This window comes from Capricornis sumatraensis, chromosome 1 (assembly GCF_032405125.1).
Source record: "Capricornis sumatraensis isolate serow.1 chromosome 1, serow.2, whole genome shotgun sequence".
Lineage (NCBI taxonomy): Eukaryota > Metazoa > Chordata > Mammalia > Artiodactyla > Bovidae > Capricornis > Capricornis sumatraensis.
Window position 1 is genome coordinate 85,374,095 of NC_091069.1, and position 72,089 is coordinate 85,446,183.

At 38.9% G+C, this 72,089-nt stretch overlaps 1 protein-coding gene across 1 annotated transcript; it reads left to right on the forward strand.

Annotated features, from left to right (window-relative positions):
* The first annotated feature begins 589 nt into the window (after positions 1–589).
* HNRNPLL (heterogeneous nuclear ribonucleoprotein L like) lies at positions 590–39,033 on the forward strand. The gene is made up of 13 exons (XM_068969853.1): positions 590–778; positions 13,581–13,699; positions 17,653–17,890; positions 19,313–19,393; positions 21,176–21,277; positions 21,367–21,439; positions 25,693–25,764; positions 30,021–30,238; positions 33,034–33,155; positions 33,637–33,838; positions 34,576–34,633; positions 34,724–34,822; positions 37,376–39,033. The coding sequence occupies exons 1-13, from the start codon at positions 590–592 to the stop codon at positions 37,429–37,431; spliced, it is 1,629 nt and encodes a 542-aa protein (XP_068825954.1). The 3' UTR covers positions 37,432–39,033.
* The last annotated feature ends 33,056 nt before the right edge of the window (positions 39,034–72,089 follow it).

Consider the following 72,089-nt stretch of genomic DNA (forward strand, 5'->3'; position numbering starts at 1 on the left):
GGACTTGCAGGCCAGCCGCAAGTTCAGAAGGGCTTGGGAGGGGGTAGGGGGACGAGGCCGGTCCGTGGGCAGCTTTTGACGAACAGTCCTTACAGCCAATTGGAAGCCTGGTCGACTTTTCCTTCTGCCAATAGGGAGCGAGGCCCGGACTGGGGAGGGGGGCGCTTCCCGAGGGCTGCGGCTGGATTCGATCCCGGGCTGCTGCCTTGAAGGCGGGGGCGGAGGCTCGGCCTGGGCGGCGAGGAGAGGATTAGGGGAGGAGGGAAGACCGGAAGCCACGGTCGCGTCCCCATCCTTAGATTCGCTCCTCCGGGCTGGGAGCGGAGACGCAGGAGGAGGGAGAGGCTGGATGTCGGCCCCGTGATAAAGGGGAGCGGCTGCTCCGGAGCCTTTTCCCGGGGCGCCTCCTCATCCCGCCAGCCCTCCGCAGCCACCCGGCTCCTGGGCGCGGGGCCCCCGCGGACGATTCGTCCGCGCAGATCTTTGCTGGAGAGGCGCTGCCGGTGACGGGTACTGGCCGGCGGCGTCCGAGGCCCGCGCCCCGCCGCCACCCCCACCGGCCTGCCGGCCGGTCCCTCTGGCCGCCGCCATGTCCTCCTCCTCATCCTCCCCCAGGGAGACGTACGAGGAGGACCGGGATTACGAGAGCCAGGCCAAGCGCCTCAAGACCGAGGAGGGGGAGATCGATTACTCGGCCGAGGAAGGCGAAAACCGCCGGGAAGCGACGTCCCGGGGCGGGGGCGATGGCGGCGGCGGCGGCCGGAGCTTCTCACAGCCGGTAACAAAGCGTGGCGCCCCGTCAGCTGAGTCTGGCGGCTCCCTAGGAAGCAGGGCTCCGCGGCTGGGACTCGGCCTCGGGGCCTCTCGCCCTCCTCGTTTTCCCGTTTTGCGGCGCTGACCGGGTCGGGAAGCGCCGACTCTTCTCTTTCGGGCTTTTATCCTTCGTCCTACCTGTTTCCAGCACCCCGAACGCGAGTCCGGCCCCGGCCTGGCCGCAGGCCCCGCTTGCGAGTCCACTGCCGGCCCTGAACTTAGGGAGGGTCGCGAGCGGGGGGCGGCGCGAGGCGTTGCTTCCGCTCTGGGGGGCTCTGATGCGCGAGTAGCCCTTTGTTAGTTTAACTCCTCAGGCGGTTGACGGGCGTCGGACAACCGGTTCCCTTCAGCCCCTAGCCCCCAGCCTGCAGCATCCGCGCGCTGGTCTAGATCGCAGGATGGTGGCGTCGGTTCCGCCCAGGGATCTCTAAGCCTAGATGCTGAGGAGAGCCTCGGCTCAGTGACAAATCACGCTGTGGGGCTCACAACCCAGTTCCCCTCAAGGTTTAATTAAAATTTTTTTATTCCTGCTAGGCCTGGCGCGCATGCTTTGCTCCCCAGTTTCATGGTTATTGCTCAGTACAGTTTTCGGCTCTTCGATTAAATATAAAATGTGTTGGCAGGTGTTCGCATAACGCTACTTTAAAGTAAAAGGAATCTTAAATCTCAGTTTTTCCTGGGAAGTTTGTTCCCAATTTGTTCCATAAAACTGAAGTCAGAACTGCATCAGACACACGTTCCGAGATTCTTGTTTTTCGCATCAAAAAGCTTATTAAATAGAGGCAGAAGGAATGTGAAAATCGTTTCATCCGGAGCAAGTGGTAACTCAACTTCAGTTGAATGGAAACTTTAAGGACGCGAAGCAAAGCAAAAGTTTTTTTTGCCATTTTTGGTGGCACGTAAGCTGTCCTTATGACTTAGGTGTTCTTTAAACTTGTAACACATTCTAACTGATTAAAAAAAACTATACCTGAAATTTTCGAAATTGTGCACATATGTTCTAATATCAGATTAAAATGTTTTTCACCTTTTATTAGAGGCAAATTGGAAGTCAGAAGTCTTTCAGCTCTTGTTTGCATTTTAACGTGAAAAATTCTGGTCAGTAGAATGTAGAGTTTACAAAGAGGATAATGTTGCAAGACATTTAAAAAAGGAACTTTGTCTTCCTCTAAATAATTTTAGTATGGCTAGATACTGCTTTCAACTTATGTACCTAGCTATTTGGAATATTCAGAGTGTGAATAAAAGTGCATTTCTTCTTAGGAAGTTTCAGTTCAAAATCAACTCCATCATGGAAACTGAAAACAGAAATGTTGGAATATTATAACTGATATTTAGATGCATTGAATCAGCATATTTCTTTTGCCAAAAGGCTTGGTTGAGTTTTTGTGCGGCGGCGTGAAATGTCTTCCATTGAGAGTCTTCAAGATACTTTAACCAGTTTACGAAAAATTGTTTTTGAAAACATTAAATATTAAGCCAATACTATTATTTTAGATGTTGGGAAGAAAATAATGTATAATTAATACATTCAAAGTGAGTTGTATTTAGTAGTGGAAGTAGCTCTGGGCAGGGCTTGGGGAGTCAGAAATCTTAGCTAGTATACAATGTGTGACCTAGGTAAAGTCAGTTAACTACTATTCCTAGTTCTCTTTGTAAAATGTGAAAGTTGAACTTCGTGCTTTCCATACCTGAAGTTGTAATTCAGTCGTTGATCTAATGCAGGCAGGAACTAATGTATGTAGATTGAGTTATAAATTCAGATTTTATCTGCTTTTTTTTCCTTAGGAGAGCGTGAATTGCTTTTATTTAATAGTAGAGCCAATACTGCACTGTTGAATCTAATGAAGGATTATTTTTCCTGTTTTTAAACATTTTTCTTCATGTAATTTTGGAAACTATTTTGAAATCATTGCAGTTGTGGAAACCTTTACATAATAAAACTTTACTAGGACAGGAATGCCCTGAATAGAAATTTATTGTCTAGTGCATCATCATTCAGAAATAGGGTAATTCATCTAACTGAGAAGGGTTTGACTCCACCTCAGCCTAGCCCCAGAAGACTTCGTGATCAAACTGTTTAGATAAATTCAGATTAGGTACGATGATGGGTAACCTCTTCAACACTAGCTGGAAGATTGTAAAAGTGTGCAGTAAGACTTCAGAGATTTACGTTGTTTGGCTTTTCATGGGTTTTCTTGATTCTTTAATAATAACTAGGTTTTATGAGGATGTATTTAAGAACAAGTTTGTACAAATGCTCCTGATTTAAAGATGAATTAATCACTGTAAATGATGTTTTTAAGGTGTAAAGAGAAATAAGTTTGTAGTTTGGATATGGGAAATTAAGACACTTCAAATTTGTGTCTTTTGTTGCTCTGAAGAGCGAAAACTCCCAGAGTGTTTTGCATTCTTTGGGCTACATTTTGAATAAAGCTTATGGAGGTTCATGCTGTATATTATACAGTTACTTTATCCTTGTAGAATAAATTGTGTTCTTAAATTTAGCAGGTATGACCTTCAAGATCATATTAATAGTGAATATCTTTATCTGCTTCAGTTCAGTTCAGTTGCTCAGTCAGGTCCAACTCTTTGCGACCCCATGAACTGCAGCACGCCAGGCCTCCCTGTCCATCACCAACCCCTGGAGTTTACTCAAGCTCATGTCCATTGAGCCGGTGATGCCATCCAACCATCTACCCTCAGTCTTTCCCAGCATCAGGGTCTTTTCAAATGAGTCAGTTCTTTGCATCTGGTGGCCAAAGTATTGGAGTTTCAGCTTTAGCGTCAGCCCTTCCAATGAATATTCAGGACTGATCTCCTTTAGGATGGACTGATTGGATCCCTTTGCAGTCCAGGGGACTCTCAAGAGTCTTCTCCAACACCACAATTCAAAAGCATCAATTCTTTGGCGCTCAGCTTTCTTTATAGTCCAACTCTCACATCCATACATGACTGCTGGAAAAACCATAGCTTTGACTAGACGGACCCTTGTTGGCAAAGTAATGTCTCTGCTTTTTAAGCTGTCTAGGTTGGTCGTAACTCTTCTTCCAAGAAAAATAGTTAATTTCATGGCTGCAGTCACCATCTCTAGTGATTTGGGAGCCCCCCAAAAAACTTTTCAGAAAGCAGCTAGATTTCAGAATGTTAGCTCTTCACTTGACAAAACCAATTGAAGAATTGGGAGGTTACTTAGAAATAATTCTGCTTTTATAAAGATTGGTATCAAAAATTTATGGAGTACTAATTCACTTTAGAGACTTTTAAGTTTTTCTTTTACTCTATTCTGCTAGTGACTAAAAAGACAAATCAAAAATTGTTAAAAGTGATTGGTGATGAGGTGAAAGTTAAAGTTTCTCAACTTTAATAAATAGACCTGTAAGATGGCAAAATGCCAAGATAAAAATAAGGATCCAGGATTTCCAAACAGAATATTCTGTCTGCCTTACATAAAGAATCTCATTTGAATTTTAGACACACTATTATCTTAAGCTTTAATGATCTGAATTACAGTGATGATGCTGTGATGGCTTATTGGGATGAATATAGAATGGGAGATGGGATGAAGTCACTTTGTTAGCTCCCACAGGAAGAGGTTAGACTGTGACAGTGAGCATAGTAATTACACTCTGGAGAATAAAAAAGTTCACGGATGTGTACCTCAGAGGTAAGTGCCAGAGCCTCGAGGCTTCTGTAGCAGTAATGTCCTGTGTCTTATTTAGCTAAGCTGCTGCAGTACAGTGAGAATTTTAGGTTTAGTTTTGGGAAGTAAATGAAAAGTAGTAGGTTCTGGGACTTCCCTGGCGGTCCAGTGGCTTGTGCTTCCACTGTAGGGAGCTGGGGTTCAATCCTTGGTCAGGGAACTAAAATCCCATGTGTCAGGTAGCAGAGCCAAAAAAAAAAGTTGGTAGGTTTTACTGCCTTTTGGTTTTAACAAGTGACTGTTTTTTCGTGTTAGTACATAAAAGTGAAAAGTGTTGTTAAGAGAGCTGTAAGCCCAACCAAAGCAGGTGTCTTGGCTCTGCTACCAGCATGCTTTGTGACTTAATCTCTTTGGAACTCAACTTGCTACCTATCACATGAGATGGTTGGATTAGAAATCCAACCAGATGATGATCACTGTGATCTCTTAGCTCATTAAAAAAATAATACTTGAGCCCTATCATGTGCTAGGCACTGTTCTTGGGGATATAATAGTTTAAAAAATTCCATATTAAAAAATGTATGATTCTGCATCATTTAGCACTTTATTTTCCCTGTGTGAAATTGAATACAACTTTCAAAGCTTGCAGTTGCAGCCACAGCACCAACTCAAGGTGAGCTTAAACAAAACAAAAAGGGGTATAGGGAGTTCATTGGTCCATATAACTATGAATGCCAAATTGTGGCATAGTTTTAGGCATTTTGTGATCTAGGGATTTAGATGAAGTCATAGGGACTTGATTCTGTGTCTTTCCATGTTTCAGCTCTGTGACTCTGCGATCCCATAGACTATAGCCTACCAGGGCTCCTCCATCAGTGGCATTTTCCAGGCAAGTGTACTGGAGTGGGTTGCCATTTCCTTCTCTAGGGGATCTTCCCGACCCGGGAATCAAACCCAGGTCTCCCTTTGCAGGCAGACACTTTACCCTCTGAGCCACCAGGGAAGCCCCTATTTCCTCTATGTAATGATAAAATTAGGCCTACATTGTTTTCGCTAGCAAATAAAGAGAACACTGCCTGTCCTTCAATGTCTGTAACTATCCCCTCTGATAAGCCATTTTTTAAAAAATATCTCTCTACTCCTGACGAGTCACTGGACTACTTCTAAAGTTGGGAAGTTACGACTGTGTGAGTGAGAATACCAGTGGAGTAATGTGGGACTGGGGTGTTTTTATTTGCTTGTTTTTGTGTTTAACCAAAAGGAGAAAGAGAGAGTTTTGGGTAGACAAAACCATAGGATTTCTACCATATGAGCAAAAAGATAGATAATTTTTTAAAAAGTTATTTGAATCATATGACTCTTGATTTTTAATCTTTGTTATATGATCAAATGTACCTTAAAACTTTGAATAGGAAAATTAAAAGACTTCCTGTATTTGGGATCTGCTTTATTGTAAGGAAAGAAAAGACCAAGCGATGTGATTGTTTGACTTGAAGACCATGTACTAGTTAACTCTAAGCATAACGTAAGTTAAAAAAAAATACTTGCATCTGTCCCTTGAAACTAGTTGGTCCTTCACCTATGTGAAGTATCCAGAGTAAAGGGGGGGAATAATCTTAAATATCTAGACATCTGCACTCATTTCTTGGTACTACTTTGATAAATTCTAATGTATCCAGAAAACAATTACCAGAATAGAGAAGGTACTCACGATCATAATCATAAGAGGAATGACAAGAATCTGGGTGATATTTAGCCTGAAAGTAAACTTCAGTATGATTTCAGAAATCATTTCAAATAGAAAGGTTATGTAAAAGAGGGACATGAAGATAAGGATGAGGTGGCAATGATTAATATTTATTGAGCTTTTGTTCAGTAACTGCATCTAGCACCGTGCTCAGCATTTTGTACCTGTCCTTTTTATTTATTGTAATTTTAAGTGAAGAGGATTTCGTTTTCTTATTTTTTCACAAGTGAAACTAAGGTTCAGAAGTAGTGTAAGATCACAAAGCCTATAAATGTCCAAAGATTCAAACACTGGTCTGACTTCACAGGCCATTTTGTATAGGAAGCTACAGGGAGACAGATTTAGATGCAGATTAGGAAGAACTTTCTAAAAATGTAATAGTCCCACAAGGTTTTTCCCTGTCATTGAGGGTGTTTAAGGAGAGGCTTATAATCATCAGTTGCAGTGGTTCTGTGCACATTTGGTTTTGGAGGATGAATTACTCAATTTGAGGTTGTTCATTTTTAATCCTATATAGGAGGACAGAGAATGTTGTTTGGTGTTGCATGTATGTTATGCATGGAAATGTTGGGAAAGCAAAAAAAGCCTGAAGACATTGAGCATTGCCTTTATGAGTTGACAGTTTCACTGTATCGAGAAATGTTAATGGACCCTTCTCATTTCTCTCATTGTGGAAGCTTCATTTGTACTCTATAGAGCTTCCTTTCTCTTTAGTCGAGCCTGGTTTTCAATCAGCAATAGTCAAAATTAGCACTCAAGGTTGATATTATTGGAGTTGTTCTTTGAGGTAGCCTTTGGAGAGGGGCAGGGTGTTTGTAACTGGTCTGTAGCTTGCCGTGAGGACCAAAAAATGCCTCCATTATAGTTCACAGAGTTTACCTAAAGAAGGGGTTGAGTGATTAAAAAAGAAAGCAACCACATGTAAATTGAAGGCATGCCTCCATTTGCTGGGTTCTTATTCAGAATATTGTTTCTAGTCTGATAAATAGTAGATATAAATAGACCAGGAGAGAGCCTAGATAACTAAACATTTGAAGTGGACAGCATGAGCTTCTGTATGAGAAACTCTTTAAGCTTTAGAAGACATAGTTAAAATATTAATATGTGGATGGAGTAAACAGTACTGACTTAGCAATTTAAGATTCAGATGCATAGTATGATGCTTAAAGGAAGTATTTTTAGGGTAGCAAAAGAAGGTCTGAAGATGATTTCAGATTTCTAATCACCAGTATATAGTATAAAGTATTGATTTAAGAAAAATGTTAGTATTTGGGGGGGAAATGAGGGGTATAGTGAAAATATAGTTTGAAAAGATATCTTTAATACATCAGTTTTACTTTTGGAAACAACCCTAGGTTTTTTTTTTTTTTCTTTTTTAAATAACAGAAAGGATGAGAAAATTTTAAGTTCAAGAAAAGGGTACTAATTTAGAGAAATGTCAAGGTAGGTAAACTCATGAAAGGCAGAGTCATTGAGTGGGAGTAAGGGACATATATAGGGGTTATGGGATATGTTCTCAGCCTTGAGGTGAGATATCTCAGATATGATCATATCTGAGATCATATGATATGATATGATCATATGATCATATCAGATATCTTAGAGATGATTATCATATCTGCCTCTAAGTATCATACTGATTGCATTTAACATCATTCATATTTTAAAGAATGACTAAAATTTTGATCTGTTTAACTTCAGTTCAGTTCAGTTCAGTCGCTCAGTCGTGTCCGACTCTTTGTGACCCCGTGAATCACAGCACGCCAGGCCTCCCTGTCTATCACCAACTCCTAGAGTTCATTCAGATTCATGTCCATCGAGTCAGTGATGCCATCCAGCCAACTCATTCTCTGTCGTCCCCTTCTCCTCCTGCCACCAATCCCTCCCAGCATCGGAGTCTTTTCCAATGAGTCAGCTCTTCACATGAGGTGGCCAAAGTACTGGAGTTTCAGCTTTAGCATCATTCCTTCCAAAGAAATCCCAGGGTTGATCTCTTTCAGAATGGACTGGTTGAATCTCCTTGCAGTCCAAGGGACTCTCAAGAGTCTTCTCCAACACCACAGTTCAAAAGCATCAATTCTTCGGCGCTCAGCCTTCTTCACAGTCCAACTCTCACATCCATACATGACCACAGGAAAAACCATAGCCTTAACTAGACGGACCTTTGTTGGCAAAGTAATGTCTCTGCTTTTCAATATGCTATCTAGGTTGGTCATAACTTTTCTTCCAAGGAGTAAGCATCTTTTAATTTCATGGCTGCAATCACCATCTGCAGTGATTTTGGAGCCCCCAAAAATAAAGTCAGCCACTGTTTCCACTGTTTCCCCATCTATTTCCCATGAAGTGATGGGACCAGATGCCATGATCTTCGTTTTCTGAGTGTTGAGCTTTAAGCCAACTTTTTCACTCTCCTCTTTCACTTTCATCAAGAGGCTTTTTAGTTCTCTTCACTTTCTGCCATAAGGGTGGTGTCATTTGCATATCTGAGGTTATTGATATTTCTCCCGGCAATCTTGATTCCAGCTTGTGTTTCCTCCAGTCCAGCGTTTCTCTGTTTCACTTAGGAAATATAAAATCAGATCTTCTGAGAGATTTAAAAAGTGGTCCTATAGTCATTTCTTTGTAAGAAGACCAGTTTGAAAAATACTCATTTTTTATGAGTTTATTTTTCAGATACTTGTTATCTTTGTTGGGAAGGGAGGTAGGAAGAAGAGATGTGTTCAACTGATTTGGCAGTATTATTAAAGTAGGTGTTGAGTTAATGAACATTTTTTATATTGTTCTTCATACTATTTTGTAGGGCTTAAATGTTGTTCAGTCACTCAGTCATGTCCGACTCTTTTGCAACCCCTTGGACTGGAGCCTAGCAGGCTCCTCTGTCTGTGGGATTTCCTAGGCAATAATATTGGAGTGGGCTGCCATTTCTTTGTCCAGGGGATCTTTCCCACCTAGGGATCGAACCCATGTCTCCTGCAATAGCAGGTGAATTCTTTACCACTGAGCCACCTGGGAATATAAGAATTTCCCAACTTTTAAAAAAGTGTAAAATGTTTAATTACAGTGTCCTTCCTCTAGATTCAGTAGTTTTTAACATTTTACCCTTTGAGATTTTATTTCTATATACATACTTTTTTCCCCTATACTATTTGAAAGTAAATCGCAGATACCATGATCAGTTCAGTTGCTCAGTCTTGTCTGACTTTGCGACCCCATGAACTGCAGCACACCAGGCCTCCCTGTCCATCACCAACTCCCAGAGTCCACCCCAACCCATGTCCATTCAGTCGGTGATGCCATCCAACCATCTTATCCTCTGTCGTCCCCTTCTCCTCTTGCCCTCAGTCTTTCCCAGCATCAGGGTCTTTTCCAATGAGTCAGCTCTTCACATCAGGTGGCCAAAGTATTGGAGTTTCAGCTTCAACATCAGTCTTTCCAGTGAACACCCAGGACTGATCTCCTTTAGGATGGACTGGTTGAATCTCCTTGCAGTCCAAGGGACTCTCAAGAGTCTTCTCCAACATCACAGTTCAAAAGCATCAATTCTTTGGTGCTCAGCTTTCTTTATAGTCCAACTCTCACATCCATACATGACCACAGGAAAAACCATAGCCTTGACTAGACGGACCTTTGTTGACAAAGTAATGTCTCTGCTTTTCAATATAGCATATCTAGGTTGGTCATAACTTTGTTTCCAAGGAGTAAGCGTCTTTTAAGTTCATGGCTGCAATCACCATCTGCAGTGATTTTGGAGCCCAGAAAAATAAAGTCAGCCACTGTTTCCACTGTTTCCCCATCTATTTCCCATGAAGTGATGGGACCGGATGCCGTGATCTTCGTTTTCTGAATGTTCAGCTTTAAGCCAGCTTTTTCACTCTCTTTCACTTTCAACAAGAGGCTTTTTAGTTCCTCTTCACTTTCTGCCATAAGGGTGGTATCATCTGCATATCTGAGGTTATTGATATTTCTCCCGGCAGTCTTGATTCCAGCTTGTGCTTCCTCCAGCCCAGCATTTCTCATGATGTACTCTGCGTATAAGTTAAATAAGCAGGATGACAATATACAGCCTTGATGTACTCCTTTTCCTATTTGGAACCAGTCTGTTGTTCCCTGTCCAGTTCTAACTGTTGCTTCCTGACCTGCATACAGGTTTCTCAAGAGGCAGGTCAGGTGGTCTGGTATTCCCATCTCTTTCAGAATTTTCCACAGTTTATTGTGATCCACACAGTCAGAGGCTTTGGCATAGTCAATTAAGCAAAAATAGATGTTTTTCTGGAACTCGCTTGCTTTTTCCATGATCCAACGGATGTTGGCAATTTGATCTCTGGTTCCTCTGCCTTTTCTAAAACCAGCTTGAATATCTGGAATTTTATGGTTCACATATTGCTGAAGCCTGGCTTGGAGAATTTTATGATAGTTTATCCTTAAAAACCACAGCTTTCCTAAGAATAAGGATATGCTTTTCATATAGCCATTACCATCATAATGGTACCTTAGACAGTCAGTGGCTTCCCTGATAGCTCAGTTGGTAAAGATTCCTTCTGCAATGCAGGAGACCCCCGTTTGATTTTTGGGTTGGGAAAATCCGCTGGAGAAGGGATAGGCTACCCACTCCAGTATTCTTGGGCTTCCCATGAGGTCAGCTGGTAAAGAATCCTCCTGCAATGCAGGAGACCTGGGTTTGATCCCTGGGTTGGGATGATCCCGTGGAGAATGGAAAGGCTACCCACTCCAGTATTCTGGCCTGGAGAATTCCATGGACTGTATAGTCCGTGGGGTCAGAGAGTCGGACACGACTGAGCAAGTTCCGCTTTTACTTTTCAGATGGTCAGTACTTTTATTATTTAATATCCTGTCTATAATTCAGTTTCTTCAGTTTTCCCTAAGATGACTTTTATAGCAATTTTTATCTTATAAAATGAAACCTCACATATTGCATTTGGTTGTCTGTCTTTACTCTTCAATCTGAAGTCTTCCTTCCACTAATTTTTGATACTTTTTGAAGAGCCCAGACCAGTAGAGTTTTATTTTACACTTTCACTTTTGCCAGCTCATTTCTAAGGATCAAAGGAGATAGCTATCTTATTTCTTGTAGTTTAATTATTTTTAGAGTAAAACTTGTTATTTGTATTTTGTGTTGTCTTTAAATTAGATTTTTAGGTATTATTTAGAACTTTCTTCCTGAATTATTGTCATCCAGTAGTATTTAAGAGCATTTGGTTGTTGAGTTTCACTGAAACAGTCTCATTTCTTTAGTCTGCTAATAGAATGTAGGTATACATAGGGTGCAATTAAAATGATTCGTTTCAGACTTAGTGGCATGTAATGAATATTGGTTTTACCTTAGAAAAGACTCAGCATAAGCAATTCAAATGAAATTCCAAGGACTGAATTAATATTTTCAAAGGACTCAATTTTGACAAGAGTGTCAGAGTGATCTCATGGTTACTTATATACTTTAATTAGATCTTTAGATTCCGACATTTTTAATTAGCTGGGCACAAGACTGTTACAATATTTTCTAACAGCCTTTATAATAAAGCAAAGTTGGTAGGTCTTTAAAAATAGCCATAAAGGGATTTAATTTTCTTAAAATGATTCTTAAGTTTTAATGGTAAAACGTGCTCTTGTAGATTAGAAGGAAAAACCTTTCTTGCCGTTTGTGGGAGAAAAACCTTTTCCTTTAATAGATATTTTGGTTATAGATATGAATTGCACATGGGTTTCATTCCTTTCATTTTAAAAACTGTTAATTGGAAGATAGTTTTTGTATAGCATTATGTTAGCTTCAGGTGTACCGCGTAGTGAATTGACTTTGCATACATTGTGAAATGATCACCATAATAAATCTAGTAACCATCAGCCCCTTACAAAGTTATTATAATATTACTGAATATGTTTTTTGTGCTGTATTTTATGTCCCATGGCTTATTTATTTTATACCTGGAGGTTTGTACCTTTTAAGCCCCTTCACCTATTTCACATTCCTCCCCTCCCAACATCCATTTGTTCTCTGTAACTGTGAGTCTGTTTTTGTTTTGCTTGTAGGTTTGTATTGTTTTTTTAGATTCCACATAATACCCTTGAGCTCCATTCATGTTGTCTCAAATAGCAAGATATTTTTTTTTTTGCTGAGCCTTGGGGCATGTGGAATCTTAGTTCCCCGACCAGGGATCCAACCTGCACCCCTTGCAGTGGAATCACTGAGTCCTAACCACTGGATTGGCAGGGAAGTCCCCAAAGTTCATTTTTATGGCTGAATAATATTCTTTATCCATTCATCTGCTGATGGACACTTACGTTGCTTCATTTTTGAAGTGATGTAAGAGTGGTGCCCAGTGGCTATTTGTATATATAAATCTTTGATTTATAGGACTTCAGTAAGTAAATGAGAGCTATTTTCATTTTCAAGCTAATTCTCCTACATGGTCCCTTTTAAAATAAAGTATAAGACTGTATATTTTAAAGCTTCTTGCTGGGCATACTCAAAGATACACAGTATTTCACAGAAGCCCAGAGAGGCTTGTGTTTTTTATTTGTTTTTGGCTGTGCCTGTGCAGCTTGTGGGATCTTAATTCCCTGACCAGGCCCTGGCAGTGAAAGCACCCAGTTCTAACTATTGGACCAACAGGGAGTTTCCAAGGCTTGTATTTTTGAGTACTCCTTGTTCAGCAGGAGATGGTTGTTGTCGTTCAGCTGCTGAGTCGTATCCAACTGTTTGCGGCTCCGTGGACTGAAGCCCACCAGGCTTCCCTGTCCTTTACCATCTTCCGGAGCTTGCTCAAACTCATGTCCATTGAGTCGGTGATGTCATCCAACCATCTCATCCATTGTTGTCTCCTTCTCCTGCCTTCAATCTTTCCTAGCATCAGGGTATTTTGTTATGTGTAGGCTCTTTGTATCAGGTAGCCGAAGTATTGATGCTTCAACTTCAGCATCAGTCCTTCCAATGAATATTCAGGGTTCATTTCCTTTAGGATGGACTGGTTGGATCTCCTTGCAGTCAAGGGAACTCCCAAGAGTCTCTCAAAAGCATCAATTCCTGGGCGCTCAGCCTTCTTTATGGTCCGGTTCTCACATCCATACTGGTACTTCAGCAAAGATGGTACCTTGTATAAATTTAAGTTGTCAAGTGTACAGAGTAACTTCAAATTATGGTGGAACTAGAAAATCAGTTAAACAAGGTCAAAAGATGATATTAATCTATATTGCAGGAAAAATGGAGTGTATACCCTTATATTAATTGGGACTTTTTGTTCAGTTTTTGTGATTGCAGTTTGATTTGGGATTTTTATATAAGTGTTTGCTTTTTAATGCAGTGTTGGATTTACTAAAAGATGCAATTTAGACTTTTAACTATAAATTATTTTATCTTGCTAGGAGGCTGGTGGAAGTCATCATAAAGTTTCTGTTTCACCCGTTGTCCATGTTCGAGGACTCTGTGAATCTGTGGTGGAAGCAGACCTTGTGGAGGCCCTGGAAAAATTTGGGACAATATGGTAAGGCCAACAGGGACTCGATATAGATGTGGAAACGGTGCAGTAGAGCAGGCTTTGTTTTCTTGCTGCAGGCCTTGATGCTTAGCCATAGAATATATTCTTTGCCTATAACTGTATTTCTTTGAAACCTTCTGAGTCTTTCTGAGATTAATTTTTAATTTTTCTGAGGTGAATTTTTGTGGATCATGATCCCATCTCACTCCTCAACCAGATTGTGTGTAACACTAATTATTGCATCTTTCATCTGATTTTCAAATGAATCCATGATTCCTTCTTAAATACTGTTTTAAGCTATTGAGTTAATTAATTATGCCCTTTATCTTCAGAGTTTCAAATAGTAGTACTTAAATACTGTTTTTTTTTGTTTGTTTGTTTATTGTAGTTTGTTTTGAACTATTTATTAATTGGCAGTGAAAAGGGAGTAGACTAAAAGGTAGGTGTTATTTGCTTAGTGTGAGTTGCTGTGATATGATGAGTGGGCAGTGTTTTATCCTAGCTTACCTTCCTTTTGTGTTTTGTAGTCACGCATGCTCTTCCTTTACAGCTGTGTATACTTAAGAAGACTGACTTACATGAAAAACGTGATTTGAAAAATGAATCTGCTGCCCAAAATAGACACTTAAAAAAAATGCTTTCTAAATTGAAATATGCTTGGCTGTTCTTTCTTACTATGGATAATATAGAATTTATTACTTTTTTTCTATTTGGGGTTTTTGTTATAGGCAGCAGAGACTATACAGACTAAGTCATAGTATATAAACAGGAGAGAAATTTCAATATATTTGCTGAGATCATTTGACTGCTTCAATTTTATAAAAGTTTATGTGGAGCTTTGAGTATTGAAAGAAGATGGTGAGGGAGAGATCAGAGATTCCAACAGAGAGGAATCGTTTCTTCAAAGGAGTATTAGTAGTGTTAGGTGACACCTTCCATCATGGCATCTTCTTAATTTCTTGGTGACCTCAATGAGAGGTGGATGACTTAGCAAACTTATTACCCTTAACTTATGGACCTCAGAAACCACTGTTAACATTTTGTTTATGGTTGGAGGTACAAATTGGAAAACCTCATGGGCATAAATAGAAGTCCATTTCTTGAAGTATCACTAAGATGACTATATCACTTCTTAGTCATTTGGAGTGGATATTGGAAGTTAAGTTTGTCTGGAGAATTACATAGTATTGAAGCAGACTCCTTACATGATACTAAGACTTGCATGTTGACATTGATTCACCCAGTCACCACTTCCAGGTGGTGTGTAGTCTTATGGTGTTATAAAGAGACTCCATGAGACAATGAGGTTATCTCTGGATTTTTATTTTCTTCTGTTCTTATATATTTAGGGCTTTTTAAGTTATTTTTTTTACAGCCAAGAAATACTGAATATTGTCAGAAAACAAGTTGGTGAGCAAATGAAGTTGGAAACTTTAGGGAAATAATAACTATATTGATATTTTGATGTCAATTATGACCATGAACTGGATGTTGGGGATTAAAGAAATAGAACTGTTTGTTTAAGGCTGTGACTCATTTGAATCACTGTGAGTGACTCGTCAATTTTTAGACTCTATACTGTTTGATATTTAGTCTATGGTAATGTGTTCCATATATGAATTTTGTTTAGTTAATTTGCATAGTACATCATTCTACCCTCAAGATTCATAGTTATGTGGATAGAAAAATGGTGAAATAATTGGAACAAATTAGTGTATAATTAAGAGCTTAATTGGCATAAATATGTACAATAGGAGTTTCAGTTGTGTGAAATGATCTTGAATAAGAGGTATCTGCTACCAAAGCTGAAAGAAGTTTGAATAGCTTCCTATGAGGAGTAGGTGTTTGCTTCAAAATGTCACACTTATAGAAACTTTCCATATTTTTTTGTTTGTTGATTTATTTGGTGGTATATGTGAGGGCAAATATAAAGATTTTACAGAAACTACTTGTATTAAAAAGATGAGTCACCAAGTTCAATATATAGTAAGTTTATACTTAAAAACTAGATGTATAGGAAAGAAGTTCAGAAGAAACCGTAAGATGTTAAAAATAAGTCAGGATAATTGCTATTTTTTGTCTTTAATCAAAAGAATATTTAAAAATATATCCTTATAAGTCTCTTTTCCTCCCTTCTCTCTTTCATTAAAGGAAAAGATACGAGGTAGTGATTAGCTATACCAGTTTGAATTTTAAAACAAAACTTTGGAGACATGATTTATGTAGTAAATCTCTTGCTTCCTTTTGTTTTTATTTAAAAATTAGTAAGTATGTTTTAAGCTATAAGCTGAACATACCTATTCTACCATATTTTTGGACTTTTTATTTTTTCTCTCTTTGGTCTTCCAGTCTTTCTTGTATTAATACTTTGAACTTTTTTTTTTTTTAATTATGTACCCTAGAATTTAAGTGAATTATAAAATGCCTGTGACATTCTGATTTTCCATTCCCTATCTTTATATGATGCTACTTTTCCTGGGTAACCTGTGTAGCATTTAACTCTGTGCTTCTAACTTACTTCTTATTGTAGCTATAGAAAGCTTTTTTTTTTTTTTACTACAAACAGATAAGTCTATTATAATAGGCCAATAAAGAATTTATTTTTTTGAACCTTTATGATTTTTCTGTGTTTCCAAAGACCCAAAGGACATTATTAACATATTTACTTGGTGATACCACTTAGCTTTAAACCAACTTAGATTTGTGAGAGGGAGAATATTTATTATTCTTAAATTTCTTTAGCATAGACCTAATTCTGGTGTTTTCTGTTTTTTTGTATACAAAACTTTAGAACCTCAACTAGGAATTTGAGTTTCTAAAAGGAATGTTTCTCTCCTGAAATTTATATCTTGCATTTATAGTTGGGAAAACTAATCCTAGGCGTTACTGTTTCTGTGTTTTATTCTTCAGTTTTGAATGGTGTGGCCTGAAAGCTAATAAACCTCCTAGACCAAAGTATTGATTGAATACCTGTCATGTGCCAGGCTCTTTGTTTCTAGATGCTAAGGATGTAAAGATGAGTGAGGCAAGGTAAACAGTTTGTATGCAGGAACTGTATAATCTTGACAGCCGTGCTCCCAGTTGTATAAACAAGGAAGCTAAAATTCTTAAGAAATTACATAATTTGCCAGGCTACAAAGTGGTCTGTTTCTTACTAAGAAATGGCTTGCCAGTTTTTGAAGTGTAGTTAGTTCCTGGATGCCTGATTGAGAAGCAGTGCTGTCACTGAGTACCTGACCTCATGTTATTTCTCTGGCCTCCTGCTCTTACAAAAAGCACATTGACCGTGTTTAAAAATATTTTTAACGCCCTTGTTTCTGTGAATAGAGGACATGGTTCCCTGTTCCTATCCGCGTGTTCTGATTTCTTGCTAACCTCCCTTCATTTCTAGTTTTTTTTGACATGTACACACTGCTTTATTTTTGACTGCGTTGGATCTTCATTGCTGCACAGGCTTTCTCTAGTTGCAGTGAGTGGGGGCTGTTCTGTAGTTGCAGTGAGTGGGGGCTGTTCTGTAGTTGCAGTGAGTGGGGGCTGTTCTGTAGTTGCAGTACATGGGCTTCTCATTGCAGTGGCTTCTCTTGTTATGGAGCACAGGCTCTAGGTCCACGGGCTTCAACAGTTGTGACTTCCAGATATTTTCTAATCCTGCTTATAAGTGGCAGCCTGAGGAATAAACTGGATGGGATTATTAGTAACTGATAACAGAATTGTGCTTGAGGAGGGCATGAGGTACATAAAAGCTTTTAATCACAAGAGGACCTTTGAAACATATACCATCTACCCGGTATACCACAATTTATTTGGATAATTTAAGAGTTTGCTAACATTGGGTGTAGGTAGTGAAGACTACTAGCCTGTATGATTTGAGACATTTTTAATTAAAGTCTGCTTTTACTTGAGAAAAATGTTAATTAAACTTGCTATATTAAAGTATTCTTTCCCTGGCTTCCTTTCAGCTATGTGATGATGATGCCGTTTAAACGGCAGGCGCTGGTGGAATTTGAGAACATAGATAGTGCCAAAGAATGTGTGACGTTTGCTGCAGATGAACCTGTGTACATAGCTGGTCAGCAGGCTTTTTTCAACTATTCTACAAGCAAAAGGATCACTCGGCCAGGAAATACTGATGATCCATCAGGAGGCAACAAAGTTCTTCTGCTGTCGATTCAGAATCCTCTTTATCCAATTACAGTGGTATGTATTTTAGTAAGACAGACTAAATTAAAAGTGATTTTGGAATTTGCCTTGGGTGACTAACCTGTAGTTTTCTTCACTGCCATATAGATGTTTGAAAATATTGGGTTAAAAAAAAAGAATTATTAAAAGTAATCTTAGTTTTGACTGTCATGTTTAATGAACAAAGGCATGGTAAGCACTGAAGTTGTAAAGAGGTCAGAAGCACAGTTGTCATAATTAAATAGGCACATTACTTTTATTTACTACTTTCACTGTTAACTCTCTTTCCGATAATAAAGTAGAGACAGACTTGTTGGAAATGATCCAAGAAATCTCTGTCACTCATTTGCCAGCACATAACACTAAGAGCATCTGCTAGGTAGTGACAGAATCCCGTGGTATAGTAAGATGTATTTATCATTATAAACTGTTTAGAGATAGCTTGTTAAAAACTTCTCTTCTTCACTTTTAAAAAAAATAATGTTAGAATTTTGAAAGGATTCATGTCCTGAACCAGTTGAGTTTTCTACTTTATAGTAATAGCATGCTGTTTAGTAATAAACTAGTGATAAGGACACTTGATTTTTGTAATGAATAAAATGTCATAATAAGAGGCGCTTCATTTAGTACCATTTCTAGTAAGAGTATATGATATTTGAATATAAACTTTTAAAGCATTAGATACTATTCAAATTTAGATAGATACTATGTATCTGTTTATTTTTGTGATCTGTATAGACTTATTAATAAACACCATTAATATATTTACAGTATTTGGTGTTTTGGGAAAAAGAATATAACTAGTACAAGTACTCTGATTTGTTTATTATATCCTTAGTTACCTAATGGTGTGGCTCTGTAATGTAGGTACTCAAAAAATTTGAAAGTTGAAGAATTGTTCCTAAGTGGGTATTTAGGGTTCTCTGTTAGATTCAGGCATCTTGTTTCGTGAAATTTAACTCTTTAGAAATGATCTTCCCTGGGTCTTTTTTCTATAGCCATTGTCCTTGAAAAATAAATACTGAGTTGTACTACTCCTACTCTTTAATAAATATTTTTTATTGTAATTTAAGTGATTATAATATTAAACATTTCAGAGTCACATTTGGGAAAAAATGTAATTGGTTACAGCTTTGGTTTATTAATTGTATTATCAGAGATTCTTTTAGGTACTTAAAAATTTGAGGATTCATTTAGGAGATTATAAGTAATAATGCTTTTCAAATGTTTCATTGGAAGTTCTCTAATGTGAGTATATTGTGTAGGTGAAGAAATAGATTTAAATTTATTAAAGTATAACAGTTTTTAGAAGTTTAATTAGTGCTTAATAGAAATGACATCATAACAGGTTTTTTTGTTGTTGTTAAACAAAACAGAGTTTGGCTTTATTATATTTCTGAATATAAGATGTGATGAAGTCTTATTTTCTTTCCTTCCTAGGATGTTTTATATACTGTATGCAATCCTGTTGGAAAAGTGCAGCGTATTGTAATATTCAAGAGAAATGGGATACAAGCAATGGTTGAATATCCTTTATTTGTAAATTTTTTATTGATGTGTATGAATGCTGTATAATATAGATCTTACTTTTTCCTGCTTAATAATTTTGAGAACAAGTAGTATTTATTATCCCCCACCATCTAGTTGTCTTAGGTTTAAAAACAAAACTGCAGTATCCACAGAGAATTTTACCATTTTTGATAACTTCTACTGTAAAGTAATGTAGTGCTCCATCTTATAGTTTGCTTTGCTTTTTTAATGGGAAAAAAAAAATAACACTGTTTGATTATATGTATACTTGTACCTTTTTGAAATTTGTCTCAAATGGACTTTTCTGAATCTCTTTAAAATAGTTTGGAAGTATCAAAACGTTGGAATCAGTAGAATGTTTCTTTCCTTTTTTCACTGAATCTTTTAAATGATCATGGTTTATGTAAGACCTACTTTTCTATGTTAAATTGTTATATACATTGAGTAAAACGAGCAAGCTGTACATATAGTACAATCCCATTAAAAAATAAAAAATAAAACCCTAACCTATGTGTACATGTATATGCATAGAAAAAAGTAGGGATATATAATGGTAATATATATATTACTCTGGCAGGGTATTTTTGCTTTTTTTTATTACCACTTTTGTGGTTTGATTTTTTTTTTTTTTAAAGAAACTTAAAGTAAATTTTTAAAGGCCAGTAAAATGAGGATAAATATTATAAACTCAACCATCTCAGAAATACATAAAAATCTTTTGTTATTATATTGATTCTTCCTACTTAATTTTTTTGGCCTTGCTGTGTGGCTTGCAGGATCTTAGTTCTTGAACCAGGAATTGAACTTTCGCCCTTGGCAGTAGAAGTGTGGATTCCTAATCACTGGACTGCCTAACAGAAAATTATCTGTTCTTCTTACTTTGAGAGTACAGTATTTCCTATTTCAAGATAGCAAGCTGTAAAAAGAGAGAAAGAAGGGTTCTTGCTCCTGCCCAGCTGGCTCAATCCAGCACAGAGAAGGAAATGGCACCCCACTCCAGTATTCTTGCCTGGAGAATCCTGTGGACAGAGGAGCCTGGAGGGCTGCTGACCATAGGGTCACACAGACTTAGCAGCAGCAGCAGCACAGTCTGATCCGGAAATACAACCTCTATATGTGCTGTCAGTGTTTCCACCAGTATGTGAAAGACGTTGGCTTCATTAAGTCGACTGAGTGAACTTCCTTCAGTGGATCATCCAGCACATCTAACTTCAGTTCAGTTGTGTCTGATTCTTTGCAACCGCATGGACTGCAGCATGCAAGGCTTCCCTGTCCATCACCAGTTCCCGGAGCTTGCTCAAACTCACATCCATCGAGTCGATGATGCCATCCAACCAACCATCTCATCCTCTGTCATCCCCTTCTCCTCCTGCCTTCTGTCTTTCCCAGCATCAGGGTCTTTCCAGTGAGTCAAACATCTAACTTAGGCAGAAATAATACTAGATCTTTGTATATAAAACAAAAGTTTAAAAGCTTCAAAAATCGAAACAAAAAGAGCAAGCTGGCCTTTGATAGGGAATGCTCCATTTTTCCCCTCCCACTCCCCAATTTATAAAGTATTTCTGATTACCTAGAAGGATTAATGTAGATACTTTGGTTGCATTATGTTTTCTTTGGTACCCTTGATCTTAAATTCTCGTACTAAAAATTGTTAGAAATTTTGTTTCATAAAGCATTTTGAAAGTAAGTTATTTCTGACTTTTTTTAGTCCACTTCTTAGGGAGTGAATAATGATAAATTTTGGACACTTTAAACCAAATTTCCTTAATAGAGCTTATGTTTGAATCAGTCCTGTGTGCCCAGAAAGCTAAAGCAGCTCTCAACGGAGCAGATATATATGCTGGATGTTGCACACTAAAAATTGAATATGCAAGGGTAAATATTTTTTTTTCAACACTTTGCCAAAGAAGTTATTTATGCTTTGGATACACATTTTGAACTTCCTTTCTTTTTAATCTTAACAGCCAACTCGTCTAAATGTTATCAGGAATGACAATGACAGTTGGGACTACACTAAACCATATTTGGGAAGACGAGGTAAGTATTTTATGCATTTTAGATGTACTTGACATCTGCTGTCAAATTTTTACATGCAGTTAGATTCCTTTTTCCTGACATGAGCTAGTTCATTCAAATGAAAACCTTTGTTGGTGAAGCTTTTGTTGCAAAAGGCCTTGTAATGCTGGAAAAGAACCTTGAACATTAGTGCCCCCTTCTGGTATGTACTGAGTTAACGTATATTTAGTTCAACAAGGAGCCCACACATACAGGCACGCCCGCAGTTCAAGGACTTGCATTTCTCCAAGCAGCTCTCTCTCTTTGGAGGAGAGGAAACTGATTCAGAATATTCCTTACAAACTTCAAACTTGCACACTGCTTCTCTATGGAAAGGACTTTCCCCCCAAGCTGGACGAGGCATTAAGAAGGATAGAGGACTCCAGCAGGCTGACTCTACACTTCATCATGCACAACATCGGCATCAGCAAAAAGCCCTCTGAAAACTCAGACTTGCAATTCACCTTGACTGCATACTGCATGCACCATCACCCCACGTTTTTAAAGGAGGACACTTAACAGTACTTCAGACTTGCATGGGATGAATACCATGATAGACTGTGCCCATTTATTCAAGTTGTATGTATATATTGGTTTGATTTCCCTTAAGGTTTCAGTTGTAGAAATTAAAACTTTTCACTGACGGATACTACATTTTATCTACAATGTTGTAAATCTTAATGCCCATTGCTGTAACTGTTAGCAGCTTAGATTCAAATTGTTAATTGAATCCTTAATAGAGGATATAATCCTTAATAGAGCTATCTACAGGTCTTGGGAATTATAATGCTCAACCAATCCACACAGATATTAAAGATGAATAGATACATACTTGCTGCACCTAAGATTACTTTTTTTGTTTTTGTTTTCCTCAATTGTGGACATTGAATAACATAATAATGAAAAGATGAATTATATGTAAAAGAAGATTTTCTGTGTGGTTTGATTTTTGTAAAGTGGCTGTTTATAAGTTGTCACTTTTTGTAACAGTTTAAGATTATCATTCATGTTAATTTGTGTAACTAGAAATTTTGACCTTTCAAATGTAGGTGAAAGTACCATGTCTGTTCAAGGTAGAATATATTTAAACTTTATAAATCTGAAAATAGGAGCATTTCATCTGAGATGCATTTTCACCTATAACTTATAAATGCTAGATTTCATGAGCATAGATTTGAATGATAAAATTGTTCAACTGACTGTGTGGCAATTCTGGAATATACAAATCAAATGTGGATCTTGTAAAAACAAGGGGGCTGCAGTATTGGCTACATCTCAACTACAATATCAGTGTTTGAACCATGTGTTGGGAAACCTCACCAAGATGAGTATATCTGTAAAAGTCAATAAACTAGGAAAAATTTTTATGTATCTGAAATATCTTGGTCAGTAGGAACTCCATAGTGCATGTACTGTTGCCAAAAAAAAAAAAAGAGAGACAATGTGGTGATCCTTTGCATGTTCAAATATTTAGGACTTTTGGGTGATTGACCCCTTTAATTCTTAGTTCTCAGGAAATCATCTTGCCTTATGCATGGGGTTGCAAACAAGTTTGTTTCATAATGCAGCTTAGGCTGGACCCCACATTTTTTACTACTTACAGAAATCTGCTTGGCCTGGGCTTGGTACAGTTGAATACAGTATTGAAAAACAAAGCCTTAGTACTCAAACAACAGAACAAGTGGTTGATGAGAAATCTCTCACTTCTGTCAAGTTACAGTTACTGAACATTCAGTTTTGTTTTTTTCTAAACTCATTTGAAATAGTAAGTTTGGTTATTTTTCTCTTAATGTTTCTTAAAATATTTATGGATATCCTTCTTATTTTAATAGTGTTTATTTCTATTCTTTTTAAAAGAACTGAGTTTTACAAAAGCCAGCTTAGATTAGATTTTTATATAAGAAATTATAGTCAGGAAAGTTTAGAAATGTAAGATAGAAATTTAAATAGGGAAATATAATTAAAGGAGGTAGAACAGTTAGCTGTTTATACTTTCAAGGGAAAAAAATTCTTGTTTTCTGATTCCTTACAGATAGATATTTGTCTATACAGCAAAATATCATATAGCAGTTCATTTTTGTTTTTGTAGTGACTTCAGCTTCCATTCAAGTTGATATTGAATTGTAACTTTTTCTACCAAAAACAAGAGTGACTTTATAAATATAACTTCATTTCAAAAAGTTCTTTTCAGGTCAATTTACATTTTAGTGCAAAGAATTCTTAGCCTAGACTCTGGAGAATCCCTCCAGAAATGTTCAGCAAAACTTGTGTGTGTGTGCATCTTTTAGGGGAGAAAAGGTCCACAGCTTCCATCAGATTTCAGACTGAATCCATGAAAGTTTACAAACCACTGTTTATACATTGATAAATTCAGTGTTTGACTCTTCCTCATACTTCTTTATATGACCTTATGTTAGTGCATTCTTCCAATTATTGAAGAGAAATTATTAAAGAGAAATAATGACAATGTTTGGCTGAAAGATACCTTAGAGATCATCTACTCTTAACTCCTTCATTTTATACATAAAGATTGTTTCTATGATTATATAGCAAATTAGTGGTTACGTTGAAATCTTAATTGATTCCCAATTCAGTGCTCTTTCTTTCATAGCACACAGTTAACTGTCAGTAAAACTAAGCCATGAAGACTTTATGATGGTTTTGGTTTAAGATTCTTAGATCAGATAAGCACTTACATTTAGCATTTGGTTGCATTCTTGAGCAGAGGAATGTTAGCAGAGTAGAATAGCAGATTGGATTGATAGAGTGAGACTTAAATGATAATACTGGGAAGAAGGAACTGTGAGTGTTTAGATTGGAGGAGAAATAAATGGCTTTGTGAATATGGAGAGGATCATAATAACATCTAAGCGTTTGAAAGAGTTTTTGGAGAAAGACTAAGTATTGAGTAAGGCTGTGAGGCCCTCAGTGGAGTAGAATATATTTAGAGGACAAATTTCTATATAATATAGAAATTAATTTTTTCGTGATTTAAGACTAACTGAAAATGTAAGGGAAAGTAATGAGTACCTTGTTACCAGAGTTGGGTCAGCAGAGGCTAGGTGGTCCCAGTTGATAGTCTGAGGGATGATATAAAGAGAATTTATACACTGAATAAAAGTTGAACTAGATGACCTCCTAGGTCCCTTTCAATGCTGTGATAACTTGAAATAGGTAATTAAAACAATATTTCTGTAGCGTGAAGTAAAAATTAAATTATTTCTCATCTCCCATTAACCTCATTTGTTTAGGTGACTAAGGATATGTAGAAAGCCTTTCTCTTTGAATTTTCAAAGAATGACCAGACTCTTAAGATTCATTAAAAAAAAAAAAGAAAATCTTACTGAACACCATAATTTGATCAGCAGACTTTCTCAAAATATTACACAATGATTTTTAAAGTTTACTAACATAGGAAGTACTATTTTAGAAACTTAGAATAATTTTTTTATTGTTTTCTTAGATTTGAGGAAATTGGCATGCCTCCCCTAAAGATGTAGGTAGCCTAAAAATTATCCTTTAGGAGTATTGTAGTACTCTCGTCCAATAATGTAGCCCCCTTGGTTAGCTTTAACTTGGCGTATTTAAGCTTTGAGGGTGTTCCTAGTTCTGCCTGGTGTTAAGGTCTATAGACAATGGCCAATCCATGATACACAGTATGGGCCAGTGATGTGAAAATTTCCAGCTCTCAAGTCAGTAGGTGTTTGTAAATATGTGTATATACATACAAAATACTCTGTGTTTACTGATTGTGAAACCATGTAATACAGGTTGTTGTTGGCTTATGCTGAACTTCTTGAAAGAAGCCCACTTTGAAAATGTGTTGCTGTTGAAGCTAATAGTATGCATCAGGTACTGTCTTTCAAAAGTACTGCACTTAAAGCTTGTTTTAAAGACATGTATTGGTAAAAAACTTCTGTACAGTGTCAAGCTTTAGCATTGTGTACCTCACTTTCTGAAAAGTATCCATTCTTTCCTTAAATTCGAAAGTGTGATTGTATTTGGCGTTTGCCAAAAAGATATTTTCAAGTTAAGTGGAATTTGTTAGATAGAATTATTTTCTTAAACTTCTGGTGTTTGTATTTAAATTGGATATGAATGGATGTTTAACATTAACCAGGAATCACATTTCTCATGAATTGTAATGGATGTTTTGAATGGGTGTTTCCCATGTGAGAACTCTGTTAAGTACTTGAGTCAAAATTGTTAAAACCATGTTTCTACTTTTGTGTCAGATAGAGGAAAGGGTCGCCAGAGACAAGCCATTCTGGGAGAACACCCTTCTTCGTTTAGACATGATGGCTATGGTAAGTTTGTCAAGGCAGAAGGAAGGTAGTATAGACAAACTCTTAGAATTTTTGCATTTCTGATGAAGAATGGCACAATTCTTATCTCTCTTTTTTTTTCTGCTCCCTTGACTTGGTTTATAGGATCAGTCCCTTATTAATATACTCCAAAGGAGTTGTCCAAAGTCCTTTGTTTTCTTAGGCTGTTGTTATATCACATAATCTTTGGGATAAATGAGAGCTCTTGTTTGGGACTGAAAGCTTTTTCACTGTTACATTTTGTTTTATTTTGGTTTTGATTAGTTATGAGCTCCAGACTGTTAGAAGACCAAAAAGAAGTATAGCTCAGTGTATTTTCTTCCATTCCAGCAGTTTATGAGCAAAGAGGAATTTAGAGTAATAAAAGGCAGAGCGAATGGGGTATTTGTTGAAAAGGAAACATGACTTTGGTTAGATCTCTTAATTCTTTTAGTTCTACACTTGGTACTTCACCTTTGGTTAAATTTGTATTTAGTTCTTTTTTTTTTTAACTTCTTAGTTTTAATGTTTGCTCTGTTGATAAATTAAGATTATGAAACCTAGATTGATAATCTTCCCCAGGAAAAAGTTAGGTATCTGGCTGTTGTCTTTATAAGCAGATGTTAAGAATTGTTGATAAAAATTTAAACTGGTTCTAAGTTCTGTGTTTTTAAATATTTTTTTAGTTTTTAGCAGTAGTTATTGACCCCACCTATTCTGTGGTTTAAAGTTGAAGTACAATTAGCATTACTATTAGAAGTGGTAGAAAACAGAAATTGTTATGTTGTGTTCTTGGGATTTATTATTGAAAAGCCACCAGTGTTTCCTGTTGTTTGAAATGTTTTCAAATAGTGTACATATTTGATGACCATTCTTTGCTGTGAGTTTTAGCTTAATCCCTAGTATCTGTTTTTGAACTCCAGGAATTAATTACGTGTATGTGTATGTGTCTAATTGTTCAAGTTTCTATAATAGTCTGTATTACAGAAGAGATTTTGAAACAATATGTTATATCAAAACAGTAAGTGTAGTATAAAGTGAAAATCTTACTACAGTCATTATAGTGTGTTCCTTGATCATTTTTCTTAGTTTCTTTAACAGTAAATATTAATATGGTCATACAAGTAGTTCTGATCCTTCAGTAAAGAAACCCTTATTAGGAATTTACTGTGCATTATATAATGGAGGGTTTCAAAAGAATGGCTCATCAAAGTTTGTAGTATAGTTGTAGATTATATAAATGTGTCGTGGCAGTCAGCTTAAGGCCAAAAATTGGTTAAATATTCTGCCAGAGGGAGTTAGAAAAAAATCTGAGAGCATATAAATGAAGGACAAAGTACTATAGTAATGATGACACAAACCATTTTCTCAGTGTGACTTTTCAGGTTTGTCTTCACTTAATAGAATACATGAAAATTACATTAATAAGAATATGTTATATGCCCTAGAAGAACTTTATATTTTCTGAAAGCCTGTTGTGAAATTCTCTGTTGGTTTCATGCCCTAAGAGTGTGTGTGTATAAATTTTAAGATGTAAGCTTAAAGAGAGATGCGAAACTCTTTGGAATGACGTTTGTTAAACAGGGGTCATTCCGGTTCTGAAGAGTCCTGCTGAAGAAGGATGGTTGTGGTGGGTTTGTGTAGGGGCACCTGCTCTGAGCTATGTTTATTGAAACATTTGTCTCAGAGGAGAGTTTGCTCTGTTTTCCTAGGGAAGTAAGCAGGAGAGGGGATAGGAGATAATGACGAATCTAGACTGACTGAAGAGAGAAGTAGCATGAAGAAACTGGGGTAAAAGCAAAGATGGGAGTCAGTGCTCGTGATGTTGAGCCTTTTTTACAAATGCTTCAAATCACAGCTGTGTCCCTTCAGATCAGCAGTTCAGCAAAGCAGGTTCATTTGCATTTTGGTGTCATATCATAGGTGACTTTTCCTTTATAATAGTATGTGAAAAAATAAAGGAAAAGGTTTATTTAACAGATTTAACTTGTTCACTGGTTTATTATAGCAGTATAAATCTGTGCTTTAAGAATTCTTTATCTTTATTTGAAAGTCCAGCCCTGTGAGATGAACTGATAGAAGCCCTCGTACTTGAAAAGTGGCAAAAAATAATGTACAGATTTTAAAGTGCTGAAGATGGGGAAGGCCTTCAAAGTGTTCAAAATGCCATTTATGTAGCATTTTCCCATATAAATGAATTTTTTTAAAACAGAAGCAGCAATACTTTTTGCATGAATTATTTAGAAAGCTTTTAAGAGACTTGTTTTTAATCTTCTTGATATAGGTAATGATTTAAATAGTGTATATAGCATAATTTAATCCTGCTGGCTCAGTGTCATTACAAACATTAGATAATCTTTTGCACTGAATTTGTTACCTATGACGTTAGATCTGGAGTTTTTGGACCTTGGTCAACTTCAGCAGAGTGGAAGTTTCCATTACCCATCTAACGTACATTTTCCCACTGTCTGTGAAAAAATTTAGTCATAATAGTATAGTGTCATTACTGTACAAGCAAATGGTAGTATTAGGGGAAGGGCTGGGTGGAGTATAATATATATGTGCATTTTTGCAGTAGGGGTAAGAATAATTGATATTTAACACCACCTTATATATAATAGTCTAAATTAGAGGCTGAAATACAGATAATTACTTAACAAGTAACTCACCATGAGCTATATTGATTGTTTTGATAAACTAGATTATTGACAATAAGAGCAGTTGAAAACCTTGACCAATTTAAGGCAACACTGATGATGATATATTGATAAAGTATGCCTCCATAAAATTGTAGGAATTTATACTATATTTACATGTGCTCAGTGATAGTATTTCTGTGTTGTTATGAATGGCAGCTATATTTAGAATATTGAATGTTGAATCCACATAAGCTGTAATAATGTGCTATGATACCAAAATATAGTAGTTTTTAGTAACTCACTCTACATGACAAGTGTTCCTTAGTCTTACATAAAAGTGAAAGCTAGTAGCATTACATATTCTTTATTTCTTGAAAAATGAGGGAAGGACTTGGGTTTTTGGATTGGTTTCTTGCACAGTAGCAAAATCTTTATATGCACCCCAGAGTATGCTTCTATAATCACTGACTCAGCCCAGTCGGTAAAGAATCTGCCTGCAGTGCAGGAGATCAATCCCTGGGTTGGGAAGATCCCCTGGAGAAGGAAATGGCTACCCACTCCAGTATCTTGCCTGGAAAATCCCATGGACAGGGTGGGCTGCAGTCCATGGGGTTGCAAAGAGTCGGGCATGACTGAGTGACTAACACTTCACTTCACTTCACTTCAGGAGCACTGCAATGTGTGGGTTTACATTTTTAAGTTACATCGCTCCATCTTAGTTGCTTGTTCTCAGTTCTTACGCCTCTCTTCTTCCTGCTGTAAATGTGCCCTCTGCCAACTTTTAGTGTCAGTTTCTCTGGACTCCTTCATTCCCATCTATTCCATTCACTCTAGCTTTGTTTTTCCTGTTGCTTCTAATCTTTTATGGATGGGAAAACTGAGTAGATTGAGTTACTTAGAGCTACTCAAGAGTTAGCTAGTTGATTCTTAGTAAAGATTCTCAGAATGAGAGACATAGTTTTGTGTGTTTCTGTGACAGCAGATTCAGATATTCAAGCATTATCTTGTTTTGGATTCTTGATGTTTCAAAAAATGGAAGTTGCTGAATAATGATAACCTCTGAGTGTGTTTGTCGGGGGTTATTAACTAAATCTAGGCTTTTTATTTCCTAAATTATAATCAGGAAAATACAATTCTAGCCTGAAAGTACATTAATAGTAAAATATATTCAAGGGGACAACTTCTTAGTGGAACTAAAGGTGTTATCTGTATATAGATTTCACTGAAGATTTTATTGTATTATTCCATCCTCCAAAAGATGTTGGCAGGTTTTTTTGAGTTTGATGTATGATTTATATATAGTGGCTCAAAGTTTTACACTGATTCCTTTTCATCCATCCATAACCTGATCTTTTTCATCCATCCATAGCCTGATTTTTGTTAAAATCACTTTTTAAAAATAAGAACTTAAATCCTGGTGTATGCAGGTGTGTGCAGGTCAGTGTATATTGGATCTGGTGCAAATAAATACAGATTTTTGTTAATTCCCACAGGTTATATTTGAATATTCATACATTTTTTGAGTTTTCCTGGATATGCATCAACCTAGCTAATAAGAGTTTGTTTTTGTATGTGGTGAAGTGTGTCTGCTAAAGTTTTATTTTGTTTTGTTTTTAATAGGATCCCATGGTCCATTATTACCTTTACCGAGTCGTTACAGAATGGGCTCTCGAGATACACCTGAGCTTGTTGCATATCCATTACCACAGGCCTCTTCCTCTTACATGCATGGAGGAAATCCCTCTGGTTCAGTTGTAATGGTTAGTGGATTACATCAACTAAAAATGAATTGTTCAAGAGTCTTCAACCTATTCTGCTTATATGGAAATATTGAAAAGGTAAGTTTAATTTTTTAAGAAATTATTTTTAAAAGTTTCATTGTATATTAACTTCTTTTGCTAGGATATATAATAGGAAAATCTGAAAAGGCTGCAGATATATGTGTTTTCTCGTATTTAAGAACATGCAGGTTCTTTCAGTAGTGATCCACATAAGTTAAAAATTCATTAGGTAGAAATTTAGAAATTGTTTTCTGTTGGTTAGTGATCAGAGTAGATTGTTGGTACTAAAAATATTTTTCTATTTTTATAGAAGTATAGTTGCTTTACAATGTTGTGTTAGTTTCTGCTGAATAGCAGGGTAAATTACTAATATAAATAGAAGTCTAAAATGGTAAGTAGTTTAATCAATTACTAGCATATTATAGGCATAAAGCCTATACTTTTAAAATTACTTTAGATATATTCTGGTATTTAACATATTGAACTGTGGAATTTTGAAAGAGCAGTTACTTTCTTGGAGCTTGGTCTACATAAACAAGTCTCAGGACTTGGCTGTCTATGAATGAATTTTAGGAGAGTTCTAAATTGATACATCTGCCTCCCAAATGCTAGAGTTCTAGTATCTTCTGTAGGACAACATGCTTTTACCTCAATCAGTATTTGAAACTGACCCACTTTGATAGACTGTGTCCAAAACTTTCTGTCTGGAGGCTTTACACTCAAAAAGTAGTGAAACATTTAAATTTCATATATTTTGAAGATCTTTAAAACTTCATTGAACTTTATTTTCACCAGATAACTCTGTGCTTTCCCCAGATCCGTGATGTTTTATTGATATCTCACAAACACTTAGAAGAGTCCCTGTCACAAAGTATGTTCTAAACTATTTTTGAAAGAATCATGGAAAATTTAACTGGGGAAATGATTGGTAGTCTTCTTACCACTTGTTTGATACATTTGCTAATTTGAATTTCAGTACTGTAGTATGTTTTTTCCTGTTGTTTTAAGTGATTTTAGTATTGTTTTGACAGCAATAAAAGAAAGTACAGTGTGTGAGTCATAAGTGTGGGTGGGAGGGCAGGGGCATGGAATTGCTACTCTTGAGTTCTTAGTTCATTAATTCTAAAGCCTCCTTGATCTGAGACAGCAACTTGGAACATCTCTGAAAAAAAGAGTTTCCACTACCTATTTGACTACGTGAAAGAGAAAAAGAAAAAAGAAAGTCCATATTTGGTTTAGGGGGTAACATAGGAATATTTCTCCTTGTATAACTAGCCAAGAATACATGGAACAGATTTAGCAGCATTGAGAAAAGTAGTTTAGAGTTTTTCATATCCACATTTATCTTATGCATCATCTGGGTGTTCTGTTAAGGTCCAGAAACTGCATAATTTATAACAACTGATATGCTTTAATGTGTATGTTAACCTTCTTTACATAGTGTTACTTTTCTGTTTGTGCTTTTCACATTTGTAGACAACGGGAATCAGGCAATTTAATCAACATTTTTAGAGCATTGTTTTTTGTGTTGTGAACTATTGTCTCATTTAGAAATCCAAATCACTTTCTAATAAAAACAAAATTTTCTGTATGTTATTTGAACAATTCTGGTCTCTCTCCACATCTCAAAAAATTAAAAACTTTTAAATGATATGTTTTAAGCCATCATAGTCCTTTAAAGATCTATTTATGATTAGTTTCTTCTTTTTTTTTTTGAGATTTATCAATTGAACTACATACTTCACATACATATTTGGTCACTGTTACATTTGTTGAAATGTTATTGGATTAAATCAAGGGAGAGAAATTTTGCCCTCAGGAAGACAATTGATTTCAAATAAAACTGAAAAGTCCCACTACAACTGAGTTTTGTCCAAGTACAGGTGTAGTATAAAAATAGTAGGATAGCCTATTAAAATTGACAGTTGCAGTGATAGATAGAAATGCTATGTTGCAATTTGTTGTGTAAATACTGTCACTATTCCTTGAGGTTAACAGGTTAGAACTGTGTTTAATACGTTATTAACATTAGTAATACTTAATAGATATTTAGGGACTTTCCAAGGCATAGGCACTATGCTGAAAGATAGTCATACTTTATCCCATCTAACCCTTAAAGCATTATATACGAAAACTGGAATAATTTAAGAGGATAAATATGGCTTCTCTCAAAGATGTCATGAAAACGTGTATTTCCTATTTTTTAAACTGCCCCTACCTTGCCTGAGCCTTCCTACTGGAAATGCTATCTCAAGGTCATTTTGTATTATTTCTCATATAGTATCTTGTTTGTTACTTGTTTGTTACTAAGGCAATAAATAGCATGCTGAATAGTTGATAATTATTATTTACTTGAACATTTCTGACCTTCCTACTTGAACATAAGCTTTAAGAAGAACATGTCTTAAAAAAAAAAAAGACCATGTCTATTATGTTTGCCATTAAATCCCCAGTACATAGTACAATGCATAATTATTAAAACATATTAGGTACTTAATAAATATTTATTGGATTAATCAATATTTATTAATCCAAATGTTATCATTATCTCCATTTTAGAAGGATATCTGTGGCTCAGAGAAGTGAATTGCCCTACATCACACAGTTAATAAATAAAAGAGTCAGGGTAAGCTTGTGCTCTTCTTCAGGGTGATATACAGTAGAATTGCAGTCTTCTGTTTTAAACTATTGCATTTTGATAAGAGTTAAGAGTGTCTGATAGAAGAGCAGAAAAAAGTTAAGATTCCAGGTGTTCTTCTTTCTTGACATCAACCACTTATAATGTCTTTTAGAAATTCTGTTACTGTTAAAGAGAATTAAATGTTCACGTTTTGGGAATTTTGTACTTACAGGTGAAATTTATGAAGACCATTCCTGGTACAGCACTGGTAGAAATGGGCGATGAGTATGCTGTAGAAAGAGCTGTCACACATCTTAACAATGTCAAATTGTTTGGAAAAAGACTTAATGTTTGGTAATTATTTATCTTAAGTGGTAAATTTAAAAAACATTTATCCTTTTTATTGGAGATAACTAATTTCCATTTCAGAATATTTTAATGTAACTCAGGGCACATTTGAAACTAGCAGCTATAAAATGGTGTCATTTTAGACACTTCAGATCACATAATTTAGATTTTGTGTATTACTTATACAGTTTTATAATCAAAGCAAAATGTTAAAATGAGCAATTTTTTATTTGTTTTCTAATATGAAAATATATTCAGTAGGTTTTTCTACGTGTAAGAGCGATTGATTATAACTCGAACTAAATTTAAATATTAAATAAATGTTAAAAATAGTGAATAGTAAATATTTAAATTGTATTCAAATAGCTGCATATGCCTTTTTTATTGGGATTGATGCAGGCATATATGTTAACAGTTTGAGACTGCCAATTTGCTGCTTTTATCTAACAAAGGTATGTTCTGTACCTCTTTGATTTCTAATCTTTAGTGTGTCTAAACAACATTCAGTTGTTCCAAGTCAAATATTTGAGCTGGAGGATGGTACAAGTAGCTACAAGGATTTTGCAATGAGCAAAAATAATCGCTTTACAAGTGCTGGCCAAGCATCTAAGAATATCATCCAACCACCCTCCTGTGTGCTGCACTACTATAATGTTCCATTGTGTGTCACAGAAGAGACCTTCACAAAGGTAGGCACTGAAATGTAAATGGTGTAAAATGTTCCTGTTTCTTATTTAAAATATGTGATGTTTTAACATCATTTTAAAGTCTCTCACTGTTCATCTTCTGCTTTTGATATTATTGGTATTTTTCTTAACTTGTTTCCCTGGTGGCTCAGAGGTTAAAGCGTCTGCCTCCAATGCAGGAGACTTGGGTTCAATTTGGTACTTAATACAGTTCATTCTTTGACCATTTTACTTTTATGGCCTCCATCCTTCATTGGTCTTCTGTTGTTTTGTGGCTCAATATTTTTGAGAATTGGAATTAGAATGAGGTATGCTTAGTCCTGCATTTATAAAGTTCTTTTACCATGTCCTTAAATCTCACCCATAACAGAACTTCATATATCCCTGCATTTTCCCCTAACTGCAGGAAATGCTTCAGAAAAGAATTTATTTTTCCAGAACACCACTCCCCACCTTAGGTACTCAATTAAACCCTGATTAGCTGTGAGAATATGTATTTCAGTTACAAGTCTTGGCTTTATTGTATAGCACTAAAATTATATACATAGTTTATAGGATATCACCATTTTAATTGATTTTCTCATGTAGCTTATTAATCTAAAAAAAATTTGGTTTAATTCATTCATGCCATACTCAAAAGTTTAAATGCTACCATAAAGTTTACTTTCTGCGGGAGGGGGCAAAAAAGGTAGGAATATTATTTTGGCCTTTTTTAATGGAGTTTTACATTTCTTTGACAGTTGTGTAATGACCATGAAGTTCTTACATTCATCAAATATAAAGTGTTTGATGCAAAACGTAAGTGCACGTTCCCTTTTTTTAAGTTTCCTGGTTAATTTGATATTAAGCAAATAACAAGTGGATTTGTGTTTCTTTGTATTGTTTTAGCTTCTGCCAAAACACTTTCTGGGCTTTTAGAATGGGAGTGCAAAACGGATGCAGTAGAAGCCCTCACAGCACTAAACCACTATCAGATAAGAGTCCCAAGTAAGTAGAATCGTGTCATAGTCGTTCAGTGGGAGTTACTGTCCAAACGTTGACGATGATTTAAAGGTATCATTTCTTATTTTTTTAATACAGTGTAATATAGAGGTTCAAATTTTAAAAAGGCATGTAAATTCCACAACCCCTCATAATTCTTATATAGTGACCTTTTGCTATGTAACAGTATCACAACATTTAGCAGCTTAAAACAGCAAGCCTTTATTTATCTTACTGTTTCTGAGAATTAATAGTCTGTGTACAGTTTAGCTGGGTGGGTCTGGCTCTGGTCTCATAAGGCTGCAATCATTTTAAGTCTTATGACTGGGGACTGGATAATCCAGTTCCGTGCTCACTCGTGTGTTTCTTTGTAGGGACACTCAAACCATATTGGCCATTTCGTGGCAGCTCTTTTGCCTTTTTTGAATGAGTGAGAGAGAGATGAAAGCGAAAGACCAACAAAACAGAAGGCACAGTGCCTTTCGTAACCTGTTACTGGGAGTCCCATGATAGCACTTAGGCTGTGATCTGGTGGTCACACCAACCGACTGTGATACAGTGTAGGCGGAGGCTGTGCAGGGCTGTGAATGCAAGGAGGTACAGAGCGTTGGGGCCCGCTGGGAGACTGACTTCCATATATCCTGTTGATCTTTTTAGAAGAAAGCAGTAAATATATATGGTTAAAGAACTCAAATGGTACATACTGGTACAAAATGAAAGATAAAGCTTTCTATAACCCCTAACCTTTCTGTCTTTTCCTTTTATTCTTCCTCTCCAGTATATATATATCTACCTTTTTAAAACTTACACAAAATGGTTCTTCTATACATACTATTATGTGCCTTGCTATTTTCACTTAATATGTCTTGGAACTGTTTCTGTATCAGCACGTGTAAAACTACCTCCCCCCCTTTTTTTTTCCGCCACAGAGTAGCTGTTTTTAGTAGTGATGTACCACAATTTGATTTATCCATTTCCCCTGTCAGGAATACTGCTTGTTTCTAATTGTGTTTTTTCTACTACTACAATAAACATCCTAATAGTTGCATGTTTTATATTTGTAGGGCAGTTTCCTCATAGAGAGCATAAAGGTTTATGTTTTGGTAAATGTTGCTAGATTGTCCTTGGAAAAGGTTACACAAGTTTACTACCTGTGGTGTATGAAAATGCCTGCTGCCCAACACTCTTACCAATGCTGAGTGTTGTCAGACTTTAGATTTTTACCAATATGATAGATGAAAAATGGTATCCCACATATTTTAATTTGTTTCAAATGAAGTGTCACTCTCTTTATGATGGTAAATGGCCTCTTTTTTACAGTGCAAAGAATACACAAGTATTTAACTTTTGAAGCTTTATGCTGCAAAATTTACTGAGCTCCTGGCTCTATAGGGTGTTGAAATGTTATCTTTCTAAATAAATAATAATTAATACCAATTTTATTAGGAGTGATGATGAATGGTAGTGGGGGGAAGATGGTAGTTACATCCATCCATTTATGGATGGAGTAACATATCTAGGATTTGCTTTAAAATATTCCAGCACCCCAAAAGCATATGGAGAGTAGGTAGATGAAGTAAGCCTGCCAGATGCTGGTAGTTCATGAAGCTTTGTAGGTGTTCATTATACTGATCCATATATTTTTTCATGATTGAAAATTTTCTTAGTAAATAATTAATAAGTAGGAATACCTCCTCTCATTTTACCTTTGTCATAAAAATAGTGAGTCAGGCTAAATTTTTGATGGAAGATTTTAAAAGACTTTATATGCATATTTGAGATATATTCAAAATATAGTATATTAATAGTAAACTTGAAGACAGGTACAGTTTTTTTTTTTTTTTTTAAATCTTCTGCAGTGTCTTGCTAATACTTGTTGATGTATGTACTTTTATAGGAATTTTTTAAACACTAAAATTCTGGTACATTAAGATAACATAATTATTTCTTTGTATAATCAGTTGATGAAGAACTATCTCTCTTGTTCTGAAAAGTTAAAGAAGAATGTATAAAATGAAAGTATTTTTGTGTATTATACCACCCCTTCTTTTCTTTAGCAGTTTAAAAATTTATATGCCCTGTTGATCAGATTTAATACTTAACTCTCTTAGAACTTTTTCAGCTCATTTCTTTTATATTCCAATCTTATTCCATTTCCCAAACTATATTTGAATTAACTTTTGTAGAGTGATTACCATTGGTGATATTTTCTGCAAAGTGAGTTTTGCAAATGGGCTTAGATAAGCCTAATCCTGATACTGTTTATCTGGATTATACTGTTAATTAATCATTAATTAATGATTAATTCACTTAAACATTTATGAGTGCATCCTATGTGTCAAATGATGTTTAGAACAATAGGAATGTAAAATGGACAATATTCCAGCCTTCATTTAGCTCACCTGCTAGTAGGTATGAATGAAAGTAATCTCCTTACCTTACGTAGAAATTTTCCTTCTTCAAATACTATAAAAAAGTGAAATAATTTACTCTGCTAATTCAATTTTATCATGAAAGTTTGATGAAGGAAACTGTTAACTTTGTTTTTTAATTTTACAGATGGTTCCAATCCCTATACATTGAAGCTTTGCTTTTCTACATCATCCCATTTATAAGAAGAGACGAGCATGTTAGAATTTGTTTTACCTTTATTACAATTTTAAAGCTACACTTCATTTAAAAAAGAAACTAAAATGGTTAATCTAATGTTGCCTTGCTTTGATTTAAGATTCTGTTCTGTAATAAATATTTTGCCTTGAGTAAATTTGTTGTAAACTTAAATATTGCTTTCATTTTAACATAGAATATCATAATGTGGACTATCTACAGCTTTCTTGTAGATTATACAAATATATGATTTCTAATCTTATTTTTCTTCCACAGTGAAAATATATTTGCATTCTTAATGCTAATTATCTGCAAGTATTTTTCCATTGTGTATGAGATTAATGCAGGTGAAAGTATTGCATTTTAATATTATAGAATTCCTATTATATGTTTAGATGTTGAAGTATGTTGCAGTTATTCATATTAAACATGTATTTATTAAGTATTTTAATCAAGTTTGAGAATAACATTGCATATGTTAAATTTTAAGTACTACAGATTTAGCTGATTTTATATTTCTGAAAGGCTAACAGACATGGATACACTTGTACAGTATGCACTCAAACTTATTTAAATTGGTGTATTTTTTTTCTTAAGTCATTGTCGATTTGTATTGACATGCCTGTTTCTAGTTCCAGTTTGGCAATTTTATAAAGTTACAACAATGAGTTAATGTGTTCATCTTCATTTGTTGCATGTGACTTGATCTTGAAAACACATCTAGTATTTGGCGTTGATAGAAGTTATAATTAACAATTCCTCTTCTAGATAATCTGAGATCCATGGATGGGCTTTAGGGAGTCTGTGAACTCCCTAAATTTGTATGTAGAATTTTGGGTACTTGCATTTTTATTTTTTACTCTGAAATCCATCAGTAATATATGTATTTTTCTACATGGTACAAGGTATAAGGATCTAATTTTATTTTTATTCCAAACAGATAGCTATTTGTTTCAATACCATTTATTAAACATTCTTTCTCCCACTGGATCTGTTTTTTTTTTTTTTTTTTTAAAGAAACAAAACGTATCTTTACATAGGCAAGTAAGATGTAAGGACTAAGCATGGTATTGAGAGACTATACTATAACACATCTGTTACCAGGTTCATAGTTTTTTAATAATAGAAAACTGATGCAGGCATTTTATTTTCATCCTTAATAGAAGGGAGAATATGTTTTATCTATCTTGAGTAACTATGAAATCTATAGTTGGCAATAGCCAATCTCTTGCTTCTGAGAGTTTTAAACAAATTTGTATATAGAAGTTCCGTTTAGATCTTTTGAAAAAGCTTTATTTTGAATTTTAACAAAAAAGCAGTTTGCCTTAATCCTTTTAGAAATGATGCAGGGGTTTAAAAAAGTTTTAAGAGCTGTTGAATAGAAAGTTTTGATGGAAACTAAGCATACATTAACATTTCTCATTGCATTTTGACAACAGTGGACTAATGTCCCTTTAGCCCTCTAGATCTAGAAATTTTAAATTCAGTCTAGAAGTATTTTAGATCCTTATGGAACCCAGTAAGTTATGTTGAAGGTAACCTGTGAATGAACTTCTGTAAATGTATGGTACTGTGCTGTATACATAAGTTTACCTGACTTTACAATAAATGAAGCTTTTTTTTCCCCTCTTCTATAAATACTTTTCTACATTTGTTGTAAAATTGAGATGTCTTAATTTTAAAAGGTAACTTGTGAGTCTGGGTAATAGTTGTCTCCTTCCCTTGCCCTCTGAAAATTAAGATGGATGTCAGTGTTACAGATTATTTTGTGCCTAAGATTTTAGGAGACAAACCTGTGGATGGTTGACAGGGCTTATTTAATTTACATGTGCTTTAAGTAGTATTGACTTTACCTATGAATTCTTTTTAGTGCTTTCTCCCCACCAAAGTAACAAGTAGACTCTTCAGGTGTAATTTGGGGTGGTAGGCTGGACCTTGCTGATTCATGCCCTGGTATGTCAGTCCTCTTCTGTTGCTGTCAGGAATGATTCTGACAATTTAGTTGGGTTTCACCACTGTATACGCTTTGGTGACACACCCTCTTTCCTTAGCCTTAACAACAGTCTTGCCTTTGTGATCTTTCGACTTTTAAGAGAACATGAAAGAGCAGGTTCTACAGCTGCTCTTTTAAGAAATAGTAGCTTGGGGACTTCCTGGTAGTCCAGTGGCTAAGACTCAATGCTCCCAATGCCTGGGTTCAATCCCTGGTCGGGATACTAGATCCCACATGCTGCAACTAAGACCTGACATAGCCAAATAAGTAAATATTTTAAAAAAGAAATGGTAGCTTTGAGTTTATTTTTTTAATACTGAGATTCCATTCCATAGCCAAATCCCATGAAACATTTGATAATAAATCTATAGAAGTTATTCTGTTACAGAATATAAGCTGCCTTTTAAAAAGCCCTACCTTCCTGCTGAGGGATTACCCTACCAAATAAAAATTATTTGCAGTTGTAGCATGAGACTTAGCAGCATCTTAGTGAGTTGATTATCTAAACAGTATGTTTTCTAGGACTGAACTGAGAGATGAGGGTAAGAATGACTAAATGGGGTCAATAACTATATTTCATGTTTTTACATTATTCTCTGCAGGGATAGGTTGCTGGGTAACTGCTTCTTAGTAATCAGTGATATTCTCTTTCTAGAAGAAAATTTTGAGTGTAGAACATTGTTCCATAGTAATCTAAAGCATAGATTTGCTTCATTTAAAAAGTTCAGGTGAACTAAAGTCACCCTAATTTAAACGGCATAAGGAAACTGCTGTGAGCATAGGCTGCTTTGATTATACAGTATTAGCTGTATTAGCCCAGACTATTAATTGCTCTGGTAAATGGTTAAAAGTAGTGGTTACCAGAGACTGGGAATGGGGAGAACAGAGATTAACTGCTAATGTGTATAGGATTTCCTTTGAGATAATGAAAATGTTCTGGAACTAGACAGTGATACTAGTTAACTACATTGTAAATGTACTAAGTGCCACAGAATTGTACATTTTAAAATTGTTAAAATGGTAGTTTTAAGTTATGTGTATTTTACTACAGTGAAAAAGAGAGTCTGGCCCAGCAATCCTTTAGTTTAAACAAGGGCCTATGCAGTACTTCACTTTGACGCAGCTAGTTAGGTATGTTGAGAAAAGGGTGGGGATAATGTGGGTTGGTTTCACCCCACCAGCAGATGTAATTCCAGATCTGGCTTACGGCTTTATTGCTGTGGTGGCTGTCAGCTACTGTTCTCCAGTCACCCTGGGCTCTGGGTCAGGGTGGGTCACGGGCCAGAGAAGAGATGGGTCTTGAGCACCATGAGCAATTAGGGAAGGATTTGAGATGGGGAGAGGATGATTCCATGAATAGAAACTAGCATTTTTTTGTGTTCCTAAACCAAAATGATGCACTGGCTGCACAGTTCTGGTTCTGCTGGGACTCTACTATGTTTTGAGCTACCCTGACTTAATGAGTCTCAGCCTTCAGGAAGACATATTAGTGAATGTAGTCAAGTTTCCTTGAAGGTTAAGAGGTGATTTTACTCAGTTGACTCAGTTGTATTTAGATTTTCACCTGTATACTAACTATAGCTGTTTCAAAGTCTTGAAGAGGAATTCAGTGAGATTGATATTTATAGAAAAGAATACATAGAAGCAAAAGCAAAAAATTTTATGTAGTATATAAATTCTTCAGAGGGCCTTTTATTTAATATTGTTACCAAATCAAATTTGGATCCACTCACATGCACATTAAAACCAATCTACTGACACTGGCCTGTGCTGAGAGAAGGTACATAGTTTATTCCAGGGCACAAAGCAGAGAGTCCAGGCAGCTAATGCTCAAAGAGCCCAAACTCCCTAATGACTTTTCAGGGAAAGATTTTGAAAGACAGGGTGAGGGAGAGGGTTGCAGGGTATATGTTTAATTTATGGGCATTCTTCTGATTGGTTGCTGGTGAGGTAATCAAGAGTCAGCATCAGCAACCTTGTGGTTCCAGCCCACCTGGGAATTACATGCTGGTGGATAGCCTACAGTTTTTCCGCCTAGTGAGGGTTTCATTATCTGCAGAACAGTTCAAAGGATATGGCTCAGAATATTACCTATAGCTCTTGAGGGGAAGCTAAAGGTCCTTGACATCGTTTAATGGCTGAGCTGTCATTATTTTGTCTTGCCTGACCGTTTTCCTTTGTTTCTGTGTTTTCTCACTTCTCTGATTAAATTTATTGTTTGGAACTTGGGGAAGGAAGGCCTAGGAGGCTCAAGTTATTCTGCAAATAAGAGGCATTCAGAAGACAGGCAGGGGGCTCTGTCCCAGAAAGGTCTAGTTTGTTGTTTAGTTGCTAAATCATATACGACTCTTTGTGACCCCATGGCCTGTAGCGCTCCAGGGTCCTCTGTCCATGGTTTATAAATTCTTCAGGCAAGAATACTGGGGTAGGTTGCCATTTCCTTCTCCAGAGGATCTTTCCAACCCAGGGAGTGAACCCATTGCCGGCAGATTGTTTACCACTGAAGCCACCAGAGAAACCCAGCTGGGTTACAGGATGAGAATGCAAATGCATTTTGTTTTAGGCACTTGTGTGATACAGTAATAAAGCCTGAGCTATTTCTGCCTAATACAGTATAGTAGGACTGATGCAAATGTCAGTGACCTCGATCATGGTAGAGCTGTTCTTGCTAGACTTTTATAAGAAAAAGTAATATCTATAGTACTGTTGCCAACACAAAATCAGACTTGTCCTACAAAAGCCTCTTATATGGTTGTTTATTTAATGCTATATCTCTCAGTAAACTGCTTGTATTTGTGCTGAAATTACCACTTGACCAGAAAGACTAAATAGTCCTGTCGCCTGTTGTGCGTATTCCTGCTGTGTAATAACCCTTTGCTTCCTACAGTTTCTGTTCAAAACATTTTAGTGTCAGTATCAGTAAAACTTGTTATTTTCCTTAGTTTGTATTTCTGAGGAAGGCAGAACTGCTCTGGGGTATTGTTTCCATTATGTGGGAATGAAGACCACATGGTTTATAAATTCTAGAAAATGTACAGAGATAGCATTTTGGAGCCCCAGCCTCAACATACTTGCCACCAGGTGTGACACATTGGAGGATTGATCTGTAACCTGGAACCGGGTCACGGGCCATGATGCTCTTCCAGTGAGAAGCAGGTGAGCATGTGATTGTGTATAAAGGAAAGGGCAGAGACTGAGGTAGGAGAGACCTGACTCCACATTGATACAATGTAGAGTTTAGGCTAGATGACATGATTTGCTAAAGAATACTATTTTAGGACTTCCCTGGTGGTGCAGTGGATAGGAATCCATCTTCCAACACAGGGGATACAGGTTGGATCCCTGGTCCGGGACGATTTCACATGCCATGGAGCAACTAAGCCTGTGTACCCCAGCTCCTGAGCTCACATACCTAGAGCCTGTGCTCCACCGCAAGAGAAGCCGCTGCAATGAGAAGCCTGCACACTGCCACGAAGAGTAGCCACTGCTCGCCACAAGTAGAGAAAGCCTGCGTGCAGCAACAGAGACACAGCACAGCCAAAAATAAAAACAAAAAGGCATTTAAAAAATAGTTTTATTTAATTGTGGTATTTTTTCTGTTTCTTTTTTGACCCAGCAGTTACCACTTTTGGAAAGGGGCTGTTGTAATCAGTAAGGGGATAACATCAAATATATTTCAGTTTAAAAAAAAGGAAAGATAACGAAAGAGCTGAACTAGCTTTAGAGCTGCTTCTCCCACTGCACACAGGTAGAGAAACTAACAGCCCTGGTGATTGCTCAGTATAGTCTTCACCCTGCTTGACCTGGGAACCTCACCAGAGTACATAGGATGCTGTGTAGCCCATCCAGTAGCTCTGCCTACGGTGGGACTTGAACCGAGAGCATAGCCCATGGCTTTCCCATCTGCAGAGCAAAACTGGTGGCTTCAGGGATCTCAGTGCGCACTTGCCTGATTCAGCTTCCCAAACAACCCCTGTGGGTCCTGGCTGCTGTCCTGCTGTTCTGCAAGGGCAGGGACGCTAACTCTAGCGCCATGTAGTACCAAATAAGGTATCCAGTCCCAACCATCTCTTGAGCCTGACCAGAAAATCCAGGCAACAGGTGAGGCCCAACCTACAGCCGCACTTGGGAACTAAGTGAGCAGTTCTACCCAGCTGTTCTCAGGGTACTTCCCATTCCTATCCTCAAAAAAAGCAAAATTGTTGCTGAGTAACAGTTTTATTCTTGCCTGAGTTATCCAGATAGGTTTCTTAAATTGATCAGGTTATTCCCTAGTAATTTTGCTTCTGTAGCAGTCTTAAGTGAATAAAGGAGAGGATTAGGCCACCCAACATTTTATTTTGCATTATGAATTCTCAGGTGATATTCCTTTTTTTAAAGAAAGTTTTTAATTATAATTGACATAATATTGTACAAGGTACACCATGAGTTGTTTGTAAATTCCAGTATGATTATCACCACCATAGTGTTAGATTTGCTTTACATCATGAAGTGAATACCACAGTAAGTTGGTGAATATACATTATATCATAGAAAGTAAAATTAGGAAAAACATTTTCCTAGTGATGGGAACTCTTGTTTTACTCAACTACTATATAATGTACAGCAGTGTTATATTTATTGTGCTATGCTTATTTATCTTATAGCTGGAAATTTGACTTCCTTTATGTTTTGACTGCCTTAATCCATTTCCTCTTCCCTCATCCCCCTCCACATGTGACAGACCTTATTAGGTAAATTGGATTAGGTGAATTTTTCCTCCCAACCTAAAGCTAGCTGAAGAGGTGGTGGTTAAGCAATAGGGGTTCCATTCCATGGGATTCCCAAATGTCACCAATCACCTGTTTAGGTTGGGAGGATGGGCCCTGGATATGGGTTGGGTTGCTATGGTGCAGGGGAGGGGATAATGGTGTTAGTACATCTCAGTATTAGGTTTGGATATCTTAAAAACTGCACTTTCAGGGATCAACCTTTCTTGAGTTTGAGGACATACCATACCAGATCCTAACTTTTGAGACTTGCAAAAAAGCTCAGGAGTTAGAACTTTTTTTTTTTCTTTTCCCTGAAGCTATGTGGCTTTGGGAAAAATCTAGACTTTGTGGTCACACAAAAAATCTCGCTGTCTAGAGGTGAAAAGGATTGAGCATAGGCATTTTGAAGAACAGCTCCATTAAATGAGAGAGACTTTACTAGGAAAACTGTTTCCCTAATGAACTGTGTGACCATGAGCAGGTCATTTTAAGGAACTTAAGTTTTCTTTTGTGTAAAATGAGAACAATCATCTGACCTTAGCAAATGAAAAAATACATATGTACTCTCAGTGATGCTCATAAATCTTGAGGAAAGGTGGGGCACTTGCTTTTGAGAAGGCCTCTGCATTGTCATGGCATTGACTCTTGGGAAGGACACATAGGCCACCACAACTCAGTCATTGCTGTTTCAAATCCATATTTAGCTGCTCCTTGGAGAATCAGCAATACAAATGAATTTTATACAGATAAAAAGTTTTATAGCTCAGGTAATAGAAGATCCAGCAAGTTGGTGATTCAAATTATTTCAACCTGTCTGGACAGTTTTTTAAAGACTTGGCTCACTATACATTGATAAAAGACTTTACAAGCTCTAGAAGCAGGCGAAGTTAAATTTATTAGTTTAAAAGAAGCATATGATAGAACTTTACTTTTAATATTGGATCTATATAAATTATATTTGTATACCTATCATAATAAATGCAGATCTCATAGGCAACCAGGATGTGGTGCATATAGACCCTTTTTAGTGAATGGAGAGTTTGGAAGCTGTAATATGGATTTTAATAGTATATCTGGTTTATTTATATCTGATGTGAGAAGCTAACTCATTGGAAAAGACCCTGATGGTAGCGAAGATTGAGGATGGGAGGAGATGGGGATGACAGAGGGTGAGATGGTTGGATGGCATCACTGACTCAGTGAACATGAGTTTGAACAAGCTCCGGGAGATGGTGAAGGACAGGGAAACCTGGCGTGCTGCAGTCCATGGGGTGGCAGAGTCGGACATGACAGTGACTGAATAACAAATATTCTCTTGGTCAAGACCCCTCATCATTCTGTTGGGAAATGACAAAGGTGGGAAAACAGTTTAGTTCCTAATGACTATGTTTTCAAGAAACTCACTAGTATGAAGACTGCCTGCCTATTTCTGACTACTTCATGAAAGTATAGAGGTTGATACATTTCTACTCTGTAAAGTACTTTTATAGGACTTTGAAAGATGTCAACTAGATTATAGAAAACAGTGCCTTGCAATCTTAGTTCTGTCTGTCTGGATTTGATAGAATTTTTTTTTTTTTGCAGATGGACTGTTTCTAGGTTGAAGAGTTCCCTTTCTTGTTTTTTAGTTTATTCTAATGAAATGGCTCTTCTTTCACCAAAGTCCCCAAATTTTTTCCACCCTTTAGCTGTCCTTTTTCTTGGACATTTCACATTCTGAGATGTGGTTAGCAGAGCTGTATGCCAGTTGTGTAACCACTCCAGTTCATAGAAAGCTCTTTTCTATTTTGGTTTCCATACCCTTAGATGGAAAAGTGCTGAGGGGGTAGGAGTGGAGGATTGGAGTCGGACATCTTAGGTTCATGGCCTCACTCTGTCCTTCATTAGCTATAGAAGCTTGAGTAAGTCCTTTAACAATGGCCTGAGGGGTTTTACTGACGGTCCAGGGGTTAAGACTCTGCACTTCCATTGCAGGGGTGTGGGTTCGATCCTGGTTGGGAAACTAAGGTCCCACGAGTCACACAGTGTGGCCAAAAATTTTTTTTAATGGCCTGGTCCTTGTTTGTTTATTAATCTATAAAATGGAGCAGTTAACATCTCTTCTATGTATCATTTATCCATTTAGAACTAAATTGTCATAGAGTGGGGGGGTACTTTGCGGTGATCCTGCCTTTTTTTTTTTTTTCATTTGTGAAGAGATTATTAGACTCTGAAGTCCACAAGGACAGGAATCTGTGTCTTCTCTCCCCTTCCTTTCGGTACCTCATCCAGTAGAGTCAATCTCCCACATGCAGTTATCTTTACAGAGGGTTGTCTCCACTGGTGCCTAAGCCCCAGCTTGACCTTGCCTAACTTTGTGACTGGGAGGAAGGAGCAGACACGCTTATCAAGGGGAAGATAATGGAAATCTAAAAGGAAGTTATACTAAAGACCACAGAAGATGAAAAACTTTCCAACCCAGGCTGTGGCCCTGGGTTGAGAAGTTAAACAGATAAAAGTTCCTCATTTAAGTTTAAGTGGCTAACACTTGGACTGCAAAGAGATCAAACCAATCAATCTTAAGGGAAATCAACCCTGAATACTCGTTGGAAGGACTGATGCTGAAGTTCCAGGTTTTTGATCATCTGATGTGAACAGATGACTCATTGGAAAAGTCCCTGATGCTGGAAAAGACAGAGCAGAGGGAGAAGAGGGCATCAGAGGATGAGATGGATATGAACTTAGGCAAACTTCAGGAGATGGTGAGGGACAGGGAGGCTGGCATGCTGCAGCCCATGGAGTTGCAAAGAGTTGGAAATGACTGGGTGACTGAACAACAACAGCAGCTAACTTTTAATTGAGCATTTATGTATGCTAGGACCCCTGTTAAGTACATGTTATGTAATTCTTAGTCAGGTAAGGTAGATATAATAAAGACGGGGAAATTCAGTGTAGCTTATCCAAGGTTGCTCAATCATTAAGTGGTTGAACAAGGATTCCAACCTATGAGAGTTCCAAAGAACAAATCCTTAACTGCTATTGTTCATTTGCTCAGTCGTGTCCAGCTCTTTGTGACCCTGTGGACTGCAGCATGCCAGGCTTCCCTGTCCATCACCAACTCCTGAAGCTTGCTCAAACTCATGTCCGTAGAGTCGGTGATGCCATCCAACAATCTCATCCTCTGTTGTCCCCTTCTGCCTTCAATCTTTCCCAGCATCAGGGTCTTTTCTAATGAGTCAGCTCTTTACATCAAATGGCCAAAATATTGGAGCTTCAGTTTCAGCATCAGGTTTCAATCAGGATTGATTTCTTGTAGGATTGACTGGTTTGACCTTGCAGTCCAAAGGACTCAAGAGTCTTCTACAACACCACAGTTGGAAAGCATCAGTTCTTTGGTGCTCAGCTTTTTTTAATGGTCCAGCACTCACATCCATACATGACTATTGGAAAAAAACAATAGATTCATGACAAACTGGAAAATTCTTCAAGAGATGGGAATACCAGACCACCTGACCTGCCTCCTGAGAACTCTGTATGCAGGTCAAGAAGCAATGGTTAGAACCGGACACGGAACAACGGACTAGTTCCAAATTGGGAAAGGAGTATGTCAAGGCTATATATTGTCACCCTGCTTATTTAACTTACATGCAGAGTACATCATGTGAAATGCCAGACAGGGTAAAGCACAAGCTGGAGTCAAGATTGCCGGGAGAAATATCAGTAACCTCAGATATGCAGATGATAGCACCCTTATGGCAGAAAGTGAAGAACTAAAAGACCTCTTGATGAAAGTGAAAGAGGAGAGTGAAAAACCTGGCTTAAAATTCAACATTCAAAAAATGAAGATCATGGCATCCAGTCCCATCACTTCATGACAAATAGATGGGGAAACAATGGAAACAGTAACAGACTTTTTTTTCTTGGGCTTCAAAACCACTGCAAATGGTAACTGCAGACCTGAAATTAAAAGACACTTTCTCCTGGAAGAAAAGCTATGAACAACCTAGGCAGCATATTAAAAGCAGAGACTTTGCCAACAAATGTCCATCTAGTCAAAGCTGTGGTTTTTCCAGTAGTTATGTATGGATGTGAGAGTTGGACTATGCAAAAAGCTGACCGCTGAAGAATTGATGTTTTTGAACTGTGGTGTTGGAGAAGACTCTTGAGAGTCCCTTGGACTGCAAGGAGATCCAACCAGTCCATCCTAAAGAAAATCAGTCCTGAATATTCATTGGAAGGATTCATGCTGAAACTGACGCTCCAATACTTTGCCCACCTCACGCGAAGAACTGACTCATTGGAAAAGACCCTGATGCTGGGAAAGATTGAGGGCAGGAGGAGAAGGGGATAACAGAGGATGACATGGTTGGATGGCATCACTGACTCAATGGACATGAGTTTGAGCAAGCTCTGGAAGTTGATGATGGACAGGGAAGCCTGGTGTGCTGCAGTCCATGGGGTCTCAAAGAGTCGGACACGACTGAGTGAACTGAACTGAGCAGACTAGGCAGACCTTTGTTGGCAAAGTAATGTCTCTGCTTTCTGTTATGCTGCCTAGGTTTGTCCTAGCTTTTCTTCCAAGGGGCAAGCGTCTTTTAATTTCATGGCTGCAGTCACCATCTGCAGTGATTTTGGAGCCCAAGAAAATCAAGTCTGTTTCTGTTTCCATTGTTTCCCCATCTATTTGCCATGAAGTGATGGGACCGGATGCTATGATCTTAGTTTTTTGAATGTTGAGTTTTAAGCCAGCTTTTTCACTCTCCTCTTTCACTTCATCAAGAGGCTCTTTAGTTCCTCTTCTCTTGCTGCCATAAAGATGGTGTCATCTGCCTATCTGAGGTTGATATTTCTCCTGGTGATCTTGATTCCAGCTTGTGCTTCATCCAGCTTGTTCTTCATCCAGCCCAGTATTTCGCATGATGTACTCTGCATACAAGTTGAATAAGCAGGGTGACAGTATACAGCCTTAATGTACCCCTTTCCCAATTTTGAACCAGTCTGTTGTAAATGTTGCTTCTTGACCCGCATACAGGTTTTGTAGGAGGCAGGTAAGGTGGTCTGATATTCTCATCTCGAAGAATTTTATACAGTTTGTTGTGATCCACACAGTCAAAGGCTTAGCGTAGTCAGTGAAGCTGAAGTAGATGTTTCTCTGGAATTCTCTTGCTTTTTCTGTGATCCAGCGGATGTTGGCAATTTGGTCTCTGGTTCCTCTGTCTTTTCTAAATCCAGCTTGAACAGCTGGAAGTTCTCAGTTCACGTACTATTGAAGCCTAGCTAGGAGAATTTTGAGCATTACTTTGATAGCATGTGAAATGAATGCAATTAACTGCTGTGGCCCTCAGAATCTCTTGGGCCTGTCCCAAGATGTCCATGTCATAATCCCCAGAACCTGTAACTATAAAATTTTCATGGCAAAGGAACTTTGTAGATATGAATAAACTTACATTTAGAAGGGGAGATTACCCAGGTGGATTATACAGGTGGGCTCAATCACATACGTGTTTGAAAGTGAGAAACTTTCCTGTCTGCAGTGAGAGAGGGGACAGGAGAAGGAAAGATTTGGAACATATGAACTCTTGTCTGTTGTTGACATTGATAATGGAGGAAGGAGGCCACAAGCCAAGACTGTGAGTGGCCCCTAGAAGTTGGGAGCACCCATCAGCTGACAGCCAGCAGGAGGGGGACCTCAGGGCTAGAGCTGCAATGGGCTGAATTCTGCCAAAGACCTGAATGAGCAAGAATGTGTAGAAAGGAATGTAACCTTGCCAATGCTTTGATTTTACCCATGTGAGACCAAGGGCAGACATCTGATCTATTGAACTTTATGACAATACATTTGTGTTTAAGCCATAACACTTGTGGTAATTTGTTATGACAGGAGTAGGAAACTAGTACTGTTGCATTCATTTTCCAGCAGAAACCACAGTCTAAATGTGAAACCACACTGTAATGAAGCTCAAATAAAACTAGTTAAAATAAGGATAGAGGAGCATTAGTTTTCAGATCATGTCTTCTTATTTTCTATATTGGCCAGACTATTTCTGGAATATTGGTCAATTCTGAAAGCTGTGTTTTGAAAGTCATTGGCAAGTTAAAAGTGCATCAAGCATAAGAGTGATGAGCCTAGGAGTCACAAAATTTTAACATTTTGGGACATGGAAGCATTTTATACACATCTAGCTTTGTCCTATTCCAATGTCTTCTGAGTGTATTGATATATCTCATCAGGGTATATAATATAGTTTTTTTGCTGTTTTTTTTCTCCTGACTTCAAAGATAATCAGACAAAATATAAAGTCCGTTGTAATCCCTGCTCCTCACCACTCTCATAGCCTAGCAGGATCTTACTCTTTTTGTTTATATGTATATTAACCTATCTACTCATATATTTTTGAGTGAACAATACCACAAGGTTTATAGATTATGAATCTTGAAAGACAAAATTTATTCCAAGATTCTACAGATACTGTTTATAGTTTAATGGCTTTTTTTTTATTTAGAGTTTTTGGTCTGAGAATTTATTTTTGTGTACTGTGTAATATAACGATCTACTTCAGTTTTTTCTGTATGCATAACTAATTCACAATTTTATGAATAATCCAGGTGGTGACATTTACTATACCTGAAATCCCTATAGTGTTTGTGTCTGGTTTTGTATTCTCTGATTTGTTCCATTGGTCAGCTGTTCCTAAGCCAGTGCTGTGCTTTTGTTTTGATATCTGGCAGAGTACACCATCCTCATCCATCTTATTTTTCACACTTTTCTTTCAGTCCTATTTCTTCTGTATTAGTCTCAAGTATTCTTCCAGATTAATTTAAGGATTAACCTGTCAAGTTAAAAGAAAAAAGTCTATTCTGTAAAGCAGTTATCCTTCAATTTTAAAAAAATTTTTAAAAATAAATTAAAAAAAAGTCCTGTTGGGGGAATTCCTTGGAAGTCCAGCGGTTAGGACTTCAAGCTTTCATTGAGGAGGGCCCAGGTTCAGTCCCTTTTCAGCTAACTAAAATCCCACAGGCTGCTTGTTGTGGCCAAAAAAAAGAGTCCTGCTGGAATTTTCATTAGAATTATATTAGATTTATATATTAATTTGAGAGGAATCAACATTTTTAACATTATTATAATATATTTACATTTATTATATAAATGTAATAATATAAAAATGTATTATATATTTATATCATTTTTTACATTGTTCTGTCCAGGATATTCAGGTCTACTTTTTAGTCTTTCAGAGTATTTTAATGATATTCTTTATGTGGAACTTATACATTTCTTGTGAAACTTATACCTAAATGTATTATTTTTGTTTTTATAAATTGAATCTATTTTCTTCTGTTTTCTAACTACTTATTGCTCCTATAGTGTTATGCTATTGAATTCAAAATATTTATTTTTTATTTTTCCATTCTACTGAACTCTCTTATTAATCCTGATGGGGTTTTTTGGCCTTGCTGTGCAGCTTGTGGGATCTTAGTTCCCTCAACAGGGATTGAACACAGGTCCTTGGCAGTGTGAGTGCCAGATCCCGACCACTGGACCACCAGGGGATTTCAGTACTAATCATTTTTCAGTTGAGGTTCTTGGATTTTTTTTTTTAGGTAGGCAGTTATATCATCTGAAAATAATTACATTTTCTCTTTCACCAACATTTAAACTTATAATTTTGTTCTTGAATTGTGCTACTGACTACTGACATTTTGAATCAGCTGTTTTGACATCCAAGACATTTTAACATAACCTTAACACAAATCACTAAATAATCCTTATTTTCCAAAATGAAATAGTGATAGCTGATGCTTACTGCATGCCAGGCCGGTTCTAAGCATTTTACTTATATTTATGTATTTAATTCTAACAACAACCTTGCAGTATGGATATTATTACATTTGGTTCACTGTTGGGCAAATTGAGGAACAGAGACATCAAGCAACTAATTGAAGGTTGAACAAGGAGGTGTGCTAGAATTTGATCCTACTGGTTCCCAAGGTCATACTCTTAAATTGCTTCTAAATGATTTTAAAAAATGGATTCCTTAAAAAAAGTGGATTTCTTGACTTTTCTGATTATAAAAGTAAGACATGATTATTATAGAAGGTTCAGTCAAAGTAAAAGGCACAGACAAAAGGAAAATTCATGTCTAGTTCACTGTCATTTTTGATTACTGCAGAGTAATCTATGGGATAGAATGGTAACATCTTATTACTTGGGTTTTCATATAGCTTTTCAGGCATCCATTTATTTGCTCATGATACTCTGAGCTGACATTTCTTGGTCAAAAAGTATTAACATTTCAGTTTTACAGAGTTACCAAATTGTACCTGTCACCCCAAGAAAGGTTGACCTGTTAAACTTTGTTAATTTGATAGGTGAAAATTAGGTTAATATTATTTAAATCTGATTGCAATATATTTTCAGGTATTTTAACCACCTTTATTTCTTTTTCTATTGGCTGTTCATCTTTTTATTGATTTATAAGAGTTCTTTCATTCTTTTTATATTAGGGGAATTCTGGTTTACAAACATGTTACAATTTTTTTTTAACCTGTTTGTCATTATAGAAGGATTATAGAAATAGTGATTTATATTTTCTTATGTATTTTCACACACTATCAAATATCTTTTTATTTATTTATTTTTTAAAAATTATTAATTTTAAAATTTTGACTGAACTGGGTCTTCATTTCTGTGCATGGTTGCAGCGAGCTGGCTCTACTCTCTAGTTTCGTTCAGTGGACTGGCTTCTTGTGATGGCTTCTCTTGTTGCAAAGCACAGGCTCTAGGTGCATGGGCTTCAATAGTTGCAGCACGCCGGTTCAGTAGATATAGCGTGTGGGCTCTAGGCCATGCAGGCTTCAGTAATTTTGGCACATGGGCTTGCTGCCCTGTGGAATGTGGGATCTTCCCAGACCAGGGATCGAACTGGTGTCCCCTGCATTGCAAGGTGGATTCTTAACCACTGGACCACCAAGGAAGCCCCCAAATATTCCTTTTAAATTACTAATTGAGTGACCCAGACCCCATCTTTCAGCATCACTCCTTCCCTTAGACTTAACCCCCCAGCCTTCTTGGATGGGATGAAGGGTCAGCGCTGCCAGTTAAGGAGTTTTTAGTTGGTAATTCAGAACTGTTTGATCATTTTTCTAAATGATTTGAATTGCATATTTGTGCAAAGGATAGTGAATGTGAAAGTGAAGTTGCTCAGTCGTGTCCTACTCTTTGCGACCCCGTGGACTGTAGCCCACCAGGCTCCTCCATCCATGGGATACTCCAGGCAAGGATACTGGAGTGGGTTGCCATTTCCTTCTCCATGCAAAGGATAAGCATTCTTAAATCCACGTAGGACAGAAGTCAGTGAATTAGAGACTCTAGCAAACATTAGGAAATGGGAAGCATACAGATAAATGGTAACTGACCTAGCCTATAGAGGAAAATGTCAATAGTCATACCAGACTGCACAGCAGAACTCTGAAAGTTTCAGGAGTTGGAGGCTCCAAGTACCTCAGATAGCTGGAGAGGAGAGGAGCTCATCATGTGATGATTTGTTGAAAGACTTTATAAGGGACAGGGCCCTTCCACACCTTACCCTGAGAGATGACTACCTCTCCTTTACCCCAGAAGGAGAAAAGAAGTTTATTTTCTTACGAAGTTCAACCTCAGATGGTCCCCAGCTTATGATGTTTTGACTTAGGATTTTTCAACTTTATGGTAGTGCAAAAGGAAAACTCATTCAGTAGAAACTGTACTTCAAACTTTGATCTTTTCCCAGGCTATCAACATGCCCCATGATATTCTCTCACACATGAACTGCGAAGGACCCAAAAGAGTCAAAACAACTTGGAAGAAGTACAAAGTTGGAGAACTACAACTACCTTGTTTCAAATTTTATGATACAGCTATAGTAAGCAACATGTATAGTAGCTCCAAATTGGAAACAGCCCCAAATGTCCATCAACAAGTGAATGAATAAACAACTGGTGGTATGTCCAGGCATAGTGTCACTTCTGCCACACCACAAGCCTAAGCAAGTTCAAGGGAAGGCTACACAGACCCCACTTCTCTCCAGCAGGAGGGTAATTCACAGTGTAAGAAGAGCATGTGGGACAAGAGCTACTGCTGAATATGTCACGGTGTCCTTAGAAACACTAACACTTTTTAAAGCCCTACATCATATGTCAGGCTCAGAACACAAAGAACCATTGTCCCATAGCATGGTACAGGGCTTTTGTTTGTTGAAAGCCCATTAACTAGAACAGCTCTGCCTCTGCTTAATGAAAGCTCTTTTCTGAGAGGCAACAGAGTATGTGCTATCATAAACTAAGTGCTCTTCAAGAACTGTCTGAGCTCAAAGAAATGAGGTATAGGATCGTGGCTTGAGGGTCAGGTATGAAAACTGTGATTAGCTTGGGTCAGTACTTACTGTGTTGGACTTCCCTGGTGGTTCAGATGGTAAAGAATCTGCCTGCAATGCAGGAGACCCGGATTTAATCCTTGGGTCGGGAAGATCCCCTGGAGAAGGGAATGGCAATCCACTCCAGTATTCTTGCCTGGAAAATTCCCATGGACGGAGGAGCCAGACAGGCTGCAGTGGATTGTTTAAACCAGATGCATAGGATATTTTAGGGATGACTGAGGAAATCTGATTATGGATTGGTATTAGAAAAGATAAAATTTTATATGAAACTAGTAATTGTTAAAAATCCAGGTTATATAATAAGGTCTGATTTTGGTACAGTTCAGTCACTCAGTCGTGTCCAACTCTTTGTGACCCCATGAATCGCAGCACAACAGGCCTCCCTGTCCATCACCAACTCCTGGAGTTCACTCAGATTCATGTCCATCGAGTCAGTGATGCCATCCAGCCATCTCATCCTCTGTCGTCCCCTTCTCCTCCTGCCCCCAATCCCTCCCAGCATCAGAGTCTTTTCCAATGAGTCAACTCTGCCTGAGGTGGCCAAAGTATTGGAGCTTCAGCTTTAGCATCATTCCTTCCAAAGAAATCCCAGGGCTGGTTTTCAGAATGGACTGGTTGGATCTCCTTGCAGTCCAAGGGACTCTCAAGAGTCTTCTCCAGTACCACAGTTCAGAAGCATCAATTCTTCGGCACTCAGCCTTCTTCACAGTCCAACTCTCACATCCATATGGATGGAAAAACCATAGCCTTGACTAGACAAACCTTTGTTGGCAAAGTAATGTCTCTGCTTTTCAATATACTATCTAGGTTGGTCATAACTTTTCTTCCAAGGAGTAAGCATCTTTTAATTTCATGGCTGCAGTCACCATCTGCAGTGATTTTGGAGCCCAAAGTAATAAAGTCTGACACTGTTTCCACTGTTTCCCCATCTATTTCCCATGAAGTGATGGGACCGGATGCCATGATCTTCGTTTTCTGAATGTTGAGCTTTACGCCAACTTTTTCACTCTCCTCTTTCACTTTCATCAAGAGGCTTTTTCGTTGCTCTTCACTTTCTGCCATAAGGGTGGTGTCATCTGCATATCTGAGGGTATTGATATTTCTCCCGGCAATCTTGATTCCAGCTTGTGTTTCCTCCAGTCCAGCGTTTCTCATGATGTACTCTGCATATAAGTTAAATAAGCAGGGTGACAATATACAGCCTTGACGTACTTCTTTTCCTATTTGGAACCAGTCTGTTGTTCCATGTCCAGTTCTAACTGTTGCTTCCTGACCTGCATACTCATTTCTTAAGAGGCAGGTCAGGTGGTCTGGTATTCCCATCTCTTTCAGAATTTTCCACGGTTTGTGGTGATCCACACAGTCAAAGGCTTTGGCATAGTCAATAAAGCAGAAATAGATGTTTTTCTGGAACTCTCTTGCTTTTTCCATGATCTAGCAGATGTTGGTAATTTGATCTCTGGTTCCTCTGCCTTTTCTAAAACCAGCTTGAACATCAGGAAGTTCACGGTTCATGTATTGCTGAAGACTGGCTTGGAGAATTTTGAGCATTACTTTACTAGCATGTGAGATGAGTGCAATTGTGCGGTAGTTTGAGCATTCTCTTGGATTGCCTTTCCTTGGGATTGGAATGAAAACTGACCTTTTCCAGTCCTGTGGCCACTGCTGAGTTGTCCAAATTTGCTGGCATATTGAGTGCAGCACTTTCACAGCATCATCTTTCAGGATTTGAAATAGCTCAACTGAAATTCCATCACCTCCACTGGCTTTGTTCGTAGTGATGCTTCCTAAGGCCCATTTGACTTCACATTCCTGGATGTCTGGCTCTAGATGAGTGATCACACCGTCATGATTATCCAGGTTGTGAAGATCTTTTTTGTACAGTTCTTCTGTGTATTCTTGCCACCTCTTCTTAATATCTTTTGCTTCTGTTAGGTCCATACCATTTCTGTCCTTTATTGAGCCCATCTTTGCATGAAATGTTTCCTTGGTATCTCTAATTTTCTTGAAGAGATCTCTAGTCTTTCCCATTCTGTTCTTTCCCTCTATTTCTTTGTATTGATCGCTGAAGAAGGCTTTCTTATCTCTTCTTGCTATTCTTTGTAACTCTGCATTCAGATGCTTAATCTTTCCTTTTCTCCTTTACTTCTGGTACAAAATAAACAGACATACATAGTTCTCTCTCAGTATCCCAGAGGGATTGGTTGCAGGATGCCCTCATGTATAACAAAATCCAAGGATGCTCAAGTCCCTTGTATAAAATGATGTAGTGTTTGCATACAACCTATGCATATCCTTCTGTATATTTTAAATCATCTCTAGATTATTTATAATATGTAATACAATGTAAGTGCTATGTAAGTAGCTGTAAATGCTATGTATATTGTTACCAGCAGAGCAAATTCAAGTCTTATTTTTTGAAATTTTTTCCCCTAATATTTTTCAGTCTGTGGTTGGTTGAATCCATGAATGTGGAAAGTGAAAGTTGCTCAGTCATGTCCAACTCTTTGTGACCCCATGGACGATAGAGTCCGTGGCATTTTCCAGGCCAGAATACTGAAGTGGGTAGCCATTCCCTTCTCCAGGGGATCTTCCCAACCCAGGGATCAAACCCAAGTCTCCCGCATTGCAGGCAGATACTTTACCAGCTGAGCCCCTAGGAAAGCCCATGAATGTGGAACCCATGGATGAAGAGGGCCAACTGTGTATCCAAATTGATTATCTAAACTGGAACACTTAAGAAAATAAAGGAGAGCACTCTTGGTAGTTATGCTAGGACAATAGATACAGATTGGTTCTTCCAGGGGAGCCAGGAGACTGGCCATCCTAGAAGCAGCTGTTCTCAAATCTTACTGGGCTGCAGAATTGACTGGGGTGGGTAGGTGGTGGGGTGTGTAAAATAAAGTTTCCTAGCCCCATTCTCAGAGATTCTGACTCAGTAGCCCTAGGGTGGGCACAAGAATTGACCTTTTTCCCTAGAGCCCAGGTGATTTTGATGCTGGGAATGGCACTTGTCCTAAAGCAATTTTTCTGATGACAGTAAACAGGGATTGGCTAACCTTTGTAGACATATTTAACTGAATTCTGCTGTTTTTTTTCCCTTCTTGAATTAATGGTTCAGCAATGCATCTGTTGTCTATTAAAAGAGACAGAAATCACAGTGGTTAAATGAATGGGCTCTACAGTCTGATAAAACAGGTTTGAGCACCAGCTTTAGCACGTATTAATTGTAGGAGATGGTATGTTTCTTAACATCTTAGGTTTGTTTTCTTTTAGGTAAAATAAGAATATTGATAAGGTTATGAGAATTAAATGAGATAAGACATTTAAAGCATATAGTAAGTCTCAGTAAACAATACTTATGACTGTTTTTATGATCATCATTAGTCTTACTGAACCAGCAGGGATTGCACTGGGCTGACCCTGGGAGTGTGCAATGTGTATCACTCCCTTTCAAATACAGGGTGTCTCCTGGAAAGCAAAACGGGCTCCTCTCTCCTGACCCATGTAGATGATTCATCAGTGCTTGGTGAACAGCTTTATCTGCTCCCTGACAGCCTCTGAGAAGTCTGTGGAACAGTTTTCAGCGTCTTTGGCATGGGAGCCTAGCATGGGAGTCCTACACAGCACAGTCGCTTCACTGCTGTGCTTTGAAATCTTGGTTCTGGTTGCTGCAGAATAAAAAGCTGAGCACAGGAACCAGAGGGAAATTTGCCAGCCTTCTGAACTCAGCTTGTCCTTTCTGGGTGTGTTTTATTTCTTATCCAACGAAAGTCTAAGAAGGTGAGATTTTTGTGGCAACATGATGGCTAGCCAATAAGGGAAGATGATTTCCTAAAAGATTCCTGCTGTTTTCTTAGTAGGTGGAAACTAGTGTTTGCTACAGAGGCTGTGTGCAGTCATTGTCCTTTCTGGGTTTGTTCCTTCTGTTCTTGAGACAGGAAACAAAACATCCAGAGGAAACAATTTGTAGTCTGTCCCTATTTGTACCTGTTGGGGGTGGGGGTTGCTTTTTGTTTTCGTTTTGCTTTGTTTGTCTTTTGTATTTCCATTCTGTAACATTATCACCTATATTTTTTGAAAAGTCAAGATACATCATGTGACACATGGCCTGATAAAATATTTGAAATAGGAACTGTCTTGAAAACTCTGGGGCTTCTGGCTGCTGTGAGCTCTTCCTCCTAGAGGACAGCTCTGTGCAAATACTTGTGAGGAATTCGCAAGGGTGCCCTTGGTGTGTCCTACTTCATTTCACATAAGGCCTGGGGGCAATTTTATCCTTAAGTGTTAGGAAATTAAGCTTCTGTACCCATCACTTGCCAGGGTCTGGTTCTTTCTAAGGCACTTGAAGGAGACCTAGTGATATGTTGATATGTTTTTATATAAATAGTAAAAGTAAGACATTTTGTATTGTTTTCCATTAAAGATGATTTCAAACATTTTTTAAGCTTTAGGCTGGACAAATCTGCATCCACTCCTGACCAGGCTTTCCTTTCTGGCCACATATGTTGTATTTGACCTTTTCATAACCAGATGGTTCAGTTCAGTTCAGTTCAGTTCAGTTGCTCAATTGTGTCCGACTCTTTGCGACCCCATGAATTGCAGCACGCCAGGCCTCTCTTATCTATCACCGTCACCCGGAGTTCACTCAAACTCATGTCCATCGAGTCGGTGATGCCATCCAGCCATCTCATCCTCTGTCGTCCCCTTCTCCTCCTGCCCTCAATCCCTCCCAGCATCAGAGTCTTTTCCAGTGAGTCAACTCTTCGCATGAGGTGGCCAAAGTACTGGAGTTTCAGCTTTAGCATCAGTCCTTCCAAAGAACACCCAAGACTGATCTCCTTTAGAATGGACTGGTTGGATCTCCTTGCAGTCCAAGGGACTGTCAAGAGTCTTCTCTAACACCACAGTTCAGAAGCATCAATTCTTCGGCGCTCAGCTTTCTTCACAGGCCAACTCTCGCATCCATACATGACCCCTGGAAAAACCATAGCCTTGACTAGACAGACCTTTGTTGACAAAGTAATGTCTCTGCTTTTGAATATGCTATCTAGGTTGGTTATAACTTTTCTTCCAAGGAGTAAGCGTCTTTTAATTTCATGAGGGCAATCACCATGGCTGCAGTGATTTTGGAGCCCAAAAAATAAAGTCTGATACTGTTTCCACTGTTTCCCCATCTATTTCCCATGAAGTGATGGGACTGGATGCCATGATCTTCGTTTTCTGAGTGTTGAGCTTTAAGCCAACTTTTTCACTCTCCTCTTTCACTTTCATCAGGAGGCTTTTTAGTTCCTCTTCACTTTCTGCCTAAGGGTGGCGTCATCTGCATATCTGAGGTTATTGATATTTCTCCCGGCAATCTTGATTCCAGCTTGTGTTTCTTCCAGCCTAGTGTTTCTCATGATGTACTCTGCATGTAAGTTAAATAAGCAGGGTGACAGTATACAGCCTTGACGTACTTCTTTTCCTATTTGGAACCAGTTGTTGTTGCATGTCTAGTTCTAACTGTTGCTTCCTGACCTGCATACAGGTTTCTCAAGAGGCAGGTCAGGTGGTCTGGTATTCCCATCTCTTTCAGAATTTTACACAGTTTATTGTGATCCACACAGTCAAAGGCTTTGGCATAGTCAATAAAGCAGAAATAGATGTTTTTCTGGAACACTCTTGCTTTTTTGATGATCCAGCGGATGTTGGCAATTTGATCTCTGGTTCCTCTGCCTTTTCTAAATCCAACTTGAACATCTGGAAGTTTGTAGTTTATGTACTGTTGAAGCTTGGCTTGGAGAATTTTGAGCATTACTTTGCTAGTGTGTGAGATGAGTGCAGTTGTGCAGTAGTTTGAGCATTCTTTGGCATTGCCTTTCCTTGGGATTGGAGTGAAAACTGACCTTTTCCAGTCCTGTGGCCACTGCTGAGTTGTCCAAATTTGCTGGCATATTGAGTGCAGCACTTTCACAGCATCATCTTTCAGGATTTGAAATAGCTCAACTGGAATGCCATCACCTCCACTAGCTTTGTTCGTAGTGATGCTTTCTAAGGCCGACTTGACTGCGCATTCCAGGATGTCTGACTCTAGGTGAGTGATCACACCATCATGATTATCTTGGTCGTGAAGATCTTTTTTGTACAGTTCTTCTGTGTATTCTTGCCACCTCTTCTTAATATCATCTGCTTCTGTTAGGTCCATACCATTTCTGTCCTTTATCAAGCCCGTCTTTGCATGAAATGTTTCCTTGGTATCTCTAATTTTGTTGAAGAGATCTCTAGCAACCTCAATTTCAGTTCAAGCGTGAATGCAAGAACAGAGCAATATTCATCATTCCATTAGCTACTGGAGGACCACTCTGGCAGACCAGTGTTAAGAATCCGCTTTGCCATGCAAGGGATGCGAGTCTGATCTCTGGTTGGGCACATAACATCCCACATGCCACGGGCAGCCAAGATCCCCTGTGCCACAACTGAGACCCAATGCAGCCAAATAAGTAAATTATTTAAAAGGTATTAGCTGCTGGATGTTGGAGAAGGAAATGGCAACCCACTCCACTGTTCTTGCCTGGAGAATCCCAGGGACGGGGGAGCCTGGTGGGCTGCCGTCTATGGGGTCGCACAGAGTTGGACACGACTGAAGCGACTTAGCAGCAGCAGCAGCAGCAGCAGCAGCTGTGGATGCGGGTAAAGCCACAAGCTGAAGCAAGAGCACCCCTCTAGAGGGAGGAGAAGTTAGAGACTCTGGTCTGGGGCGCAGGGTTCTTTCTTCAGAGGAATGGGTGGCTAATCATTTACTTGTGTAAAAGTCTTTGAGAAAAACTAATGATCTACATTTTAATCCTTTTCATATTAAAATGTCTGGCGTGCTGCAGTCCATGGGGTCGCAAAGAGTCGGACTTGACTTAGCGACTGAATAACAACAACTTTAAAATGCCATTGCCTACGTGCTGTGTAGCACCCAAAGGCCTTGAGGGTTTATCTCCTGTAGTGGAGAGAACCCCTAGTGGCTGCTCCTAACCCCAGCTACTTTGCTAAGCCTGTGATTTTGGCCAAATTATTAACCTCCTCCAAGTCTTACTTTGTTCATCTTTATTTATTTTTATTTTTGGTCGCCACTGCAGAGCTTGTGGCGATCTTAGTTCCTTGACTGGGGATTGAACCTGGGCCCTCAGCAGTGAAAGCTTGGAATCCTAATCACTGGATCACCAGGGAGTTCCCATTTTGTTTATCTTTAATATGAGGTGTAGGATTAGGGAGCCTTATTCTGAAACTTGAATAATTTTATGGTGTGCAAGTAGAATTTAGAGGATTTCTGTAGTGATACGAGGATACTTCCACTGGGAAATATGATGCACATGTTGGGAGGGGGATGGACATATGGAGAAAAATTGGAGCATATGGGATTAGGAGATTAAAAATTTTCTCCTCCTGCTAAGTAAATGTGCCAAATATGAGCCTCTCATCCTAAGAACTGTCTTTCTTTTAGCAAGTGAGAAGACATTATGAGCATTTCCAAAATTAAAAAAAAATTCATGTCATGTCAAATGTGAGATGAGTGTAGGCAGTGATGTGTTAGGTTCTAGGAAGGAAATTTGTATTTAAGATGTGTTCTGGGTTATTTGGGAGGCTACAGCTAAAATAAGACTATCCCAGATGAAACAATCAGCAAACAAAGCTGATCAGATATAACCATGAGCCAACATTGATGATAAGCTGATTTAGTAAATCATGGTACAACCATTCTGTGGAAAACTATCTAATTATCAAACAGAATGAATCACGTTTATATGTATTGACTTGGAAAGGTGTAGAAGACATATTGTCAAGTGAACATAAGCAAGTGTTGAACAATATGAAGGGGATGATCATGTTTTTAATAAAAAGCAAAACTGAGACTCCACAGAGATAATTCTCTGTTTGTATAAGTGTAAAAGAAGCATGGGGGGATACACGCCAGCATCCTACCACCAGTTACTTTAAGAGGGTGGGGTTGGACAGAAGAAGAAGAGAGAACTGTTGTTTCGTCTCTAAGTCACATATCTGAGTCTTTTGCCGCCCCATGGACTGAAGCCTGCTGGCTCCTTCTGTCCATGGGATTTCCCAGGCAAGAATACTGGAGTGGGTTGCTCTTTCTTTCTCTAAGGGATCTTCCTGACCCAGGGATCGAACCCATGTCTCTTGCATTAGCTGATAGGCTCTTTACTACTGAGCCACCTTATGTTTTCTTTCTAATCTTTCTGTAATCTGAAATATTTAAATTGTTACAATAAGTATTATACTTTTTACAAGTGTTCTTGTAAAGCAAGCAAACAAAAAGCATCGACTCGCTTCCTCAGGCCTCGCCAGTGTGTGGGTGTATGCTGGTTCACATGGCTCCATCTCTTACTCTGCAGCATCCCCAGCCCTGTGCTGAAACCCACCTGGTGGTTTCAGAGTCAGACTCTCCTGTTTAGCACGGGAGAGGTTTTAACACGACCCTGGAGAAGGAAATGGCGACCACTCTAATATTCTTGCCTAGGAGATCCCATGGACAGAGGAGAGCGGCAAGCTACAGCTCGTGGGTTCCCAGAAAAGCCCGACATTAACTGAGTGACCAAGCAACAACGAAAGGATTTAACACGCCAGGTGGCTCAGATGGCAAAGAATCTATCTGCAAAGCAGGAGGTCTGGCTTCAGTTCCTGGGTCAGGAAGATCCCCTGGAGAAGGGCATGGCAACCCACTCCAGTATTCTTGCCTGGAGAATTCCATGGTCAGAGACCATGGAGTCAGAAAGACACAACTGAGCAACTACACTTTTACGTTCAAGGCAGATGCCTGCCGCGAGGGGGCGCTGGCGGTGCTCAGCGCTCTGCCAGAGCTCTTTCCCTTTGGGATTCCCGAAGTATCTTTGTTAGGGAAGGAGAAAATGCCTTTCCTCTCGCTTCCCCATCACCCTTTGCTGGGTGGTCACCGGTGGAGGGCCCACTTGGGCTCTTCGAGCAATCAGCCCTCCCAGTCTGGTCCCGCTCTTCAGAAATGCCTGGGCCCTCGACGTGGGTTCAGCCTCCGTGGGCATGTCCACACACAATGTGGGCTCAGTTGTGAGGGGGAAGCAGAAACTCGGTAAAGGGCAAGATCTAGGGTCCAGATGGGGCTCGAAGGAGGGACGGAGACAGGGGACATCAAATTGTGTACAGTAATGCCAGCAACATAAACAGAGTGGAAGGAGAGTAAGAAAGGGACGAGCGGCCAGGCCAGCACTGCTGGTCAGTGTGGGGCACATTCTCCTTAAACACCATCTCACTGAAGGGTCCATGTCAGACAAGACCGCTTTGTGACCCTGATGGATGGAGACAAAAACAAGACTCCTCTGAAATCATGTCTGACCATAAAATCAAGAAATCGTCTAGACCACAAAAATGGCCACCAAGCTCTATCCTGGGTAATGTGAGTGACTTTGGCTTCCTACCAATTACAGCTGTGGGCTTTCTTTGCTCCTTCTGCCTTTTAGATAAAGAATAAGATACCAAGTGCTTTGTGACAACCTAGAGGGATGGAGTGGGGAGGGAGTTGGGAGGAAGATTCAGGATGGGGAGATACATGTGCACCGTGGGTGATTCATGTCAATATATGGCAAAACCCACAATATTGTAAATAAATTATCCTCCAATTAAACTAATAAATTTAAAAAATAGTAATAAGGTACCAATCCTAGAATCATCCCTGCTTCCTGACAACATCCAACCCAGAGCAGAGCCCCACTTCCTTGAACCCTCCCCAGAATCACCAAACACAAGCCCCCCAACCCTATCCTCAGCCCCGTTTAACACTGTCTTAGTCAAAAGAAATGCCATTGTCCCAGCTGGACATGGGAGAGAATGAATGATGGGGGTGGTGATGTCCAATACAGCAAGCCTTCGTGGGATAGGGTGGAAGGAAGAAATGCTATACAGAGGGGCGCTTTGTGAAAGGCAGCCACACCTTGGGCTGATGGAGACAGCAAGAGAAACAGGTCCCCTCAGAGTGCAGTCGTCAGCAGAGGGATGCCCGCTTCTAAGCCTGAAGGCCATGGACCATAACCCCCTCCACTTGTGTGTTGTTGCCAGGGCTTTGCCATCAATCACACAGAGAAAGGCTCCTTCCAACGGGAAGGACAATGCTGAGCTCCGAAGGTCAGTCCTGGCTTCTTCCACATCTTACTGTAGGTGAGTGACCAAGGTGGGCCATTTCACTTGAGCCCAAGGGCAACTGACCCCAAGGAGGAGAAAATAGATGATAGGTGTCCAGAGCTACATTTTGCAACCACTGTTTCCTCACCAGCTCTACCTCTAGTGGTTGCTGCATTTTACAGTTAATAGTACGCAGCAGACCTTCAAGCTAGTGCATCTCTCTCCTAGCAAGGAGGTTTTGGATCTGGAGGGTCTTCCCTGGTGGTTCATATGGTAAAGAAACTGCCTGCATGCAGGAGACTGGTTTGATTTCTGGGTCAGGAAGATCCCCTGGAGAAGGGAATGGATATCCACTCCAGTATTCTTGCCTGGAGAATTCCATGGACAATGGAGCATGGCAGGCCACAGTCCATGGGGTCACAAAGAGTGGGACATAACTGAGTGACTCACACTTAACTCTTGTACCTGGAGCATTTATATTTCAAAGCAAACAAAATTCATGGTGAGTTGTGAATGACACACACAAAAAATTCCAACGTGTACCATACTGCAGGTGGTGTACAAGAGAGCAAAGTCAAGTCGACAGCAAGTTGCCTCCGTGATTAGAATAATCGAATCAACCAACATTTATTGGGGACCTACTTTCTATGAGGCTGGGCACTGAGGAATTAAAAGAAGCTGATCTTTGTTATTTAGTGGGGAAGCTGAAAGTATATCAACAAATCTAATGCAAAGTCATAGGAAATGTACCCAGATCACCATGGTGATGAGAAGAAGGGAATGATTACATCTAGCAGAATGATCAAGCTTGTAAAGTTTGGATTTTAAAAGAAGAAAAGGATCTTGAGGAGTTCTTAATCTAGGCTTCAGTACATTGGCCAACAGCCAGGGACATAAAGGTCACCTCCATGTCCCTGTCCTAGAAGTGTGTGAGGATCCTGGTCCCTAAAAGACATCTTTTCTGGCCCTTCGTGTCTCTTGCTTTTCCTCTTGGTAGCCTGATAGAAGGATGGACTCAAAAAAGAGTCGACCACTGCTCAGCTGTCTTGATCCCAAAGGAATCTCATCCCCAAGGTACCGAGGCCATAGGAATTGGAGATGTATCATCATCACACTCTCAGCATCCTAATCCAGACACCAGAGAATGATGATCAGAAAAGATGTTGCAAGTGTCGAAAGTGTAGTTGTGATAACTCATGCAGCTTGCTGAAAGAGACTGGAGGGATTGGGAATTATGTCCCTCGGTCTAAGCAGCCTCTCTGCTAGATTTAATGTGGTCACGTTTTTTTTCTGTTTTGAGAATGAGAGGAAGACAGATGCCTACTTTATAAATATAAGAAAAACAACACTAAGGTTTGTAGAGCACTGTTGATTCAGGGAGGGAATCCACTTAGCTTATTCAAGCCACAAATTAAAGTGTGTGTGTGTGTGTGTGTGTACTCCCTTGCATTTTTTGTACAGTCCTCCTCTGCAAAATGGGCATAACACCAACTTCACAGGGCTGTGAGGACTAAATATAGTCTTTTTGAAAGTGTCTTGTAATATAAATATCAGAAGGTCTCAGACACCTTGATGCTGGCTACTGGTATTATTACACAGAAAATAAGCTAACCCTTTCCCAAGAAGCTCAAAAACATCCCCAAGTGCTGCCTGACCCCGCCTCCCATCGTGTCAGCATCGTCGGTCAGGCAGTATGTAGTGACATGGCCAGCAGTAGTGCGAATTTCAAACAGTTGAATGAGAACCCTATTATTTGTTTAGTTCCCATCTTCTTGTCTCAAAGGGATCTTAATGTAAGGAATATTAGGCAGTTCTTGATCTGTAATGTAAGGAATATTGGGCAGGATGTGTGTGTATGTTTATGTCTTAAGTCAATAATTTAAAATGTTGACACAGTTCCAAGATGCCTTGAGGGGAAAGTTTGGCCACAATTTCAGTGTGAAAGTGACACTGACATTGTAAAAAGAACACGCTAGGAGACAGTGGTTCCAGTGGTGTGACCCTGTTCCACCGGGAAATACTGGGTGTATATCCTAAAATCTTCAAGTGTCTGGAAGAGTGGTTTCCTTCTTAAAATGTATCCTATCCTGCTCTGTGTGCAGGAAACTCACTAGGAGACATCTCTTTCCCCGATGGTGAGAATTCAGCCTGGAGTGGGTCACCATGGATCCCAGAGCTGCCTTTGGATTCGAAAATGTCTCTTGAGAAATGGAAGTACTTTTCCAGCAAAGAAACTGCTACTGATTCAACATTCAGTTCCAGCTTCTATGTCAGATGCTGATGTGGAAAAGATTCTTGTGTTGTGGGAAATCTCGGGACTGATGACTATAACAGATTGCACAGAAACAATATTAAGTAACGCTGAACTTTAAAAAATACTGTGTAATAGTCAAGTATTTACAGATGAAATGATATGAGATGAGATTTGGGATTTGCAACTGACTGGGGGTAGAGGATGTGGGGTACAGATGAAACAGAACTAGCCATGTGTTGATAATTACTGAAAGCAGGTGATAGGTCCTCGGGGGTTCATTATACTATTTTCTCTACTGTTGTAAACGTTTGAATATTTTCATATAAAAAGTTAACAAAAAACCCCAAAGGTATGACTTGTTTGAATGAAAGAGCTTTTTTTTAAACAAATAATTCATAGAAGTTGCATACTAAAATATAAAATATAACTAACATTGATGAAAGTGAAAGAGGAGAGTGAAAAAGTTGGCTTAAAGCTCAACATTCAGAAAATGAAGATCATGGCATCTGGTCCCATCACTTCATGGGAAATAGATGGGGAAACAGTGGAAACAGTGGCTGACTTTATTTTTGGGGGCTCCAAAATCGCTGCAGATGGTGATTGCAGCCATGAAATTAAAAGACAGTTACTCCTTGGAAGCAAAGTTATGACCAACCTAGATAGCATATTGAAAAGCAGAGACATTACTTTGTCAACAAAGGTCCGTCTAGTCAAGGCTATGGTTTTTCCAGTGGTCGTGTATGGATTCGAGAGTTGGACTGTGAAGAAAGCTGAGCGCTGAAGAATTGATGCTTCTGAACTGTGGTGCTGAAGACTCTTGAGGGTCCCTTGGACTGCAAGGAGATCCAACCAGTCCATTCTAAAGGAGATCAGTCCTGGGTGTTCTTTGGAAGGACTGATGCTAAAGCTGAAATTCCAGTACTTTGGCCACCTCATGCGAAGAGTTGACTCACTGGAAAAGACTCTGATGCTGGAAGGTATTGGGGGCAGGAGGAGAAGGGGACGACCAAGGATGAGATGGCTGGATGGCATCACTGACGCGATGGACATGAGTTTGAGTGAACTCCGGGTGACAGTGATGGACAAGGAGGCCTGGCGTGCTGCAATTCATGGGGTTACAAAGAGTCGGACACGACTGAGCGACTGAACTGAACTGAATATTATTGGTGCTTATTCTGTGCTTGGCATATAACTTTATATTATGTACATATATTAATATAATAATGTGGTTTATGTAATGTATAGATATTCATATGTATTTAATATCATATAATTTAACACATGTCTAGAGAGTGTATCAATTCATTTAATTCTTGTCAACAATCCTATGAGGTAAGCTCAATGTAAACTAGTAGGTGATATGCAGGTTAAATACCATACACAAGGTTGTTAACCAGATTTGAACGCTAACTCCATCACCCACGCCCCCTTTTTCTCTGTTTATATTTAAATTTATTTATTTTAATTGGAGAATGATTACAATATTGTAATGGCTTTTGCCATACATCGATACGAATTGGCCACAGGCACACACGTGTCCCCTCTTTCTTAAACAGCACCTCTGCTGTTGCCTGTGTTCAGGCTGTGCTGTGCGTTGGCGCCAACTTCCTTTATCAGTTTCTTTTTTTTTTTTTAATTGATTTGGGAGGAGTGGGTGGTTGGAAAATTTTTTTACAAGACTGTTCAGCAACTTTGGTGAAGCATTCTGTCCTCCTTGGCCCCAGGCGCGGGGTTGGGACCGAGACCCGGGTGCATTCAGGGGTTGGGGGAAGGTTGGCTCAGAAGGCCGGTTACCCCGGATCCCCGCCCCGTCCCGGGACGCGCACCTGGAGCGGCGCGCTGGCTGCCTAGTGGCGCCATCTGGTGGCCAGAAGCCCCACAGCGGCGCCTCCACGGGGCGGGCTCGAAGCGGAGGAGGTCCAAGACCTCTAAACCCACGCGCATGGGCCGCTCTTTAACTCTCGTCTGAACCGCCCGGGGCTCGGGAGGGCGATCTCGTCTCCGGCCACGGACACTGAGGGAGCACTCTGCTCCTTCCAGGCCGCCTTCCCAGCTCGAGGCAGCCTTCCCTTAAGAATGTGCTCCACCTTCGAAAAGAGAATTCATTTAAGAGGGGGTGGTTTTGCGTAAGGACTCTTGAAATGAGCCCTTAAACATTTCCTAGTACTTAAAATTCATGTATTTATCCATGTAGGCACATGCATATTTCTTTATCACCTCACCTCTTTCCAGAAAGGGATATTTAAGCTGGAATTATGACATATAATTGTCTCCCCTCACCACAGTCATCTTAGTCTTGTGAAGAGCAAGTATGATGACCCCTCAGAGCCCTGACCTATGATGGAGTCAGCATCTGGCAGCGGTCTTGAGGACCTCCTGCACGGATTCTGAGACCCCTTGGCTGGCAGATCGGCCCTTCCCCCTGGCGCCGGAGGAAAATGACACAACTGGAGAGGCAGAACAGTGCTTTGGGGCCCTGGCAGAGGGCAGAGTGCTCCAGAAGGTGCAGCCCCCATCAGAGCAGGGGTCTGGGTACCAATTCTCCCTCTCCCATTAGCCTGCCTGTACAGGGTGAATTCCCAGGACTTCACTGGCTTCCTGAACCCGAAGGCAACCCTCTGTGGCACACGCTCCCGTTCCTGTGGTCGACACTGCCGTGGGGCTAGGCACATCCTGAAGGAAGCTCCTTCCTGTGCCCTCTTCAGCTCACAGGTCACAGGCCATGTGCTGTTCCCCACCTCCTACTATGTGAAGCAGGTCCCGGCTGCCACAGAGGTGGGGGGCACCCCCCCAAAGGTGGCCCCCTCACCCAGACCTGCTAGAGATACTTCAGTGACTGCAGAAGTCTATGGCGCCTTTCCTGGCCCAAGACTGTAGTGGCCATCTACTTTACCTCGTGAACACTGTGTTACTGTGCTTAAGGGCACCACTCTCCCTGAAAAGGCAGGTTCCTAACTGAAGGGTGAGGTCATTTATTATGTCACTCCATTAAAGAGGAGGAATATTTCTCAAATCTGATCCTGCTGTCTGAGCAGAGAATATTCCGGTGGGCTGCAGAGCCAGTGATCTCACTTTGCATATAGAGGGAGGATGTCAAGATTGCCAATGAGGGGCCTAAGGATGGTGTAGAAATGAGAGACCTAATGGAGATTCGTGAAGACTTGTTTCAGACCCTTTGGGCAAGAATATAGGTCTCTCAGATACTGAGTGAATTGGGTTAGAACCTGTGAACTCTGCGGACAAATTAGCTATGTTGGAGGCAACTTCCATACTGGCAGTGCCACTTGTTCTTAGCAGAGTGGAGAGAAAACCACCAGACGAGGGAAGGCGTGGCTCTGCTCTTAGCCTAGAGCGGGACAGAAGGCTGTAGCCCCAGGTACCAGTGCAGGGTTGACCTGGTACCTGAAGCGAGAGCACCCAGAGCTTAGTGATGGAGTCAGGGGTCCTTAGATAACCAGCCTTTCCTCTTTGCCTTCTTCTGATGCTAAACCTTGCAAGACCTAAGCTTAGTTTTTATTTAGGAAAACATGTTTCCCTGTAACCAGTGGCTTTGATATGAGCCAATAGAGAAGCTGGTTAAAAAGGTAAATACCAGGTTTGTTTGCATTAATAGCAGCACAGCATCTGGGCCAAGGGATGTAATGATCTCACTGTAGCGTGCTTATTCTTTCTTGGTTGTCAGCTGTTACTCTGTTGGAAGGAGATGGAGAGCCCTTGGGACTGGGTGAGCTTCAAGCACTCTTTTTCCCTCAAACTAAGTGAAAAACCTCTTTGGGCCCCTTACCTGAACTTTTTTACTTGGTTGATGAGTAGGCCTGGCAGAGGGACTGCAGCATTGCTCTTGGTCTACAGCAGAGCTCTAGGTCATCTCTCCCTATCTCCTCTACCTGGGTTCACCTTGGTCCTGCTGGCCAGGGCAGGTTCCATCCCCACACAGGGGGCAAGTCCTGGTCCTTTTGACTAGAGGCATGTGCTTCTGTGGGATGGAGATCCTAAAGAGGAGAGTGGAAGAGGTCAGCAGAATGCCCAACTCGGTACCCTCAACCAGGTTCCAGATGCTTTCTTTCCAGACTAAGGGGGCCTTGACCGTCCCCTTGTGGCTAACATGTGGCACAACTCTGGTCAAAGCATCTATCTAAAAAGATGCGTGGTCCATTAGTATACAGCTAGCTAAAAGGTCATCCTAGATGACAGGCCTGGGAACCAAGAAACAGTTGCTGTAACTAAGGATGTTTAGGTTTAGGATAAAGAAGATATGCAAAGACCAGTCTCTCTTTTAAATATTTAGAATGTTCTTGGAAGAGATTTTTTTTGTTTTTCCTGTGTAGGCTTTGAGGGCAAAATTGGGACCAAGAATTAAATTACCAGGAAATGGAATTTTTGTTTGTTTGTTTCATTGGTAAAACTAGCCCCCACGGAGATCTTCCAGGAGATGCTTCTGACCACGTGGTGAAGCTCTGGGAAGGAACATCTTTCTGGAAAGTCATCCAATCCTCCCATCCCTTGTCTCAGGTTTTTGGAACAGTCCTGTTTTCAATATTCTTCCTGTGAACATGTCCTGGAAACTCCATAATCCTTTGAAAGCCTCTTGATTTTGGAAACAGAATAAAGATGTTTGGTCAAATATATTCTGACTTATGGTTCTTAAAATATGGGCAAGATTTTAGGGTTTTATCCAACTCTGAAGGTCTGTAACCCCACATTTACCAGACAAGATTAAGTAATCACTTTTGATTATCTAATGACATAGCGGCAGAAGAGGAGCTAGAATCAAGGATCTGACTTCTCTCTGGATGTTAACTGAGACTTTTACAAACATGGCTCAAGAGAAGTCAGCTCTCCTAAATGAGATGCAAGAACCATCTCTTGGTTTGGAGCAAGCTCTGCCTGCTCCATCCTGCAGGTCTTTACTCATCCCCCTTTTTCCCGCTTAACACATCTCCATAATGATGGCTTTCACCTGTTAGCTCGCATGTGCCTGGCACAGTATGAGACGAGACAGAGTTCACTTCTGGACTGAACTGTGTTTCTGCAGGTGAGCTCTCTCTCACCTGTATTATATCCATCTACCCTTGGCAAGGACAAGCCCTGGTATAACCCAGTGTCCCTACATTAGCAGTGTATTTGGAGAGTCTGC

Excerpts from the sequence above, each read along its gene's own strand:
- HNRNPLL (XM_068969853.1), top strand. The coding sequence starts at position 590 with ATGTCCTCCTCCTCATCCTCCCCCAGGGAGACGTACGAGGAGGACCGG. Across the intron at positions 34,634-34,723 it reads TAAAGTGTTTGATGCAAAAC|CTTCTGCCAAAACACTTTCT; the intron begins GTAAGTGCACGT and ends GTATTGTTTTAG. Across the intron at positions 34,823-37,375 it reads CTATCAGATAAGAGTCCCAA|ATGGTTCCAATCCCTATACA; the intron begins GTAAGTAGAATC and ends TTAATTTTACAG.